Source organism: Zingiber officinale, chromosome 8B (genome assembly GCF_018446385.1).
Source record: "Zingiber officinale cultivar Zhangliang chromosome 8B, Zo_v1.1, whole genome shotgun sequence".
Lineage (NCBI taxonomy): Eukaryota > Viridiplantae > Streptophyta > Magnoliopsida > Zingiberales > Zingiberaceae > Zingiber > Zingiber officinale.
In genome coordinates this window covers 45,335,577-45,407,665 of record NC_056001.1, presented here as the reverse complement: position 1 = coordinate 45,407,665, position 72,089 = coordinate 45,335,577, and the positions used below count along the sequence as shown (strand labels likewise).

The following is a 72,089-nucleotide window of genomic DNA, read 5'->3' as shown; positions in this document are numbered from 1 at the left end:
TACTGTACTAAGCATAAATACTGAATCGATCATGCATATACATCTAGCGGTCATGAACTCAAATCATGAAACTTAATCGAGATAATTAACTGAAACTAAGTTAGTGTTTCCATCACCGATTACATATTTGGAAAACTATATATATAATAATAGATGAAAATACTAAACATCTTTCTGGGCCAATCAGCATTTATCAGGCGCATCCCTCGAGACCCGGATTACAAGTTCGAATCGAGGTTACTAGGTTATCTCGAACCTAGGGATGATCGTGGTAGTCCACCCATGGATATCTGATCCAAGTACAGTGCCAACTGAATAAAAGTAAAATCTTGAATACTGTTTTTTTCTAGGTTATCGAACCTAGAGCTAGGTTATCTGAACCTAGAGGCTACTGTGGGAGCCCACCCAATAGATATCTGATCCATATAGCTGTAATAACTGATAATAAGCTGAATAAAATGTTTCTAATACATTTTATATGCTGTTAGGACGCCTACTGGTGCATCCTTCTGAACTGGGCATTCTACCGAATGCTTGGTGTGCACTAAAATCACACCCTAAAACTGAAAACTGTAGAACTACTGAACTAACGCCAAAACTAACAAGCGAGAGCAATTATACTGCAGGTGAGGGGTTTCTTACCTCAATCGCAAGGTTTTCTTACGATTCTATCCGCTAGGTTTTCCGAAAAAACTGCTCCGTTCGACGAACCGCTTACGTTCTCGCGTTCCTCTCGCGGAGAAGAACCGACTTCGTGCTGGTGTTATCGCCGGAAAGTGAACACACGATCCTAGGGAAGGAACCCTAGGTCTCCTTTGCTTTGTTTGCTGCGCCGAGAGAAAGAAACGGGAGAGGAAGAGAAAGGCTTCGTTGAGGAGAGAAAATACTAAACCAAAAAAAAATAAACCAATCCCACTTAAGTTTTCTATTTATATCGAATAGTTATTTCTCCCAAATCAAATATAAATATATTTGATTTCCTATCCTTTCAGCACGGCCCTGCTGGGTTCACTTGGTTTCCGGAACACATAATAAGTCGTAGGCTCCGATGGGTCCCGGGTTCGATTCCCGCGTAAACCATTTTGCGACTTATTTGTTTTTGCTATTTCCGGTACTCCAAAAATTATGTAAAAATATCCTAAAAATCTAGAAAAATCATAGGGTATTTCTAAAATAAATTCAGGAATTTTTTCTAGCTTTACATTATTATCTTGTTTCAATGATGTATTATATTGTGGTCCGGTTCTACTATTTTAACCTGATCTCAATGTCAAAAGTATGAGATTCGTATCCCAAGAGTGTTTGTGAATGAACTGAAAAGAAAACTCAACCCTCCAACTCGTAGAAAATCGAGACACAGAGAGCCGGATATGAAAGTGCAACCTGTTGGAACCCCAAGGTGTTTTGATGTGATCAAACAAGATAAGTTAGGTCCTGTGTTTGTTTAACCCTTGTGTCTAAGTGTGCATGAGCTTAGGAACACAGGAAGTCGAGCGGAAGACGCAGCTAGCGAGAAGGACGGCACGGGAGAGAGCCGACGGGCTCGGTGCGTCCGAGGGACGAGGTGACCGCGGAAGAGTACACCGGTGGATGAGAAGAACGTGCGCGACGTTCGAGGGACGAGAAACCGGGAAGGAAGGCTGCTCGAGGAGAAGGCCGGAACTTGGGTTCGGGTGAGCCCTATTCCGGATGGCCGAGATCACCCAAGCTAACGGAGCCGGAGCGAACAAGACACGGACCGAGACGAGCTGAACCGAAGATGAAAAAGTCAACATCTGTTGACTTTGGGCTTCGGGGCTCCCGAAACCTTTCGGGCGCCCGGATATGGATTTTGACCAGGATCGCGTCAAACGCGATCTGATCGTTGGGGGATAAAATTTTATCCCCCCAAGGCGCCCGGAACCCCTTCGGGGCGCCCTGACCAGTGCTATAAATATAGCACTGATTTACACAATTAAATCAACTCACTTGTAATCAGTTTTCTCTGTACTTTCAATTTTGTTTCTTTTATTTGTGTTGTCAACGCTGTAAATAGGCTACTCCGCCCGAAAGATATAAACAGATAGTGTGCTTACTTTCCTTGGATTAGCAATCCCCTGATTGCAAACCAAGTAAATCTCTTGTGTCTGCTCTTTTCTTTTAGTCTCTTAGTTTTATTATTACAAGTGTCTTTTAAATTAGTTGAATATCCGAGAAGGGTTTTTGGTTTAATTTTTGTAGGGAAATTCACCCCTCCCCTCTTGCCGGCCGCAACGGTCCTACAATTGGTATCAGAGCCGAGGTGCTTCAAGAGGACTAACCGCCGATCGAAGCAACAAGATGGCTGGACCAAGCATCGTCCCACCAAAATTCGAGGGGAACTTCACAGACTGGAAGCGTCGTATGGAGGTATTCCTAAGAACTGATTTCGAAATTCGGTTTATAATGAAGTATGGTTTTTTAGCTCCGACGAATCAAGATGGAGAAGAAAAAGAAGAAAGCAATTGGACAAAGAAGGAGCAGAATGAATCTGTAGCAAACAGGCATGCGAAATATCACCTGCTGAGCGTGTTACCGCCTCAAGAGGTCAACCGCATCGGAAGCTATTCTTCTGCTAAAGATCTCTGGGAGAAGTTCCTGGAACTCCACGAAGGCACGTCTGAAGTGAAGCTCGCTAGAAGAGACATCCTCCGGAACAAGTTGATGAACATTCGTCTGGAAAAAGGTAAGAAGGTAGCCAATCTACACGCAAAGGTAAAAGAACTGATTACTGATCTCGAGAACCTCGGAGAAACGGTAACAAATCGAGACAACATACGCTACGCACTCAACGCGTTTCCCAGAACTCTGGAGTGGACATCAATCATCGACGCCTACTATATTTCAAAAGACCTGGAGGTAAGTACTTTAGAAGAGTTGTTTTCTACTCTTGAGTTACATGAAACCAGGTGTGCAGCTACAACAAAAGACTCAAGTCAGATAATGGCGCTGAACGCAACCAAGAAGGATGAACCCGAGTCAGACTCCGAAGAAGACCAAGAAGCATATATGATAAGAAACTTTAAAAAGTTGTTTAGATCTAATAAATTTAAAGAAATGCAAAATAAAAAGAATCCAAGAAATAGAAGAAAAGTGCGTTGCTACCAGTGTCAAAAGGAAGGACACTTAAGAGAGGATTACCCAGAACTAAAGAAGGACAAAATGAAGACACCCAAGAAACACAAGAACCTAAAAGCCACTTGGGACGACACTTCATCATCTGAGTCCGAGATTCAAGAATATGCCAGGATAGCACTGATGGCAAGCTACGAAGGACAAAGTACATCAGAACCCAGCATCGATGAAGGGGGAGCGACCTCAGATGGAAGTAGCGAAGCAGGGGGAGATTCAGGCTTCAAGTCTGATATGGTAAGTGATGTATGCCTCTTACCCCTTGATGAACTTTACTTTGGTATTAAGGCAATGGCAAAATCCATGTATAAATAAGAAAATGAAATTCTAGAAACAAAAAGAATTTTGTCAAAATCATGTCTTATAGAGGATTTTGAAAAATTGAAGATTGAAAATGAAAAACTAAAAGAAGAAATAAAAAGATTGAAAAAATCTAATGGTTCAAATATTTCTACTTTTAGAAATTATAGAGGTTTAAATTGGTATTATAGATTTCATCAAAGTCAAATTAGAAATATATCAAAAGTCTATGTACCCAGGAAATACTTGGTTAATCCTGTAGGTAGGAACCTCTACTGGGTTCCAAAAACCTGTTTAGTTTAAAATTAAAATTAGACTTAGCATTTTCAGCAAAGAAATTAAACAACTAATTTCTTTATGAGGCTTTGTCTAAGGAAGTGGTTGTTGCTCCAATAACCAAGAATGCCTAGTGCCTCGCCACGACCTGGAAGCCAAGTATCGAAATGAAAAGTTTAATTGACTAACTGAAAAAGCATTAATTTAATTTACTTAATGCTTTAAAAGAGTTATAAAATTTATGTTAGAAAATATTTAAAATTGATTTAGAAAATTTTTTTCCTTAAGTTTTTTTTAAAAAAAATTGCCTTAAATTTTTTTTTATTTTGACTAAGATTTTTTTTATGATAACTGTCTTCGAAATTTTTGTTTGAAAATTGACTAAGAAATTTTTGTTAACACTTATGATTTTTTTAAAAAAATATTTTACTTAAATTCTTCGAAAGAAAAATTATGAAGAGTGTCTTTACTTAGCCATTTTGCTTAAACATTTTTACACTTAAGATTTTTTAGAATTTACCTTAGACTTGTTAAAAGAAACCCCATTTTTTATGTGATCAAAGGGGGAGAAGTATATTAAGTCTAGGGGAGGTAATATAATTTTTCAATTGAAAAATATTTGGACTTATTTGAATATAAATTATTTTTATTGCATATGTTTACCCTAACTTAACTTGGGTTGCTCACATCAAAAAGGGAGAGATTGTTGGAACTCCAAGGTGTTTTGATGTGAACAAACAAGCTAAGTTAGGTCCTGCGTTTGTTTAACCCTTGTGTCTAAGTGTGCAGGAGCTTAGGAACACAGAAAGTCGAGCGGAAGACGCGACTAGCGAGAAGGACGACACGGGAGAGAGCCGACGGGCTCGGTGCGTCCGAGGGACGAGGTGACCACGGAAGAGTACACCGGTGGACGAGAAGAACGTGCGCGGCGTTTGAGGGACGAGAAACTAGGAAGGAAGGCTGCTCGAGGAGAAGGCCGGAACTTGGGTTCGGGTGAGCCCTATTCCGGATGGTCGAGATCACCCAAGCTAGCGGAGCCGGAGCGAACAAGACCCGGACCGGGACGAGATGAACCGGAGATGAACATCTGTTGACTTTGGGCTCCGGGGCGCCCAGAACCCTTTCGGGCGCCCGGATCTGGATTTTGACCAGGATCGCGTCAAACGTGATCTGATCGTTGGGGGATAAAATTTTATCCCCCCAGGGCGCCCATAACTCCTTCGGGGTGCCCCGACCAGTGCTATAAATATAGCACTGATTTGCACAGCTAAATCAACTCACTTGTAATCAGTTTTCTCTGTGCTTTCAATTCTGTTTCTTTTATTTGGGCTGTCAGCGTTGTAAAGAGGCTACTCCGCCCGAAGGAGATAAACAGATAGTGCGCTTACTTTCCTTGGATTAGCAATCCCCTGATTACAAACCAAGTAAATCTCTTGTGTCTGCTCTTTTCTTTTAGTCTCTTAGTTTTATTATTACAAGTGTCTTTTAAATTAGTTGAATATCCGAGAAGGATTTTTGGTTTAATTTTTGTAGGGCAATTCACCCCTCTCCTCTTGCCAGCCTCAACGGTCCTACACAACCCGGTACGCTCAAGGAACCCTAGGAGATTGTAGAACTTAATGGATCAAACATAATTCGTTGTCATGTAGTAGGAAAAGAGGTTAATTAGGGATCGTGAGGTCTAGTGATAGGCTCCCCTTTGGGTTATGATCACTAATTATGATCCTTCAGAAAGTGACAATGCTTAGGGTTGATATGTCGTTATAGAAGTAAAAGTTCACATTGGATATTTTAAGATTGTCTACCTATACAAGCCAATATTGAGGATGAGAATTGAAACATAGATTTAGTGTTTGCTAGTATAGAGGTGAAACTAAAACCCTAGTATTATTTTGTTGGTGCAGTTGGCATCAATGATCAAACCTGAGTTTTGATGAATGACAAGTAGATTAAAGTTAGATGTGTTTGTGATCTAACCTTGTTACCGAGTGTGTAGAGTTGACTAACTTGACAGATCAAGAGGACTTGATATCAGGCAAGAAGTCCAGATGTGGGATTCTGACAGGAGGTCAGGATGGTCAATTACCGATGGATGGAAGTTTGAATGTACGATTTTGGTAGAAAATCACGATGTTCGATTCCTAATTGGAGAAGCCTAGCTAGATGTGTGATTCTGACAGAAAGACCTGGTTGGTCAGAATAGACGTCAAGGAGGTAACTTAATACTTGGTAAGTAGAGATAAGTCACTTAAGGCGAATAACTCAGTTAGAACACGTCCCAATTGAAGGGGCACTAGGCGTCGGTCCAATTTAGGTCTATTTAGGAGAGTAACTCAAAGTTAGTGTAACACCACTCGAGTCTTCGATATTTTCTTTTACCTCAAATTCTACTAATCCAAGATCTAGTCTTGGCATATTTCTCTTTATTTTATTTTTGCAAGATAATCCAAAAGGTCCAACTCGAAGGGTTCAGTACCGTCCACCCTCCTCTCTTCAACGGAAATGACTTTCCGTATTAGAAGAAGAGAATAAAGATCTACTTGAAGATGGACATCAAGCAATGGTTCACTATTCGACGAGGGTACCGAGCGCCTATAGATAAAGCAACTAAAGTATCCCTCGATCCAGAAAGATGGAACCTAGATGATAAGAAGAAGGGCCAGATTGAATCGAAGGCATTGGACATGATCTAATGCAGACTCACAAAAGAAGAACTCAACTGAGTCGGGCCACATGAGAACGCAAAGGAGTTATGGGATAAGCTCATCGAATTACACGAAGGAACCAATGACTCCAAGGTAACTAAACGAGACCTGCTTTTAAATTCTTTATTTAATATTAAAATGCATGATAAAGAAACCGCAAGTCAACTTCATGCAAGGATCAAGGATATCTTAATGGCCAACACATGATCAGACATCAACTCGAGAACAGTAACATTATTAGGTACGCTTTGAACTCGTTTCCTCGAACCACACTGTCGACATTGATTGTAGATTCTTATAAGGTTTCGAGGAACTTTTCAAAATTGAAATTAGATGAGTTATTTTGTGAATTAGAGCTGCACAAACAAACTAACTCCATAAAGGTTGAGAAAAGAATTGTGTTTCTTGCAAGTACTTCGAAGGGAGTTAAACTCGAGGCAAAAACTAAGTTCGACTCGGAATCAGATGAAGAAGAGCAACTAGTGAACATGATAAGGAAAATGTTCACTAGACGTAAGAGAAACTTCTCCAAACATGACATAAAGAAGATGTCCAAGTCCACATCCAACAACTTAAAGGTGGACATCATGTGCTACAACTACAACAAGAAAGGGCACTTCAAACACGAATACCCTAATGAAGAAAAGACAAGGAAGACAAAGCAGAAAAAGGCACTCAAGGTGACTTGGGATGAATCCTCCTCGGATGGATTGGAAGTAGATGAATCAAAGAAAGTAAGTTACCTCGCACTTATGGCAACCGGAGGCGAATCGGATCAAGAAGACGAGTCTGAATACGAGTTGAGCAACGGATCTGCATCTAGTTTAGATGAATTAACTGGGGTAAAATTTAATTATAATATAATTTTTTTAAAATAATTTCCTATCTAATAAAAAATTAATAAAAATTGAGGAACATGTTAAACTCCTCTTTAAGGAAAATAACATCCATAAGGAACAACTGAGCTTGACCTCCTTAACTGACTGAATTTAAGATAGAAATTCAACTCAAGCTGTAAATCTTGAGGAAGAAAATTCTGTCTTGAAAAGTCAAGTTAAAGAATTAGTTAGAAAAATTTACCTCAAGATCCAAATATTTAAACAAATTACTTGGATCCTAAAGAGCTATATATAATAAATTCGGACTCGAATACAAGTCTAACTCTACATTTAAATCATTTCTAACCCTAACTCAAAATAAAAAATTAACTAAATCTTAGGTTCCAAAAGCTTCTCTAACCAAGTAAGTATGACTCAATCAGTACTATGTACCTAAAAATAAAATATACTACCTAAAACTAAATCAAAATAAACCAAATAACTCAACCTTAATCTAAAAAATTAAACCTTCTAAACTGAATACAAATCTAAAAAATAAAATGAAATTAAAAACTAAGCTTAAATCAAGTAAATACGAAATTAATCTAAACTCAAACTTTAATCAAGTTTATTATAACTATAAAGTAAATCGATACAAGCCTAAAACCTAAACCCAAACTTTAATAATTCAGGGGGAGACTCTAAATTAGTTGTCACCTCCAAAATAATAACTTACCCGTCTAGGTAATTAGAACTACTGGTGCAATTGACCTCTAAGATTTTAATGTCTAACAAATATGTTTAAATGAATTTGATCAAGGGAAGTCCTAGTCTTGGCTAGGCAAGGTGAGAAGTCAACCGAATGACTATTCCTAATTATGATTAGGGAAGGGAAGTCCTAGTTGAGACTAGGAAAGAAAAATCTCGGTAGATTGTGGAAGCTAGGTAGAAGGATTCAATAGGTCTGGAGGGCCCGATATCAAATCCCTGGTGAATCGATCCAATAATGAGTCTTGGTGAGTGAAGCTAGGTGGAGAAAATCCTAGAGAGAGGTAACTCTAGATTTTGGTGAGTGAAGCTAGATGAAGAAAATCCTAGGGGGAGGTAACATTAGGTAACGAGAAGTCTTGGAGGAGTGAACTCCAAGCAAGCTTGATCGGATGGTTTTCGGTCGACCGCGCGCGATCGATTGAACTAGAAGATCTTAGTAAATCTAAGTTTAGTTTTACCATAGTATTTTGTATTACTATTATTGTTGTTGGCTAATGTAGTATTATAGAAAAAGGCCTTAGTGGATCAGGGATCAGACACTGAGTAGAGAAAGTCTAAATAGGTCTAGAGAGCTATGTTTGGCAAGTAGGTTTAGGTAAGCAACTGGAGAAGAGTGCCAGTGAGGTCGTGTTCTGGAAAGGAACAAGCCCTAGGTCAATGATCCAACTAAAGAAATCGAGAAGGTTATCAAGTTGAGATCAAAATACTGTTACTATCATTTACTACTCATGCATCATATTATACTGTGCTAACCTTTATTTTGCAGGAACATATTTTGTTTAACTCTATTTTACAAGAACCGACCTGATCGGTCGACCGAACTAAGGGATCGATCGATTGAACCAAATCAACTCAGACCAGATATCAGATTAGAGCAGAACAAAGTAGAGTTTGATCAAAGCTTGATTAGTTGACTAAACTATCAGATTGGTCAACCGAACCATGATGACATGGCAAAGATCATATTGAGCTGAAGCAGAGAAGGAAGCTAGGCTGATCAGTTGACTGAACCCAGGGATAAGTCGACCGATCGATCACTTCATTAATGATGAATTAAGTGCTGATCTCGACGAATAGGGGAAGTTCACTGTTTGATCGGCCGAACAAGGTGATCGGTCGACTGAACCATTAAAAGCTCATAAATGCACAAGGATCGGATCTCAATAAAGAAGGAAAGCACAAGATTCAGTCAACCGATAAGGGATTCAGTCGACCAATAGGAGGTTCAGTCGATTGAATGGTTTATCAGTCGACCGATCAAGGCTTATATAAGCAGAGCTCGAAGTCCGATGCCAGAACAAAATTTTCTGTTCATCTCTGTGCAACGTCTCTATTTGTGCTACTACTCTGTTCCTCATCATCAATAAGCTACTGTTCCGACAAAGTGTCGACGATCTTCATTGTTATCCTTTTCGGTATACTTTCATTTAGCTTGCATTGTAGTTGATTTAAAATAAGATAGTAGGTTGTTACTATCTTATACTTTGCATCTGTATGAATTGCTTCTTTTCAAAAGATTTCGAAAAGAAGAGTTTTAGTGAATTGTCCAATGGTGTGATCAAGGATCGCGGGGTTTGGAGTACGAATCGGCATAGGCTCCGAACCAAGTAATCACCCGAGTCACTTGTCTTTCTTTTGTTATTCTATTTTCCATTGTTTATTCTGATTGGTTTTATGTTACAAGAAAAGAAAAAGTTTTAGGGAGCGATATTCAACCCCCCCTATCGCTCCCTATCGATCCTTCAAGGACTAGATTAAAAAGGGATAAAAGTTTAACTTAATAAATAGTACTGGAGAAATTTTGGATGATAGTAGGTTAGGAAAGCGCTGTCTATGCATGTCTAGGAAGATATAGCTTCGACCCGGTGCAATTGGCTTAGTGGAACTAACTAAAATTATCCCTTACTAATCCTATCTGGTTAAACTAAAATTTTGTACTAAGTTCAATTGGTAGGACTATTTGAAAATTTTTAAAGGCGTGGTTACTCTAATAATGTTCAGGTAACTCACCGCAACTTAGACGTTTATCTGAAGAATATCTACTTGTTGAACCCAAAGCTAATTAAACTTAAACCAAACACAAGTTAAACCAAATCTTGAAATTCAACTTAAGTCATCTCATAAAACCATAAGATCCCTTTGTCTGAAAACTTAAATTCGTTCAGATGAATTTAATTTAATTAAAATTAAATTAAATCTGATTAATTTAAATTAAATCAAATTAAATTGAATTAAACTAACTCAAAATTCAAACTTTAAAATTTAAAAAATTAACTTAAAACTTAAATCAAATTTAAACTTAACTTAAAATCTTAAAAAATTAACTTAAAACTTAAATCAAAGTTAAACTTAACTTAAAAACTTAAAAAATTAACTCAAAACTTAAATCAAGTTTAAACTTAACTTAAAAATTAAACTTAAAAAATTAAAACTAAAATTTAAATTTAACTTAAAAATTAAATTAAAAACTTAAATTAAAAAAATGTCAGTATTGAAGTCGCCTCCGGTACAATCGGAGACACCCTCGGAAGAGTGACAAAATTTCCATCAACCTACTGAAGGCGACAACGCGCTTGAAGGCGCCCTCCATAATGCATGGAAGGTGCCTTCCATTGGCTTGAAGGCACCTTCGACCTAGATTTTATCAGCGAATATAGATTTTTCTTTGTTCCCAATTTCTTCTCGGGAAGGCACCTTCCAGCCGATTTTTCCCTTTTTCTCCACTTTTTCCCTCTAAAACCCCAACTATGCCTCCTAGGTGCCCTTAACTCAATCTATCTAGTTGTTTTCCCTATTTTGTATGCTTTTTCTTGAATATTTGTACATTTACATTACCTTAGGAAGCGATAGAAAATTATTCCATCCCAGCCTAGTTCAAGCAGCATCTCCTCTATCGATGCTAGATTTCCTACTGAGCGACTTAGGCTAGATTTTCTTGAACGTTCATATATTGCATTAAAATCTATGTTTCTACGTAGGACATTCTTTACCCGTTACCGTGCCCCTATTATAGAAGGTATAGACTATTATAAGTTAGATAGGTTAGTTTACTGTAGTCATTCAATAAACTTAGACTTATGTGCCCAATTTTATAACAATCTAGTTAAATTTGATGGTTTGACATACTCCACCAGAGTAGGTAGTAAGGACGTTAGATTCTCACCCACTCACTCTATTGTATGATAGTTTAGGATTTTGGAGGTCTGCATGCTCTTTTTGTCTTACTCTAGTAGGGATTTGTCATTTGGTGAACTCTACTCCCATATTACATTGGATACTATTCATAGGTATTTTTGGAGGAGGAGAGAGTACCCACCGTGACTGACTTCAGGTCTTTCTCTCTTAGGGTCCAGGACTATGTTCTGTATAGTATGCATCTACTAAGGATGCTCATTCTCGAATTCTTGGGAAGGCGTTGAGTGCATACCGTATCAAGTCTCAGTTTGTTATCATTTCTCCGAGATTGCTTAGTTGAGTTATCCGCTCCTTGATTCTTGCCTAGAGTTGTGCTACCTTTTTGCTGTTGTTCATCCGGAGATTTGTCAGCTGAGTCCGAAGGATGTCGCGCCTTACTAACTTCGCTTCTGAGGTGCCTTCGTGGAGCTCCAGGAATTTTTCCCATAGGTCTTTGGCGGAGTCATAGCTTCCGATCTGACTTACCTCCTGGGGCGGCAGGACGCTAAGCAGATGGAATTTTACTTTTTAATTGGCCACGAAATCAACTTGCTCCTTTTTTGTCCAGTTATATTCTTCCTTGTCTTTAGGGTTTGAAAACCATATTTCATAATTAAAAGAATATCAAATTCTGCTTTGAAGCATACCTCCATTCGGTGTTTCCATGTCGTGAAGTCTCCGTCGAATTTCGGGGGATGAATACTTGCACCGACCATTGTCTTGATCTTTGTTTCTTCAGTCGACGGTCAGTCCTTTTGAGGCGGTTTGATTCTGATACCACTTGTTGGTGCAGCGGGGTCGGCAAGAGGGGAGAGATGAATTGCCTGTAAAATAAGAACTACCCTCCTCGTACTTTCAACTCTAAAATAGCAATAATAATAAAATAAAATAATAGAAAAAAAGAGACATGAAATTTAACTTGGTTACAACCTAGGTGGTTGTTAATCCAAGACAGTTGAACAACTCCACTAGAAACGTCTCCTTCACTGTAGGCGGAAAAACCTTTTTACACACTAAGAAAGCTCAAGAGTTGCTAGGAATTGTATACAAAGTTGATTGAATAATTTCCTAATTCCAGGGGCCTCTATATAGCTCTTGGAAATCCTATCTCGAGTCTTGAGGGCGCCTCCAAAGGGGTTGAGGGTGCCTCCAAGTGGATAAGCGGATAAAACTTTATTCGCATGAAAACGGTTAGATTGACTCAATTAAAGGCACCCTCAATGGCATTGAGGGTGCCCTCAATGCTGTTAAGGCCGCCCTCACTCTGGTGAGGGCGAAGGCGCCTCAACAGTTGTTGAGGGCACCTCTAGCTGCTTTTCCAGCACTTCTTTATCTTCACTTTAACTTTCGAAGTCCCGATAGCTTGGGTGATTGCGGCCAACCAAAATAGAGCTCACCCGAACCCAATTTCCGGCCTTCTTCTCAAGAAGGCTTCCGTCCCGGCTTCTCGTCCCTCAAACGTCGCGCGTGTTCTTCTCGTCCACCGGGGTACTCTTCCGTAGCTCTTTCGTCCTTCAGACGCATCGAGCCCATCGACTCCCTTCCCGTGTCGTCCTTCTCACTAGCTGCGTCTTCCGCTCGACTTCCTGTGCTCCTAAGCTCCTGCACACTTAGACACAGGGATCAAAATCAAACAGGACCTAACCTTACTTGGTTAATCACATCAAAACAACCACGGGGTCCAACACCCACTTGTCAGAGGCAGGACACCCAGCCTAAACTCGAGCAGCCCTAGAGCCGGTCAGACCTGCGAGGCACATCCCCCCACTTCTCAAAGGTAGGGCTCCCATCCTAAACCCAAGTGGCCCTAAAGTCGGTCAAACTTCCGGGGCTCAATTCCCCACTTCTTAGAGGCAAGGCATATAGTGTAAACCGAGCGACCTCAGAGCCGGTCGAATCTACAAGGCTCAACTTCCCACTTCTCAAAGGGAAGACTTCTAGTGTAAACCTGAGCGGACCCATAGCGAGTTAGACCTACGAGGCTCAACTAACCACTTCTCATAGGCATGACTCTCAGTATAAACCTGATCGGTCCTAGAGCCGGTTGGACTCCCTCTATGAGACAACATTGTAAGAGAATAGTAACCATCTATCATAGAACAAGGGCTACTCACTAGAGAATATTTTATTATTCTGACATATACATGCAATGGAACCTTCCTCTACGACTACTCATTGGAGAATATTTCATTACTCTAACATATATACGCAACTAAACCTTACTCGACCTAGTGGAAGGTTGTCGTACACATCCTCATTATCCTACATATTCTAACACTAGATATTCTTTGATGCCTCATTATTGCAAAATTTATGAGAGGCGGTGTAAAAAAGGTGTCCTCTCCATTGGTTAGGTAAGTAAAAGAATTTGCATATTCACACACACACGCACCCATACTACTATTCCATTGTTTATCTTCTTCTCTAATTTCTCCTGGCTGCTGTCGGTTCCTATTTTTGTCGCACATGTTCATCCACATCATCAAAGTCTTTATCTCCTCATAGTCAACATTAGAGTTACCTAGCCAATACACAATCTTCTTCACTTTCAAATATGAGCAAACACTACAAAAAAAAAACTATTAGTGACAGAATTAGTGATGGACGCTTAAATTCTGTCTCTATATAGTGATGACCCAATTAATCACAGTCGCTAATAGCGATGGACCTAAAATATGAAATTTAATCTGTCGCTAATAGCGACAGATATTTAATTATTTTGTCACTAATAGAGACGGATATTTAAATATCGGTCGCTTTGTGCTATATGCATATGTTTTTTTCCTTTAAATCTGATGATTTATTTAATCCATCGTTAATAGCGAAGGGTAATAATTATCCGTCACTATTAGTGATGGATAATAAGTCGCTTAGTGTTATCTGCATATGTTTCTGCCTTCTAAATCTGATAATGTAATTCGTCTCTAATAGCCACGGATATTTAATTATCCATCGCTATTAGCGACGAGTATTTAATTATCCGTCGTCCATCACTATTAGCGACGGATTAAATTTCTATCACAATATTTGGGATAGTAGGGCACAATCGCTGCCGATCTTCCTTACGCATTGGTTTTCTCTTCACATCATTTCTCTTGTTGCTCTGGCGATTACTCCGCCGACTTCTCTTTCTCCGACTTAAGGTACATTCTCCTCCTCTGACTTCTCTTCCTTACCCCCGCCAAGCACTGCCTGGACATGATTGATGACCTCTACCTAGTCGCGGCCAGCGGCCTTTGCTTGGGCGCACTCAGCGGCCTCTGCTTGGTCGCGCTCAATGACCTTTGCTTGGCCTCTCTCAGCGGCCTCTGCCAGGTCGCGGTCGGCAGCCTTTGGCAGACTACAGTCGCGACCAACAACCTCTTGCAGGCCACGACCTCGACCAGCAGCCTCTTACATGCCACGGCCATAGCCAGCAACCTCTGGCAGGCCGCGACTACGACCGGCTGCCTTTGGCAGAGTTACTTCGGGGCTAGCAGATTATTTTTCTCTTGCACAATCATGTAAATACTCTACTAGTATATTTTTTATGTGTATATACATGCTATTTATTTAGATACTATATTTCTTATTTAGATAACTATTAGATTGATATTACCTGCATGATTAACCATATTGATATTACGTGCATGATTAACTATGTTTGAAAATATAATAATGTTTAGTTTGACATGATTAACCATAATTCAAATTTTATTCCCTTTAGGATACAATATATATGAACAAGGCTTGGATGTACAATAGGTTAGAAAATGGATTTATTAGTCAAGAATTTTTTGCTGGGGTTGAAGAGTTTGTGAACTTTGCTAAGTCTCATCCAGAATGTTTGAAAAGTGACGAAGATATAGAATTATTTTAATGTTTGTAAACTATCCATGTAATCAATGTAGATATAGAAATACGGCTTTCCGTGATGAGGATACAATGAAAACTCATATATGTAGATATGAATTTGTTTCAAATTATTACAACTAGTATTGTGATGGAGAGTCGTACGTATTTGAAGAAACTAAACCTTCCATTGCTTCATCGTCCTACCCGATTGCTCCAGAGGAATCATTTGTTGATGTAAATGCAATACAATCAATGGTTTATAATGCAATGAATGCATATGATCAATCAAACATAGAGGAAACACCTACGCTAGAAGTTTAGAAAATGCATGACATGTTGAAGGCTAGTGAGAGAGAATTGTGGTAAGGCATTCCTTCTGGCTATTCTCAACTATCAACTACTGCAAGATTATTGAATATGAAGGTAGAACATCATTTCTCTGAACGATGTTATGATGAAATATATCAATTGATGTCAGAGTTGCTTCTCACTTATAATTGCATGACTGATAGCTTCTACAATACAAAGAAATTGATTAGAAATTTGGGTTTACCAGTAGAGAATATTCATTATTGTATCAATAATTGCATGATCTTTTGGAATGGAGATAGCGAACTGATGGAATACAGAATTTGTAATCAGCCTCGTTATAAGTAGAGTAGTCTCATGTTTGGAAAGAAGAAGAAAAATATTCCCTTGAAAGTCATGTATTACTTCCCGTTAACTGCTAGGCTCCAACGCCTGTAATCATCTACCACAACTCCCAGGGCGTAGCGCAGACGGTGGGCGCATGGTATCTCTAGCGTAATGGTCAGGGGTCGATTCTCAGAAACTGACGACCTGGGGTTTACCCCGCCATGCGCCTATGGCCTGTGTACCTGCATGAACCTCCCTCCATATCCGTGGGGTCGGCACTAGGGGGGCCGCTAAGGTAGCGGATCTACCTTTTTTTTGTAATCATCTACCACAACAGCAAGTCACATGAGGTGGCATCAAAACCATGTACACGAGGGCGATAAATGTGTCATTCTTATGATTCACCAGTGTGGAAACATCTTGATACAATATTTTCCTCCTTTGCAATGTATTTGTATTTTTTGTACACGGACAGCTAAATTACAGAGACCTCCCACTTGTTGGGAGATATTTAATAAAACTTATAAGAAGAAGGATGAGTCATTTGTTGATGAGCATTCCTCAACAATTAACATAAGTATATTAAATTTCGTGAATATAATTGCACACTTTATGTGGAGGTTACTAAAAATATTATTTTGGCATACGAAGCAATGACCACTAGGGTTGTTGAGGTGTCTCAACCTAATGCAGAGGGAGAGGAGTCACAACCTCTTTCCACTGATGCAGTTAATGACATTTATTATGATGTCATCGGTGGAAAGAAGAAGACATTCCTCTATGGGCTTGACTCTCAGGCCAAAGTTATGTATGAGCGAATGAGGACTCCAGGGATCAGGGATTGTCCTACTTCCTCTTCCTCATCTAGTGAGGTATGAGAATTGTGGGAGGAAAATGAGGACTTGCAAACGCGACTATCGTCATTGGAGCAGACAATGGTCGGGAGGGACATAGAGATACGAGACATGCGGCGGTGACAGACTCAGACTAAGACAATAGTTTGTCATATGCAAGTATTTACAGCGACGTTATCTCCGAATTCACATATGATTGCCCCACATCATTTGGAGTCCTAGGACACACAGGATCCTAATGAGTCCCCTACATAGTATATTATTTTGAGGTATATATAATTTATCTTAACCTTTAATTCAATTAAAAAATAATATATTTTTTTGTTAATAATTATATGCATATATGATAGACTTATATATTTCATATTTGACATGTATTTTTAAAAATATTCGTTAGCTAAACTACTTATTAGTTTATAAATAGCTTATCCTTCATAGTTTAATATCGCATTTTCTATTCACAACTAATCTTAATAATATTTCATGCAGGACGTAGAAGCGATAGTTCCTTATTTTGCTTAGAATGTATTGTATTGGATTACGATCTATTGGAGAAACTTTATCTTGTATTAGACTCGGACATGTGTTTGGATTTTACTATTATGTATCTAGTTCAGTTTAGTTCAACTAGATTGTTGTGCTTTTTGTGATGTGTTGTGAGTTTGTTATAATGTAATTTTTGATGTGTAGTAAGGTTTGTTGTTAAGTATTATGAGTTTGATGTGTACTGATTTTTATTAATATGTAAACAAGGAAAACTTTAAAAAAAAAGAGAATCAGGAAACCTGAACAATAAATTAGCGATGGAAAATTGACTTTCCGTCGCTATTAGCGACGGTTTATTTCTAAATTCCGTCGTTATTAACGACATAAAGTCAATTTTTCGTCACTAATATCACGGACGATATGAACGATATTTATAAAATTAAATAACCAAATAGCGACGGATATTTTAACAATCCGTCACTAACCCTCTGTTTGGGAGGAGGTGAGTAAAGGGGAGGGAAAGGGAAATATGGGTAAACAAAATTTTTACACTTGTTTGGGAGAGAGTGAGCAATGAAGGGGAAGGGGAGAGAAGGGTAAAGTTTCCCCTTGCATGCTCGGGAATCAGCGAAATTCCTTACACCCCAAATTGGGGGGTAAGGAAGGGTAAGGAAAAATTATCTCAATTTTATCCTTATTTATATTTTCACATGCAGATTTATTAAAAAAATAAGAGGATATTTTTGTAAATTTATATATTTAACCTTCATTTCCATCCCTTTGAACTTTCCCTCCCTTCCAAACAAGGGCAAGATAAATATATTACTTTCCTTCCCTTCCCCTCCCTTCCCCTTCCATCCTCTTCCATTAATGAACCTTACCTCACCCTATCCAAACAGAGGGTAAATAGCGATGAATTTTTAAATATTCCGTCGCAAATAGTGACAGATTTTAAATATGCTGTCGCTATTTTGCGACGGTTTGTCTAAATATCCGTTTCTATTGGAAACGAATATTTAAATATTTAATCGCTTATAGAGACGGACATTTAAATATTGTTCCGTTTGACTTTTAGCGATATAAATTTAAATATCCGTCAATAAATTTTTCGACGGATGTCTAAATCACCGTCGGTAATGTAGTAACGACCTATATATGGCCGACGAAACACTTTCCGTCGCAAAATTCATTTAGAGATAGAAAAAATCCGTCTCTATTTTTTATATTTTTTGTAGTGAAATGAGATCGCACCGAAGTCTGTTATAGTGCCAACCTCTAGAGTATCACGATTATCTAAACTGAACAAAAATAGTAAAGAATGGTTTATGCAGATGAATTTATTATTTATATATGCAAAATCAAATAAGGGTTGATGTGTGTCATAGGTGGATATATAACATATATATACAAGTATAATAATAATCATCATCGAGTGATTAATTAGAGGAATTCAACATGTCTTCCTAAAGTAATAGGTTGACATTTGTATGTATTCATTCATGAGAGGACGTCAAACTATCAAATTGAAGTCAAGGCATAATCCATTTGACTTTGAGACATCTAGCATGAAACTTGGAATGATATACGAGAGCAAGACAGCTGACCAAGGACTATTAATTGTGCATATATATGATTGTGATTAATTAATTAAGTCACACCAGTAATTAATTGTGATTAAGTATCTTTTGGAGCTCATCAGCACAGCAAGGCACGACCAGCACGCCCTCCTGCTCATACCCGAACTCCTCCTCCGCTCTCTCCAGCAGCCTCATGAACTCCGGCCGCCCCAGCTCAGTCACCTCCACGATGAACCTCTGCAGCTCGCGGCCCTCGACCGCCATGGCGTGCACCGCGACGTGGCCTGTCTTCACGTCATCCGGCACTCGCTCCTCCTTCCTAAAGCCACCCTGCAGCCTTCTCTGCAGCTTCCTCATCCCACTCTTCAAGTAATTAGCCATGGATAGCTATGGAAGCATGGAGTACTCCTCTACTTCTACTAGGCTAGCTATTTATCGGCACTACTCCCTGCTCTGTCACTTTCTCCTCCCGATCTGGACGCCTATGGAACATGGAATCAAGACTCGAGTACTCGTACGATCGACATTCTTCCTTGGAACTAATCGAGTTTGAAGTGAAACAAGAAGTGGGGGAATAGAGCTGAGAAATAATTGAATGCTCTTCGTTGGCTTCTCGCTGTGTTGTTATATATGGTCCGAAAGAGAAAACTCGGTGGCAAAACGGAAGAAATGTCGTACATGCCCTGTTGCAGTTGCTGGCGGAATCGATGGGATGCGAGTAATGGTGATGAATACTTGACAGCGAGTAGAAGACAAGGATGCTTCGATCATGGGATGTCGGGTCACTTCAGTGAGAGATACTTGGCCTGAACATATTTTTGGAGTCATCTGTTCTGATGGTAATGGCTGAAGCATGGGAAGGGAAAGCCTGAGAAAGGGTTGGCGATGTGTGCGTCGAAAGTCAACAGTTAGGCACCCTGACAATTACACGTCGAATTCAAGCGGGATTATGGGAACGAGTAATTAATGGATAGATCGTGGATGCATGATATTTTAAAAATAAAAATATCATGCACCACGTGACTATGGTGCAGTGGCAAACATATACCTTGGACTTCTCTAGAATTCAAAATTTGGAGAGTAAAAAATTTGTATTCCGCATTTGAATTATTAAGACTGCTAGATCATTACGTGGAAAATTTATGTGAGACTTTACCGTTGCATGACCTAAGGGCATTTTTTTTATGAGGTTCTTAATTTTCTCTTTCCTTATTTTTACTGACGTGTCAACGAAAATAAGGAGCTGAGTTCGAAATTTCGAACCCAATTTTGTTTTTGAGATGCCCTAATTCTCATTTCCTTATGTGCTAATCCGTCAATCTCCTCCCTTATTTTGCTCCGATAGAGAGTGAAATTAAGAATGGATGGCTTTGCTCGTCACGTCACGTAGTAAATTATTGATACTAGTCATTGTGCACGGATAAATTATATAAAATGAATATTTATTATCAAATAATTAAATAATATTATTCGATACTAATACGATTATTCTATAAAAAAATTAATATGAAAATAAAGTAAAGGAGAGAACGATGGAAAATTATAGTGAGAAGAAAGCGATGGAAATAGTAAAATTAGATTACGTTTGAAAAGATAAAAAGTTAAAATTGTTTTATGTTTTATGTTGTATGTTGTGTCAGCAATACAATAAATGAAATAAACAATACTATAATAAATATTATATATTTGCAATCATAAATCATAATTTGAGTAGCGATCCTCTGAGGAGAGTGGCGCTCGCCGCCTCTCATTTCTCCTAGGGCTAGGCCGCATCCTTTTTTGTTTTTTCTTCCCCGGGAGCTCCACGAGAGCCGCCGCTGCCGCTGCCGCCGCCTCCGCCTCCTTTTTCTCCTGGTGTTTCACAAGGGCCGCGGCCGTTGCCTCCTTTTTTTCTCCTGAAACTTCGCCACCTCCCTTTTCTCCTAAAGTTTCACAGCAAAGGGATTAGAAGCATTGCCTCTTTTTTAGCTTCTCTTCTATATCGTTTTTGCATATATCAATGCCACGTGTATCCCTCGCATCCCTCATTTTTAGGAGAGGCGGTGTTAATCTAGGGTTTCATTGTTTGTCGTTGATGCGGCCCGTTGATTTTCATTTATCCGATTCTTCTCCACTCTTACGACACTTCTCTTCGCAGCTTGTGAAGACTAATGGAAATAGAGTAAATAGAGTTTACCTTGTGGACACGTTAGCTTTGGTTGGTTCTATACACTGTATTATATTTGCATATGGCGTTTTACAGGTGACTAAGTGTTTGAATTTTTGCAGGTTAGGAAATTAGAAACACAAGGATTGCCTACTAAGCAAGCAGAGGCTATCACATCAACTATCACAGAGACTTTGAATGATAGTTTAGAGAACGTGATACAGTCATTTGTATCAAAATCTGAGATGGATAAGGTTTATGACTTCTCTTTTTATTTATTTTTTTAGGTTTACTATGTCATTATTTACAAAAATTGATAACTTATTTAATGTTTTATATAGATTGAGATGATTCAAGATTCTAATTTATCAAAATTCAAGTCTGAAATAAAGAGCACTCAGGTAATAAGTGTAGATATATCTCATACTTTGTTTAACTAATTGACAAATAATTTTATCTATTTTGAAGATTACCATGCCATAAATAGTTATTCTTTTTTATTTGTTTGATTCTTAATATTTGTATTTAGCTAATTGAATTTTTTTTTGTCCATTAAAGTGTTTTGTGTATAAAAAGTTACAACTTATATGATTCTTATGAACTCTAAAATATGTTATAGCATCATTATTTTGTCGACACTACTTATTGTCAACATTCTTTCTCGGAATCATATACTTAATAAGTTCATGTTAATATTTTTACTTTCCAACTAGTTGATTTATATTATAGAAGTTCATGCTAGTATTTTACTTCTTAACTAATTGGTCTGCTAGTCATTATCATTTATTTGAAATTTTCATGTATAATACTTTACTTGCCCACTGATAATTGAAATTTTCATACATAACTGGTTCATTGTGAAGATTTAAGGCTAGGAATTTTTATTTATAAATTTTTTGTTTTTGAAAAAATTATGGCTTGGCATAGTTTTAAACTCTATTTTTATGTATAGGTTAAGCATTGGTAGATTAGATCAAAACTTCATTTTGTCATTAGTTAGTTTATTATTTGTTGGTACAAATGTTTTTGCCTTTTTTTTCTGTTATTATGGTTACTTGTATAAAGTCAAGTGGCCTTTTATCTCCCCACAAATTAGAGAATGCCTTGGGTTAGAGAAATATATTTAGATGTTGTGTTGAAAATATACAAAGTGTATCTATTTTGAGTCATAGTTATTTCCTAATGTTATCTTCACAATTGTTGTTTATTAGTTTGTCATCATTATGAAATTCTAAAAGGGAGATTCTTTACCAAATAATCCCTTCATGCTATACGCAACAATTATTTTTTTTTTTTTTAGTGAATGCCTCCAATCATGTTGAATGTATGTAGCCAATTATCCCTAGTTTCAATGTGAAATGAGAATTTAGTTTTGGGGAAAGAGATGTAATCAAAAAAATGCATAAAGGTGCTTTGGAGTTTGAACCTCATGCCAAGCTTGAGTTTAGGCTGTGAAAATTTTCAAATCTTAATATGATAGTGACTTATGTTGTTTGTTCATTTTGCCTTATTGTTGTGAAAAATAGAATAAAAGGTTATCAAATTACAAATGATTTATTAATAATGCAAATTAAATTCTACAACAATTATGTCTTAAGTATTTGAGTGGGTAAATGGATTATTTATCCCTCTACCATGTTTTATCATGCTATACTGCTATATGTTTTACTTGAGCTGAGCTTTTAGGTAGTATAAAATTATGATTATGATAATATTTCAGATTTAAGTGACGTTGGATTGTATTTAGGCTTCTATCTTTATGTCCTAGTTTAGTTTGAAGATTAGATTTAATTTTTTAGCCTTAATTTTTATTGTACTTTTGTATTTAGACTCAATGACATTGTCTTTACAATTGAAATTGTCATTAATCATACAATTTTATTATTAGAATTTGATTAATCTTTTATAAATATCAAAGTAGTGAATCAATGTCTCTAAAAATAATATTATTTTATTTCATGACTAATAATATTAGTAGTTCTATTTTTTGGTTAAAATGGTTATTGTCAAATAACTGTCAATTAATTAGATTATTTTATTATATTTTTTTATGGCATTTCATAATGTTATTTAAAAAATGCTAAATTTACCAATGATGTAATTCTATTTTTTCATTCAAACCTTATTATCTTATCATTGTTAATTACACTTATAAGTTATCTTTTGATTACAGGAGCATCATTTTTCATCTTTGCAACGAGAGACTGGAAAACTTCAAGGGGATATTGAGAAATTGCGAAGTGAACTTAGGTGTGATTGATATTTAAATTTTTAATACATCAATAAAGTAATTGCACTAAAATTTCAAGTTCTATCATGATGAAATTTAATTATTGATTTATTTTGGGCAGATATGAAGTGGATAAAGTTACTGCCGGACATCGTTTGGATTTAAATCTTGAAAGAGGGTAATAAATTGGTTTATGTTTTTTGTCATAAGTTTTTTTTTAAGTTTGCTTTGTTTTGTATTTATTGAAGGCACTATTCTACTTTGAACTAGTAGGTTGTTAATGTTGGTTTAAACTTGGTAGATTTGCTTTAGAAATAATAAATTAATCACCAAGCGTGTTGATTTATAATCTAATATAGATTTTTTATAAATTACCTTTCAGCATTCATTATAATCGTGTTTTTTGTATCATGTTTCTAAATCATTTTTGCTTTCTGGGAATGTCTAAAAGGCTATGCATTTATTAGTAGAATAACATTAAGTTTATAATGTACTACAACAGATTGTGCTTAACTTTCCTAAAACTTTTCTTTTCTTTATTTAGGCGCATACGTGATGAACTAGCTACGCAGGCTACTGAAAACAATGAACTCACTAATAAACTTGACCGGGTAAAGTACTTCATAACAGTATATTTTGATAGTTTTCGTTTATTTAATGTTAATAATTTGATTTATTTTTTTTATTGTTCATTAGGAAATTCACTCATTGAGAACACAATTAGAGACTGCAAAGTACGATGTTATAAAATACTGCGTTGGTACTATTGTTTCAATATCAACAGTTGGTCTTGCTTTTGTGCGTATTTGGATGAAAAATCTGTGAACATTTGGTGATCTTTTGATACAAATTATTTTTTCTTTAGCATAGAAAGTATTCCTTTTGGATATAAAATTGTGAGTCATATTTCATGGATTGAGACTTAATCAATCAGGTTGATGTTTATTGGTGATTAACAAAGGCAATTAGAAATTAATTTCCAACATTTTTTAATCTTGTTTGAGGTTTCAGCCAAGCAATCTTTGCAATCTGTATATAAGCTAAGACCTTGCTTAGCAAATGAAAGTGCTTATCTATTTATGCTGAGGCACTTTTAATGGTTCTATTAAAAAAAAAAAATGTGTCATCCATGTGAATCTAAAATATTTTGAGGTATCAATTTATTAAATTGCTTTCAATAATATTCGTTTATTTTAATCTCAAATTTATCAGATGCACAAAGAACTCTGTGTAATTATCATAGTGACTCTTTTAACTTCTTTGGACTACTGATTTAGGGTTTTTTTTTATGCTATCTAACAATTATTGAAATTATCTTTACCTGAGCAACAAATTCAGGGCTGAATTCTGTTATGTGAATTTAATATCAATCAATGGATATGATAAACTTTCTAAGTTTTATGTTGAGCAGTAATTCAATAATAAACTTAGCAGTGACCTTAAGTAGTTCCAAAGGTGTCACTAAGATTATGGTACAATGGTAGGATATTTAGATTGTCATTCAGACATTCATGATTTTATTTTCAGTTATAGTGAATTTATAAGAATTTTTTTTTCAAATGGGGTGCTTAATCAAATGATGTTGGATTTCTTGATCGTCTGTTGTGAGTGTTTTTTGATTTATCTTTTAGTAGTCGATGTAAAAATTTTATGGACCGGATCGGTTATTATATCCAACGAGGTTAGTTGAATTTATTTTTTTTACGGTTTTTTTTTTAAGGAGTTCTGAAGGTAAGATCGGATTTGTTTTTTAGTAATCTACTTTATATAATTAATGATCAAATAGAAATTTTGATAAATTACATAATTCCTTTAATATTTTTTTAAAATAATATTTTTTTTATTCCACGTAAACGAGAGTACTACACGGACTTCTGCAAGGTAAATAATGTCAGGTACAATCGTGACCATTTAATTAATTTAGTATTAATTTTATATGAATTATTAAATTATTTTTAAAATAAATTTAATTAATTCGATATTAACTGAAATAATTAATTTTTAATTTGATTTTAGTCAACTTTATTTCGATTCGGTTATTAAATTAATTTATAATTAATTTAATTAATTTATAGAATGCTCATCGGATAGTGTCAATATTATCATATAAATGCTGAGATGGTTGGCGACAATAGTGATTTAAAACTTTCGTCGATTGCGTGCTTATCTATAATACCTCAATATGTAGGGGAAATAAAAACATACACCATAATAGAGAAGACAAGCACAAAGATAAACCGATTTAATGTGGTTCCGAACTTTTAATTTCTACTCCACGAAAGAAAAGACAAGTAAAATGATAAACTGATTTAATGTGGTTTGAACATCGGATTAATTTTTCATGGCCTGTAGTCCTAGCGAAATCACAACTACTTGTCTCCTACTGTATAGTATACAAAGACAGAGAAATTTTTTACAACACCTATTCTTGTACCAGCAATGTTTGTCTCCAAAACTAAAGATCAAATGTAAATGAAATAATTTATAAACTAAATCTTAGCTTTTAATCATTGTTAGTTGCTTTGTAGTTTGGAAATGTTATAACACTTTTGCCTCCAGAACTTCCAAAAATTGACTCCAAAAATCTTCTATATTGTTTTGAAGTTAATTTTCACCTATTAGTCAACTAATCATCATTATTATTTGATTGTTTCACTAAATTTGATCGTTACACTTGTAGAATCGCTCTTAGCAATTCTATTTGACCATGAATAGTCGACATGTTCAAGAGTCAATATATGCTCAAATAGTCGAGAGTCGTAGTCGACTCAAAAATATTTTGTTCGCTACTATAATGTCATCAATTAACTACTCAAACTCATCAATCGACTGATGAACAATCAATCGAGTCCCCAATCAATTAACTACTCAAACTCATCAGTCTCTTGCTTTAAGGCGGAAGCCTCCGTCTGTGCTTTATGGAGATATGCCTGAAGAGACTTGATGGTGGCCTGATCCTGATCATGATCCCACTGCGCCTTGAACGTTTTATCCCGGTCAGCACTGGCGACCAGGTCGACCTGGGCAACTTCCAGGTCTTTCTGCAAGGCTTTATGAGACTCCTGGAGTGCCTCCAAATCCGCAGAAAGAGCAGCCAACTTGGAGTCCTTCTCCTTCAGCTAAGTTGCCATCTGACAACGACGTTGCCCCTCCGAATTCAACCTGGAGTCGCTGGTCTGCAGGGCCGCTTGCAGCTCTTTTATCTTCTCGGTGAACTCCTGAGCCAGGTCCCGGGCAGACTGAGCAGACTCCCCAGTCGCGTGCAGATAAGAATCCAGTGGGTCAAACGGGTCGCAGGGAGTCAGCGGCAACTCTAATTCTCGGACGCGAGCCTTCAATGACTCGACTTCTCGAAGCAGGTCAGCGGCAAAATGGGTCAAGCATAGGCCACTGGAGCAGGCCTGCCCGATAAAAAGAAGAAAATCAGCAATAATGTCAAAGTTAAGTCGAGAAAAGGAAAAACTCACCGATATAATATGTTGGGAAGCTAGATCCAGACTCTCCCACCGAGAGGCGACACAGAACTGCTCGTTGGCTGATTGCCAAAGAGTGGCTAAGTCGCCGAGCAGCAAAATTTTGTCGCGGACTGGAATGTCACAAGTCTCTGCTGAAATCCCCACAGGATCTGATTTGACTTTGGAGGGTAGGCGCCAAGAAGATGTGAAATCCTGTTCGTTCCTTTGGGGTCGAGCCCTGATGCGAGCAAATGATGACGAGGGGGCGGCAGGTAGAGAAGGGGACACAGAGCCCCCAGGCTGGTCTCCAGTAGAAGGACCAACCTGTTCAAGAGCCAAAACCGATATAGGAGTGGGGGCCGGGACTTCCGCCACCCGAGGGGACTCCTGAGCTGGAACTCTGGCTGTTTGCGGTTGGACTTTAGGAAGCTTGGAAGAAGTCCGCTCAAGTGAGTGAAGAGGACAAGACTGGGTCGAAGGAGCGGCTCTCTTACGTTTGCGCTGGAGTCGCAGACGTTTGTCTGGAGGAGGAGAGGGTGCCCGCTCTTTCTCAATGGGCTCCAGAGCGGCAGGGCCAGCCTCAGAAGGACCTGCTGGCGCAGAAGGGCCTGCTGGTAGAAGTAATGGGGTGGAGGACTCTGAGGACTCCTCCGCGATTTCATGAGAGGAAGTAGCTGAAGGGGCAACTAGGCCCTTCTCAACCTCCTCACCCACAGCCTTCAGAAGGTCGCTTGGCACTCGGGCTGATCCCTTTGAGTAGGCCCGGAACATAGCAGCCTCTGCAAAGCAAGAAGGAAATACCTCAGTTAGTGAAGACTGGTAGAAGGAAAAGCAACATCTTACCAAAAGGAGCTTCTATATCTGCTGGGACCGGGCTGAGTCCAAAAAAGTGTTGAAAGCCTTCTCGTAAAATTATAGACAAGAGAAGTTGGACTCCTTGTAGTTTCCCTGAAGCTAAGAAGCAGGTAGGCTGGTGCTTATGTTCAGACAATTCAAAAGCGGTGGGAAGAGTGGAACGCCACTGGGTCGGCCAAGATACCAACTCGGGCAGCCATATAAAGAAAAAGCGAGACTTCCAACCTTTGTTGGAGGAAGGCATATCCGAGAAGAATTTACATCCAGTCCTGGATTGCACCATGAAAATTCTTCTCGAATATGCCTTCCTGGTGGTCTGGGTGCGGCCCTGGAAGCGAAACAGACCCTCACTATGTTGGCGAGGAGTGAAGAAATAGTGGAATAAGCGGGCAGACCAGGAAAGTTTGCAAACTTCGCATAGAACTACGAAGCCGCACAGAATCCTTATGGAATTGGGGGTCAGCTGGCCCAAAGAAAATTTGAAATAACGGCTTACATCAGAGAACAGAGGATGGATAGGGAAGCGAAGCCCTGCCACGAACTGTTCCTTATAAAAGGTGGCATAACCTGTCGGAGGAGTAGAGGCTTGGTACAAGGTATTGGGAATGATGATATGCATGTCTCTCGAGATTTCATAGGTGAAGTGAAGATCATCCAGATCCATGCCATTAAAAGTAGAGACTCCAGGGGGGGAGATAATGTTAGGAAAGACCATAAGGAGGAGTTAAATGGAAGTCAGGAACAAAAGGAGGAGGCACTACAACAAAAACCCTCATAGACATCGGTTTTCCACCGATGTCTATTACATTTTCGACCGATGTCTATGAAGGCGATGTAAAAGGTCTGCCATTTTAGACATCGGGTTAAAACCAGTATAGTATCACTTAACGACATCGGGTGTAAAATCGATGTAATATTATATGTTAATAACACCAGTTTTAGCAGCGGTATACGACCGATGTAATATTAGTTAATGACACCGGTTTTGCAGCGGTGAAAAATAGATGTAATATCAGTATAGTTTAACGACACAAATTCGATTTTCGAAATAGTGAAAAACCAATATTATCACCAAGCAAATCATAAAATTAAGTTAATATTATTAATTCACTAAGAAAATCACAAATAAAAATGCACCGATGTATCTAAACACACCAAGTCAATATCTATATAACCAACACATAAATATTCTTCTTACAACATAAAAAGATAATAGATATTGTACACATCAAGTCAGTATCCACAAATTACACATAACTATTCTTCTTGAGGGTGACAACTGATTGGTGATTCTTTGTAAAGGAGGCTTCCATCTTAAAGGAGCCACTGGAGGCTTTGGAACTTTGCAACATCCTTCTTGGCTGTCCTCTCACCATTTAATTGATTCTCCAATTTTCTTACCTGAATAAAATAAAACAAAATAATCTATTATAAGAAATCTTAAAGGGTACCATGCCATTTGGTTAAACTCGCACCTTTGGTTCATCAGGAGGATCATATTGGCCAATCCAGTCCTATGGCCAATCAACAAGATGTGGCATTAAGATTAGACAATGCATGAATATAAAAGCAAAGTTTAACTTACCACAGCAGGAATATCAAGTCCACGAGCAACAACATCAGTGCAGAGCAGTATATACCCTTTTCGGCTTTGCAGAACTCAAAGAATGTACTAGTTCGTTTCTGCTGCTTCTGCTTTCCATGGATATCGAGACAATCGACATGAATGTATCTGAGAAGCTCAGAATGGTACTTGACCGAATTGCATGAGGAGAAGAAGACCATTATCTTCTTCGAAAGGTTCCTCTTAAGAAAAGCATACAAAACCAGAAACCTTTTATTGCTAGGCACGACACAATAGCCCTACTGCAACCCTTCGACGGTCACCTGAGAAAGATGAATTCGTGTCAACCTTGCTATTGACGAAACAACCGAGTAAAAACAATGATAAAATAAATCTGGAGATTACCAGACCTTCCATCATCAACACCTACATATACAGGCTTTTCCTTAAATGACAAGTTCGCAAAATCCTCAACCTGCAATTTTTTTTTTATAAGTTAAAGAAAATGAAAACCAAAATGATTATGAATAGTAGTTAGAAAGAAATAGAAACCTGCTTAGTTTGGATAGCTGTAAATAGAGCAGTTTGCCTTGTCTGCGTATTAGGGAGTGAATGTGATAATTATAAAACATGATGCCAACTTTGCAACACTCCTGTAATAACTATAAACTGAAGGGAACTAAATAGCATACCTTTGGCAGCCGCTTAAATATTTGCTCCATGTCTTCCTCAAAGTTAGCCTCCAATATTCGGTCGGCTTCATCGATTATAAGAAACTACATTTGGTGCACCAACACCCAAAATTAGTATCTCAATGTCAAACAAAGGAACATATGAAAATAATTATTGATCTCGTGGTTAGGATTAAACATGCTAGCAAATAATCATTAGCATGGATATGCGATAAGATGAAACACGCAACTAGTTGGAGAACATAAGTAGAGCTCATTAAAGCAAAAAAGAAAAGAAACAATAGATCATTTAGTAAAAGGAACCCAATGAGTACTGAGGGCATTCAATGGAAAGATATACAATTTCAGTATGCAACCACTTCAAACTACATCCAGTCACCTCCACTTTGCCATTCTAGTATCTTTCTCAATATGGTTAGTATGCTGTGTTGTGCTTAGTTACATTCAATTTCCAAAAACAAATTTCAATAGAACAATGATAAATGAGATTTTCAAAAAACTCTGCTGCCTAAAAATGCAATACCAGAGTTCTGTGTGCTAAAAGAAAGAACAATTCCTCAATCCAATAGTCAACGGTTAAGGTATTGTTTAAATCAGTTCCTCACTACTTTTTCTGCTATCATTCCATATAATTGCATAATTTATCAAAACATAAATGACCAGGAACCAAAACACTGAAAACAAGAATAAGCCAATAATTTAGATACATGGGATCAAATGCTTTACAAAAATAAACCATTTACCATAATTTTACTTATTTGCTCAGCTTTTTTGATCTGCAAATTTGAAATAATCTGTTATACGATAACTGATTTGAAAGAAGCTAAATATAGTGATGCATGGTGTATAGTAGATTATTATGATTTTTCTTGGAATATATAAAATAATTTATTCACACTGTCTTCAAAAAGATTCTACTTATATTAACATAATAAATTTTCAAAAGAATAAAATGAAAGATTCTTCCTTCATTCTTAAACCTCATAAATCTAAGCAGCATGGAGGAGGCATGATTATAATTAAACTTCCACATAATCAATAGATGTGAATTCACATTCTGTGATCCGAATACATTAACACTAATTTATTGAAAGGTTCATTAAACATGAGATTGAAAAGGAACATGAATTCTTCCAAAAAAAAAAAACAATGCTCCAGCTCAAAGGAGGTGCAAAATGTGGGCTAGAGAGCACCTAGAACCTTGGCCTGCATATTCCTTGACCTCTTAGATATAACCACAATCTTGGTAAAAATTAAACAGGATCAAAGCAAAAGGAATAATATTTATCCAACTCCAAGGCATCAAAAGAAAATCAGAATATCAATGGAAGAAGTAACAAATAACATTTGATCTTCACATACTTCAGAACAAATACTATAACAAATTGCCAAATAAAAACAAATGTCACATAATTGCACAAATAAAATTGAAAAAGAAAACCACCGTTTATACAGATAAGACATGTCAATTCCTCACCCAAGTAGAATCTTTTACCACACTTTACCTCAATATTAATAACCATTAAATTGATGGGATAATTGACCAAGATCCTGATACAGATAGTAAAGTGTAATAGCAAAGTGTATAAATACAACCTGATTTAGATTAGGAATACTGAGAGAATGACTAAAATATAGAGAAAATATCAGTGAAATTTGTAAGGTAATCAAGTATAGTATTTCAAGTTCTCTCTGCAATCTATCTAAAACTTACAAAAATTATATTAGTAATTTCTTGTTATCAAAGAGGTTGAGATGAGACATGCATACGACTTACAGAAAACTAGGTGTTATGCAACTTGTATTAGAACAATCTGCTAGCAATGTGTCATATTCTTCTACAAAATAAAATTGTTATTATCTTCTCAGAAAATTGGATAATATGAAAGAGTATCAAAGAATTAACAAGAGATTAATAGAAGTGAACTGATAAGAGTTAAGACTACTGATTTACGAAGGAAAACATACTCATACAGAGGATCCAAATGCAGAAAAATAGGAATAAACATTACAATAGAATTCTTACAAACACAGGAAAATAGGAACAATAATTAAAATTGAATTGTTAATCACATCAAAAGGTCCAAACCAATTCAAGTTTATTCAGTACTACATATAATACAAATAATCATTTAAGTAATCTTCATTGTGAAATCTTTGTAAACATGAATTGCTAAAATTCAATAACCACCTAAATAAAACCAATAGGGAGGAGCTTTAAAAAAAAGGCAAATCTACCAAAACAAAGGAAAATATCTTTGTTTATGTAAAGTAGATACTTTTAATTCCACATTTCTTGCATGCTTGGTTGCTTTCATCTACTGGAAATTGACAAAGCAGAATCAATCAAATGAGAAGGTAAGCAGAAAATATTTTATAGCAAATAGTTGCTTACATGATCAAGAAGTGGAGATATTGCACAAGCATTCACTGGATGTTCTATCACATACGTCTGCAGAGACAATGAAGACAAGAGGGTGATTTTCAGTCCAGGGAGGTGAGAGTATTTATGTAATTAGCATAACACACTACAAACAGACAAGACGCTATGGTGTAATTTCTTATTTCACTTTTTCTTATGAAGTTATAGTCGAAACACATGAACTTATGTTCAATATCCTTAAAAGCATAGCAAAAAATCTACTCTTGGACAAAGAACCCTAATTGTCCCTCCAAAAAAAATGAAGCAGAAGCAAAACCAATCAAAGATTTGTACCTCTGACCTGAGAAGCGAAGTCAAAACCAAGAATAAAAGTAAATACTAAAAAATATTAATAGATCTACACCATCACCTTAATTTAACAAACTTTAAACCCCTCAAAAGAAAGTCTAGCCATCAAAACAACCAGCGCGAAGAAATTCCAACAAAACTCAATCTAGCCCAGAGCCGACCGATTTCCTCCAAGAAAACACTAAGAAACAAGCTAAGCATACAAGGATCAACGAGGGATCACCTCCGCATTTGACGAGAGCCTCCATGAGTGCAGACGATGAAGGAGCAGCCCCGAGGAGCCAAATACGGGCACCAACAGCGAAAACAGCAACCGAATCAAGACGATTTCCGGGGAAAAGGCCGCTGACGAATCAATGGAGAAACCAGAAAGCATGAGGAGAAGAAACCCTAAGAGATGGAGCAACCCGCGAGAGGGCAAAGATGGAAGGGAGAGGAGAAGAGAAGGGGAAAGAGGATATGGATGTGGTCGTTTGGGAAAGCGGGGCATTCCGCAGACCTCACAAGGGAGGGAGTCGTGTGTTGATCCTGATCGGGAGAGGAAGGGGCGTCGATCTAGGAAGGGGAAGGACGGCGCAATCTAGGAAGAGGAAGGTTTAGGTTTGGAGGGAAGAGTGAAGTGTTGTAAATTTTGGCTAAGTATTGATGGAAAAATTAAATTATTTTATTTATCATAGACACCGGGTTTTAAAAACCGCTGTTAAAATCAGTGTCTATTAACGAAAAAAAAGGCGCTCATAGACATCGGCTAAAAAACCGATGTCTATGAGCGAAAATCTGCGCTCATAAACATCGATTTTTGGAAAAACTGGTGTAAAATACTCAAAGACATCGGTTTTTGCTTAAAACCATTGTTGTTCCACTGATGTCTATGAGGGTTTTTCTTATAGTGAGGCAGGGAGCAGAGAGCACAAGGAGTCAAGGAGTCGAAGAAAGCAAGGGAGCAAGAGCAAAAAGAAGCCGACGAAAAATTCCTTGAGGAAGTGGAGGCGGCCCATTTATAGCTGATACCCACGAGGACAAAACTGTCAAATGGCCATGGAAACGGCTCCCCATAAAGGCAGTTTAGAATATTCACGCAAAAGCGAGCGGCACGATTGGCACATAAAACGAAGCATTGAAAAAGAGGTGGGAAACATTAAGTAGGCGCGAAGTACGAGGGTCATCATGAGTTACCTTGGGAAAGAACAATACAGTATTACGAAGCGTTGGGGATTTTCCTACTTTGTTTTTGTTTCACTTTGGCTAAGCTAAAGGGGTGAGCCCCGCTCGGGAGCCAACTCGGGGTACTGAGCGAGCAAAGTCCCAAGTCAGCGAGACTAGTCAGAACGTCATTGAACTCAAAACAAATACCAAGTCGGAGAACAAATACATCGTAGGTCGGATGGCGAACAGATAGCGGGTCGGAACTGAACAGATCTCAAGGAGGGATACAAGCAAATCATCAGTCGGGAAACAAGCATATCCTAAGTTCAGAAACAAGAAACAGAATTCTCAGGAAAGGGATAATAGACGAGAGATAAGTGATTACAGATAACGGTCGATCGAGAAACGGTAGATCGGGAAATGGCAGATTGGGAGATTTCCTAAAGTTATATAACCTTCAAACACAAGAAGTTTCCAAAAGACTACACATTAAAAAGTTTAACATCAAGGCTGGGGATCTAGGGGAGTTACATCACTTGGAGGTTCCTGAATAGTTAGAAAATCATCGTCGTCCACGAAAGAAGGGAAGGCTTCATCGGGAACTTCTTCCAGCAGGCGCTCCCTGTTCAGGAAGTCAGCTGGGGGCGGAGCGAAGAAGTCCTTGCTCAAACAGTTGGCGCACTGCACCCACACCCCCATAGCAGAGCATCTAGTCGGCGAAATCCCCTATCTTCTTCTGGAACACGGGAGACTTAATGTAGGAGATTCTATAATCTTTGAGACGCTCGCCTTCGCCTGATCGGTACTCCACCAGTTCCACCTTCACTTTCTCTGTAGATGCTAGGGTCAACGCCTTCTCTTGCTTTAAGGCGGAAGCCTCCGTCTGTGCTTTATGGAGATCTGCCTGAAGAGACTTGGTTGATCCTGATCCCACTGCGCCTTGAACGTTTTATCTCGGTCAGCACTGGCGACCAGGTCGGCCTGGGCAATTTCCAGGTCTTTCTGCAAGGCTTTATGAGACTCCTGGAGTACCTTCAAATCCGTAGAAAGAGCGGCCATCTTGGAGTCCTTCTCCTTCAACTCGATTGCCATTTGACGACAATGTTGCCCCTCCGAATTCAACCTGGAGTCGCTGGTCTGCAAGGTCACTTGCAGCTCTTTTATCTTCTCAGTGGACTCCTGAGCCAGGTCCCGGGCAGACTGAGCAGACTCCCCAGCCGCGTGCAGATAAGAATCCAGTGGGTCAAACGGGTCGCAGGGAGTCAGCGGCAACTCCAATTCTCGGACGTTTGCCTTCAGTGACTCGACTTCTCAAAGCAGGTTAGCGGCAAAATGGGTCAAGCACAGGCCACTGGAGCAGGCCTACCCAATAAAAAGAAGAAAATCAGCAATAATGTCAAAGTTAAGTCGAGAAAAGGAAAAACTCACCGATATAATATGTTTGGAAGCTAGATCCAGACTCTCCCACCAAGAGCCGGCATAGAACTACTTGTTGACTGATCGCCAAAGGGTGGCTAAGTTGCCGAGCAGCTGAATTTTGTCGCGGACTGGAATGTCACCAGTCTCTGCTGAAATCCCCACAGGATCTGATTTGACTTCAGAGGGTAGGCGCCAGGAAGATATGAAATCCTATTCGTTCCTTTGGGGTCGAGCCCTGGTGCTAGCAGATGACGACGAGGGGGCTGCAGGTAGAGAAGGGTATGCAAAGCCCCCAGGCTAGTCTCCAGTAGAAGGACCAACCTATTCAGGAGCCAAAACCCGTATAGGAGTGGGGGTCGGGACTTCCGCCACCTGAGGGGACTCCTGAGCTGGAACTCTGGCTGTTTGCGGTTGGACTTTGGGAAGCTTGGAAGAAGTCCGCTCAAGCGAGTGAAGAGGAGAAGACTGGTTTAAGGAGCGACTCTCTTACGTTTGCGCTAGAGTCGTAGACATTTGTCTGGAGGAGGAGAGGGTGCCCGCTCTTTCTCAATGGGCTCCAGAGCGGCAGGGCCAGCCTCAGAAGTGATGGATCGATTTAAGCGATAGAGGGGGGGTGAATATCGCGCGTTTAAAAACTATTCTTTTAATCTTTTGAAACCAAAGTCGTGCAGAGGAAATAAGAAAAGAGACAAGGTGTTTTTACTTCGTTCGGAGCCTAGCTCGACTCCTACTCGAAGGCCCGCGGTCCTTGACTTCACCGATGGGCAAAACACTATAATCCTTCTTTCCAAACTCCTCGGAAAGAAGTGAATCATACAAGTACAGATATATAAGATAGTAGCACTTCTACTATCTTATAGAATTAAAGTGTAGTGCAAAAAGTAAAGCTATACCGACAAAAGTAGTAGTAAATTGTAGCTCGGTCGGCAATCATATGAAGTTGCTTGCAAAGTTGATGATGACTTGTCGCGTGAGCAGTCTTGCAGAAGTACACAGGAGTTTATCAGAAAAGTTTTTTCTAGCCTCTGACTTCGAGCACTTTTTATAAGTTTCTTGAGCATTCGGTCGACCGATCCCTCTGTTCGGTTGACCGAACCCGGCTCCATTCCTTCCTCGCCGAAAACAGAAGCTGGCTCGATCTTTTGTAGTAAATGCTCATAAATGGTTCGGTCGACTAGACCTATTTTTCGGTCGACCGAACAGTCTATTTCCCCGTTCGTCGAAATCAGCCGAGATCTTCATTAATGGTACAATTAATTCTGATTGGATCGGTCGACCGGTCCTCTGGTTCGGTCGACCGATCAACCCTTTTTCCCTTTTCTGCTGATCGCTTCTGATGAGCTGTCCAGTGATGAGTCTCCATGGTTCGATCGACTGATCCTCTGCTTCGGTCGACCGATCAAGCTTTGACCGGACTAAACTCTATTTTGCCTGATCTGAACTGATCTCTGGTCTGAGTCAAGCTGGTTCGGTCGACCGTTCCTCCTGTTCGGTCGACCGATTTGGCCAAACCTGTAAAACAAAGTTAAACAATATTCCTGCAAAACAAAGGTTAGAACAGTAATAATATATTATGCATGATTAATATTAGACAGTAGAACTGTCTTGATCTCAACTTGAAAACCTTCTCGGTTTCTTCAGTTGGATCAGCAACCTTAGGTTGTTCCCTTCGGGAACTCGACCTCACTATCGCTCCTCTAGTTGCTTACCTCAACTTACCTGCCAAACATAGTCTTCCAGACCTGTTTGGACTTTTGCCTGCTCACTGTTTGATCGCCCGATCCACTAAGACTTTTCCTGTAATACTACATTAGCCAACAGTAATAATAGTAATACAGAATACAATGATAAACCTAAACCTAGATTTACCGAGATCCGCTGGTCCAGTCGACCGCGCGCGGTCGACCGAAAACCATCCGATCAACCTTGCTTGGAGTTCACTCCTCCAAGACTTCTCATTACCTAAGGTCACCACCCCTAGGATTTTCTCCACTTGGCTTCACTCACCAAGACTCAGTATTCGTCTACCCAGAGATCAAGTCCTCTAGACCTATCCACCTGGCTTCCACGATATACTGAGATCTCCCTTACCTAGCCTAAAACTAGGACTCAGTATTCGGCTACCCAGGCATCAAATCCTCCAGACTTATCCACCTGGCTTCCATGATATACCGAGATTTCTCTCCTTGCCTAGCCTCCAACTAGGACTTCCCTTGCCTAGCCTACAACTAGGACTTCCCTAGATCAAGCTCCATACTTAAACATATTTGTATGACATTAAAACCTTGGAGGTCGATTGCACCAACAAGAAGGGCATGCTGGTAGAAGCAATGGGGTGGAGGACTCTGAGGGCTCCTCCGCGATTTCATGAGAGGAAGTAGTTGAAGGGGCAACTAGGCCCTTCTCAACCTCCTCACCCACAACCTTCAGAAGGTCGCTTGGCACTCGGGCTGATCCCTTTGAGTAGGCCCGGAACATAGCAGCCTCTGCAAAGCAAGAAGGAAATACCTCAGTTAGTGAAGACTGGTAGAAGGAAGAGCAACATCTTACCAAAAGTAGCTCCTATATCTGCTGGGACCGGGCTAAGTCCAAAAAAGTGCAGAAAGCCTTCTCGCAAAATTATAGACAAGAGAAGTTGGACTCCTTGTAGTTTCTCTGAAGCTGAGAAGCAGGCAGGCTGGTGCTTATGTTCAGACAATTCAAAAGCGGTGGGAAGAGTGGAACGCCACTGGGTCAGCCAAGTTACCAACCCGGGCAGTCGTATAAAGAAAAAGTGAGACTTCCAACCTTTGTTGTAGAAAGGCATATCCGAGAAGAATTTACATCCAGCCACTAGGTCAGCCAAGGAATAGAAATGATGAAAAAGCTCTACGGTTAGAGGAATCCGGTACACCCTACAAAGGATGACCATGCCACAGATAGCACGAATAACATTCGGAGCTAGCTGTGAAAGCGGGATCTTAAAATAATGGCTCAGAGAAGAGAAGAGAGGATGAAGTGGAAAGCAAAGGCCTCCCAAGAGTTGGTCCTTAAAGAAAGTTACGAAACCATTGGGAGGAGAAGAAGGGTGTACATTTTGTCGGGGAGCTTGCAGTTGGTAATCATCAGGAAGGTGCAGGCTTTCCCGAATCTGAGCCAGGTCGATATCATCTAAGTCTAAGATATAATATGAGTACCAAGGCGCTACGTTACCTTCAGCCATGAGAGAATTGGGGGAAGAATGAAAAAGAAGAGAACAAGCACTCGCAAGTGACAATCAGGGAAGAAGAACTTAAGCGACAAAGCCCAAAGTCGACAGCAAGGTGATAAGAAGACGGCGGACAACCTTTAAGGTTTATAAAGCCAAAGCCCTAGGAGGCATCGAAAGAAAGCGAGGAAGGAACGATGTTGTGAGACGTCAGATCTAGGGTCGTGTGCTAAAAGGCTCTGATTAGCTACAGTGGCGGTATAGGCTTGTGGGACACATGGCAAGCCCCTAGGAAAGGCATTAAAAAGGTCTTAATGATGGATGTGATAAGGAAATCATGAAGGGAGATTTTTGTACGGCAGCATTCCGGCACGGGAAGACAATACATCACGAGGAAAGGCGGTCGTGTGGTTACCGGGGGAAAAGCGAAGCCAAGCGTCATGATTAGAAAGTAACCTCAGGAAAGAGGAGGGAAACCGAAAAGAAGTTGGAATTTGAATTTGGCGCTCCTTACAAATTAAAAATAAAACAGATAGGTGATCTAATTAAAATTTGCTTGAGATATTTGCAAGAAATATCGCAAGTAACGCGCAACTGACAAGAGCTACAACATAACGCCCGGGCAAGAATTTCGGGGACGACCTCCAGGCTAGGTTGTTGTCATTAATCCGATTCTTGAGCTAGCCCTTAAGAAGTTTCTTAGCGGCTACCAGGTTGGTGTCCTAGACTCTCGCCCCAGAACGAGTTATAAGTGAGCATGCTCTCACGCACAACGACCGTCCAGGTCGGTGTCCCAGACTCTCACCTCAGTGCGAGTTATAAGTGAGCATTCTCTCACGCCCAACGACCGTCCAGGTCGGTGTCCCAGACTCTCGTCTTAGTGCGAGTTATAATTGAGCATGCTCTCACGCCCAACGACCGTCTAGGTTGGTGTCCCATACTCTCGCCCCAGTGTGAGTTATAAGCGAGCTATGCTCTCAGCCCAACGACCTTCCTGGTCGATGTCCCAAACTCTCGCCCCAGTGCGAGTTATAAGTGAGCATGCTCTCACACCCAACGACCGTCTATATCAGTGTCCCAGACTCTCGCCTCAGTGCGAGTTATAAGTGATCATGCTCTCACGTCCAACGACCATCCAGGTCGGTGTCCCAGACTCTCGCGTTAGTGCGAGTTATAAGTGAGCATGCTCTCACGCCCAACGACCGTCGAGGTCGGTGTCCCAGACTCTCGCCCCAGTGCGAGTTATAAGTGAGCATGCTCTCACGTCCAACGACCGTCCAGGTCGGTGTCCCAGACTCTCGCCCCAGTGCGAGTTATAAGTGAGCATGCTCTCACACCCAACGACCGTCCAGGTCGGTGTCCCAGACTCTCGCCCCAGTGCGAGTTATAAGTGAGCATGCTCTCACGCCCAACGACCGTCCAAGTCGGTGCCCCAGACTCTCGCCTCAGTGCGAGTATAAGTGAGCATGCTCTCACGCCCAACGACCGTCTAGGTCGGTGTCCCAGACTCTCGTCTCAGTATGAGTTATAAGTGAGCATGCTCTCACGCCCAACGACCGTCCAGGTCGGTGTCCCAGACTCTCGCCCCAGTGCGAGTTATAAGTGAGCATGCTCTCACGCCCAACGACTGTCCAGGTCGGTGTCCCAGACTCTCGCCCCAGTGCGAGTTATAAGTGAGCATGCTCTCACGCCCAACGACCGTCAGGTCGGTGTCCCAGACTCTCACCTCAGTGCGAGTTATAAGTGAGCATGCTCTCACGCCCAACGGCAGTCCAGGTCGGTGTCCCAAACTCTCGCCCAGTGTGAGTTATAAGTGAGCATGATCTCACGCCCAACAACCGTCCAGGTCGGTGTCCCAGACTCTCGCCTCAGTACGAGTTATAAGTGAGCATGCTCTCACGCCCAATGACCGTCCAGGTCAATGTCCCAGACTCTCGCCCCTGTACGAGTTATAAGTGAGCATGCTCTCACGCCCAACGATCGTCCAAGTCGGTGTCACAGACTCTCGCCTCAGTGCGAATTATAAGTGAGCATGCTCTCACGCCCAACAACCGTCCAAGTCGATGTCGCAGGCTCTTGCTTCAAGGCGAGTTATAAGTGAGTCATGCTCTCACGACCAACTATCATCCCGGTCGATTTTCCAGACTCTTGCTCTAGTGCAAGTTATAAGTGAGCCCTGCCCTCACGCCCCTCAACACCCTACTAGTCAGTCTCCCTCAGCCTTTTCTTTTATTCATCTTATAAGCAAGTAATCCTCTGCGGAGTCCTAGAGGCTAGTTTTAATACAAATCTTCAAACAGGTTTGTTCATACGACTCATGCATTGTTAGAAATATCTATTCATAACATTAGGACCCAATTCTTTAAATGATATATCGCAAATTGCATACATGTTATTTTTCTCATAAGCAACATAGAAGATAGCTGATATCTAGGAGGGCCCGTCAGTGCTGGTAAAAGGGTCATTCCTCTGTTCAGGGGTTCTTCCCAGATGAGGGGGTCTTGAAAAAGCCTGGGCTTTTCCTGATTCCGCCTTGAGAAGATTAATGAAGTTCTGTTGTTGGGTAATGAAGTCCCGTTGTTGAGCGATAGTGTCATCCTTGATACAAAATTCCTCCTAGAGAAGAGATATCGAATCAGCATGCTTATTTTCCAGATAAACTCGAAAATGCTTCTGACATTCCAAGTCTGAGTAAGCCTTCCATTTCAGAGCTACTTCAGCCCTGACCCGGGATTTGGCTTATGACAAGAAAGCTTCAGTATCCCAGCAAAGCATTATTTGGAGATCCCTGTCTTGAGTCATCTCAGTCAGCTCTGCTTCTTTTTGAGCAAGTTGATGAGTAAGCTGATTTAATCGAAATTGAAGGTGTGACTGATCAACCTCGTTAGAAGAAGATGAACTCATAGCGTTGGCAAAAGGGGGATATGGTCAAGGAGTGCTAGTCTGGCAGCTTTTAAAGGAGTGGAATAATGAGAATTAATGATACTGTAATTAAGGAGATATAATTCCCCAGGTTAATGGAGCAATTAAGTGGGTAAGGAACCCTAAGAGGCAAGGCATAGAGGACTGTGCCACATTTAGTTCAACAAGGTGGAAGAACAAGGAGCTCAGATTGGGCCTAGTCAATTAGACTTGTTCAGGTCAAATTACAACCGTGAGAACAGATAATGCAAGGGTTATTATATAAAGTTGAAGAACATTTGTTCAGATTACGTTATCATTGCAAGATCCAGATCCATAGGCTTGATCCTTCTTGGCTAGATGAGCTTGAGCCTGAGCTAGATCTTCCTTGATAAGTTCGATGGTGCGCTTCAGTTGGTCAATAGTCTCATCCTTTATCCGGCCTTCGTCTTTCAGGAGGGTCACCTCGTCCTCATGCTTCATCTTAAGGTAAATAATATAATGAACCTGGCTCTGAAAGTCTGATTGTGCCTTAAGCTTTAGAGCTATCTCAGCCCAAGTTCGAGATTTAGCCGTCAGCCAGAGTCCTTCCATTTCACGAGAAAGAGAAGCTTGAAGATCTCTGCTTTCAGTCATCTCCTGTAAGGCTTCATTTTTTTGGGCCAGTAATTCGGTCAGTTGGGCAATCTGTGGATGCAAAGAAGAGGGTTCGCCAGATTCCATTGCAAATTCCATGGAGGCTTGAGTATGGGAAAATAGTTGATTCTATTAACCATGGGTAGCTTGAGGAAAGGAAGGTGGAAGTATACGCGACCCTTTTATAAGGGAAGAGAAGGTGAAGGGATTACCTTGGAACCTGAGATGATGTTTGGGAAACAGTGTGACATTTATAAGAAAGTAGTATGATCAAAAATCGAAGAATCAACGTGCATATAGTAGAGTCCCGCCTATCTTTTAGGAAGGCGAGAAATTCTGAAGGTAGCAGGAAAAGGGTCAGCCAGAAAGGCAAGAACCAAGTCAGATAACAACGGAACTGGGGTCTAGTCAGTCAGACTAGAGCCTCCTTCGACTAGACTTGAGGGGGAGACTTGTGATACAGTGCATGATCGTGGGGGCAGGGAAATGACTTGGTTCGAAGTCAAGCCCCTGGGATGGTCAAAAGTCAAACCCAAGTCGTAGTCAAAAGGCAGGCCTGCGTGGGGGTCAAAAGTCCGGCCTACATGGAGGTCAAAAGTCCGGCCTACATGGAAGTCAAAGGGCCTGGTCACAAGATGGCCTGAGTCGGGCACAGGGGCATTTCGGGGTTAGGCCTACATGGCGAGTAGGAACTCGGAAGCCAGGATACAGGTCAGGACTTATAGCCTTACGACATAGGACACATGTACAAAAGCATACAGGTTGGGATGTGCCAGCCAAGGATACAGGTCAGGACTTATAGTCTTACGACATAGGACACATGGACAAAAGCGTCCAGGTTGGGATGTGCCAGCCAAGGATACAGGTCAGAACTTATAGCCTTACGACATAGGACACATGGACCAAAGTGCACAGGTTGGGATAGGCCAACAAAGGATACAGGTCAGGACTTATAGCCTTACGGCATAGGACACATGGACAAAAGTGTACAGGTTGGTATGTGCCAGCCAAGGATACACGTCGGGACTTACAGCCTTGCGGCACAGAGCACATGGACCAAAGCGCACATGTCGGGATAGGCTAGCCAAGGATACAGGTCAGGACTTATAGCCTTACGGCATAGGACACATGGACAAAAGCGTATAGGTCGGGATGTACCAGCCAAGGATACAGGTCAGTACTTATAGCCTTGTGATGCAGGACATCGAGATCAAAGTGTATAGGGCGGGATATACAAACCAAGGATTACAGATCAGAAATCACAGGTAGGGACATACGAATCGGAACGCACAGATGATTTACGAGTCAGGGTGTACAGGCCGGGAAATACAGACCAAGGCATACAGGTCGCGACAGACGGAATCTGACGGAGGTGTATAGGTCGAGAGTCAGGATAAGTGGAATCGAACTGAGGTGTACAGGTCTGGAGGTAGGATAATCAGAACCAGACTAAAGCGTACAGGTCACTATACAAGGTAAGGCAGGTCAGTAGCTCACAAGGTAGGTCAGTAGTTCACAAGACAAGACACGTAGGACAGGGCTGAATGTGCAGATCTAGATTGGCGATACGGCAAGTACAAGTTAGCTACAGGTATGTTCCCACAGGTTGGGGTCGGCAAGTACGAAGACCCAGTCCAGGGTTAACAGGTCGAGGCAAGCATACACTACACGACAAGTAAGTCAGGAAATCGTAACCACCCATCAGAGAGTAATCACAGCGTGTCAGGGAATATACTAACGGTCTAGGGCTCGTTACCTCCTGATTCCTCCTTCGACCTATAAGAGGATGCCCCGTGTCAATCACCGTCAGACAAGACCTGACACCCGACATTCCCAGACTCCAGAAACGTCCACAGCAGTATAAAAAGGGAGGCTTCGTCCTCACGCAAGTACGCTCACTCGTCATTTCATACTCGTCTCTTACTTTTCGTCCTTTCTCTGTATTTCTGGAGAAAAAGTACCTGACTTAAGCGTCGGAAGACTTGACCCGGGGACTTTTTCCCTGGTTCTTGGTCTCTAATGCAAAGGCGGCTTATCTGAGTGTGCGCAGGACCCTCGCTTCGTCATCACCCCTCGTCATCCGCTCGTGTAAGCTCTCTCGGTGGGTGTCAGATCGACCAGGCTCCGCAGCGACTTTCCGTCAACACCAGCGATAGCGCGACTCACCTTCATCCGACTCAACTTCCGAACGAGATCATATATGTTATTTTTTTAGGGTTTTGAGCCTTATAAAATTCTCATACACATTTGATCAAAAGCCTTTGATGGCCTTATAACCCTTAGATTTGTACCAAATAAGTGAAATTGAACTTCCGAGGCATCCTTGAGTCTGTGCATATAAGTTTTTATGGATATTGAGTCTTATAATATTACTCAAAACTTTTTACCAAAATTATTTGACAACCTTAGATATCTCAAATTTGTATCAAATGGACACTATGGCACTCCTCGGATTCCCCTTTGTCTATCCATGTTTGTTTTTTTAAAAATTTGATCTCCATGGTATCATCAAACACTTTTTGGCCAAAAGCGTTGACACTTGACAGGTGTAGAGGCTCCGAATTCCTACCAAATATGCCTTCTTCTTGCACTATCAGAGTTGACATGAGTCTATCCATGTTTATTTTTCTGAGTTTTATAGGACTATCAAATATTTTTAGATAAAGGTTTTTAATGACTATCAATCAATCAATTGGCAATGTTCCAACAGTTCATAAATATTCATAATTTATCCTTGGTCCTTGTGCAATTCATCTCACCTGTCACATGCTCACTCAGGATACTGTGATTTACCTTCCTCGTGATGACCTTGGGTCGGATGCGACGAAAATACTGGGGACAAACGATTTCACCTTTTACCACATAAATATTCATAATTTGATTATCTACCATAATATATTATAAAATATTTTCCTCTATGAAATGACAAATCTAGCTAGTACATTCACCACTGGATGACAAGACACTTGTACTTTTAATAACTGGTAAAAAAATTTTATAGGACATATCATTTTTAGAATTAATCATTTAAAATATTAAATATTTAGATTATTAAAATAAATAAATAAATAAGATTGATTGTCGATAAATACTTTTGGTCAAAATCTTTAGCTGCTCTAAAGTCTTTGGTTTTGTGACAAATTAGTACCATTCCTCTTAGGGTTGTTTTTTTTAAAGGTTTTGTGCTCGGTATGTTTGTCAAACACATTTGACTGAAAATAATTAACTAATGATCGTGGAGGTCTTGGATTCATGTCAAATAAACAATATTTGACTCAGGTTCTCTCACCTTTTTCCATGTCTATTTTCTTGATTTTAAACCATATAGAGTTGTCAAACAGTTTGGTTCAAAGATGTTTAACAACTACCAACCGCCGATCATGTCATTCATATTTATTTTTTTCATAAATTTTAAATTCTAAAGTATTTAACAAAAATGTGCAACACTTGAATGACATTCAGTAGATTGGAGTCACTTAAGATCAAGTGTTCATGTTGCTAGCTTTACTTCATGTTGATTAACACCACTTGCAATAGGCTAACAACTCTAACAAAGAAAAATATACGGTATTAAAATATTTGATATAAGAAAAATATATATTATACTGTATCAAAATTTTTAATATATCATTAATATACGATATATTAAAAATTTTAGTATTGAATAAAGGGGTATGTTGGGATGAATATATCCCCAAATAAATTATATTAAAAAATATGGTGTCTTTTTTTAATGTTATAGAAATTCAAATAGACTCCATTTCCTAAATTATGATATCATATTGGTGTTTATCAATCTGAATATTGCCTCTGAGATTTGTTAAAAGACTATATTTATATTTGCACGGACATGTTTATCTTAAGGGCAAAAAAAAAAAACAATCATAACTTGATTCATCTTCCTATATATCAATGCTCAACAAACATAACCTCCCAAACTAACTGAAACAAATTAACCGACCGAGCATCGTGATAATGAGCATGTGGCGGCATGTGCATTGAATTATAGTGATGGACTCCACCTTGTCCCTGTGAGCACAAGCATTTTAGGAGCAACCATTTGGCTATGCCCATTTGACCGTCTCCAAGTCCCTCTGGCCTAGTGCCCATTCAATTCTGAATAACACAACTGACCCTACCCATCTACCTCCCACTCGCAGCCAGATCTAATCATATCCTCCACTTGAAGGCATCGTTTGTGACTTGACAACGACCCAATCCGATTGACCAGGGTAAAGTAGTTCAATTTCAACCCCTACTTTAATTGACCACCACCGTCACGTCAACTACGACAACTAAGGCACACTATGCTCTGTCTCACGAGTCAAACCTCAGTTCATGATTACCTCATCATGAAAGTTATTTGTTTTTTTTGTCCATTGATCCTTCACCGTCTGGAACAGTGAAAATAGAGCAATTATGGAGCCGCTTCGGGCAAACGAATAGAGTATAGAATCTCATTGGGGGATGTACAAATGGAAATATTATTGTCGAAAAAAGTCCATTAACTTAAATAGGCTAGTAATCATATTTGAGATATCCTTATCATTATTATCAAAATTAAGTCCATTTATGAATTACACATGAAATGCGGGACTAATATTGTTAGGATATTATCTTATTTTGAATTAATATTTTTTATTAAATCTAAAGATATTGCGTTGGACGAATTCTTATGGCTTTCCTCAAATTCTCTGTTAAAGCTAGCTTATAGAATAATCGTGATAAAAGCTCCACAACTTTGTGTATTTATGAATGAAAATGAATTTTAAAAAGAAATCACACATATTATTGAATTTACTGATTTTTTTTTTACTTGTATATAGTCCAGCATTTATTACTCTAAAATAGAAAGAAAGAGAGAACAGGGGCAAGGGTTGCAAATACGAGAGACCAAGTGGGGGCAAAATCGTCATTTGAAACTGCCTACATTCCTTGATCGGTTTCGGCCGAGGGTGGCGCCGCCGACCGCCCGGTTTTGATGGTGGACAGAGCCGGCAGCGCTCCGGAGATCGCCGGCTGTCCCCATGTCAGCTGCCTGCCTTCTCCTCGAATGGGGAGATAATCTCACCAGTGGGCTCAGACAGACGGAGAACCCCGAGACGGGGCTGAAGCTACGGGGTTGCCGTTTGCTCCCAAGGAATTCCCGCATCGGCGTCGGAGTCGGGCGCCGCCAGTGTTCCCTGCACATTTCGCTGCGTGGACTGGTATGGTAATCATCGCCCCCGTCCACAGCTGGAGATATTACCATCTCCACTGCTCCGCTAGATCCCGGTGCTCTGCCGCGGGGCGATTGCTCCTCCGCGGCGGAGGAGAGCTGCGCCCCTTTATTCTTCTTCTCGCGGTACCAGGTCAGCGACGAGAACCAAGAGCCCGATGCCGAAGCCTTCAACGCCCCCAAACCGGGATCCGCCTCCCCGCGCCTGCGACGCCCAAAAAGGGTCCTCAACACAGAGAACCCCCGCCTCCGCCCGTCGCCGACTTCCCCAAACCCACCGCGTCCACCTGAAGCGTTGAGGAAGGGGCCGACCTGGGGGGTGTTGAAGAAAGGCTGAAGCCGGAGGGGGTGGCCGGAGGAGCCATCGAAATCAACAGATCTGCGGCTGGAGACGTAAGGCGAGACGGATCGGGGGACGACGAGTGGAGGAGGTGGTGGGGGAGCGTCGGATCCCCGGCGACGGTGAGCATGGGTGTCAGAGATCTCGCTCCGGGAGGCGACGAGGGCGAGGAGGCGCTCGCGGAGGCAGGAAGCGCAGACGCCGACGCCCTCCTCGTACGAGTGGATCTTACACTTCATCGCCCCGGCGCCACGCTGCTCAATCGAAGCTGACGTCGCATCCCTGCTCCGGCCATCGACTCAGCCGCTTCCCGAACACGGGAAACCCTCGAACGCAATGCCCAAACGTCGATGGGGGAGTGGACTTGATTTCGTTGTTACCTCGAGCCGCGAGCTAAATAAAGCTCGTAACGTGTTCCGCCAGGGGAGCTTTAGCCGCCAAGTTCGGATGGCAGGAAGTGGAGAGGTGCTATTGCTATTGGGTTAGGTTAGGATAAATGAAATGATGTAGAGGAGTAGATTACTGAAAATCAATGGGTTTGACTCTTTTGTTTTTTTATCATTGACCCTTCCTAGACCCTTGGATTTTTTTTTAAACAAATATTTCTTAATCTAGTTTATTTACTACTAAATTAAAGGTTGACTCAATGCTTTATTATTATATAAGGGTTACAATAATAACTCTTTAGTACTTATTTTAGTAAATTATTCATCAAATCTTTCCACTTATTATTATTATTATTTTTTACAATATGTATCTAATTTTTTTGAACCCACAAATTATCAGGGCAATCAATTAAGTCTTATAAAAATTTTATATTACTTATCATGATAAATCAAGAGGTGCTCGTGATAGTCTATCTAGATGATCTACTTTCTCAGGTCCGCTATCTATTAGAGGTAAATCTCTTACGATTCACTAATGCTCTGTTTACTATAAAGCATGGATGAGGAAGGGAAAGTAAACTATAATGGAAAATTATCCTCAGACAAAGAGAAGAAAAGGGGTGAAGAAAATCCTTTTTTTACATGCTTGTTTATCTTGATAGAAAAAGGTTGATACATGTGACATAATTTTATAAATAAAAAAGAGTGCATGCGTCATTTTTTAGGTATATGGTATAATTTTCAGAATTAAAAGGGGTGCCTACGTCATTTTATTTCCATCCGCTGCTTTCTGTCTGATTTTGAGGTGATCGATTTTGGCTCCAAAACTATCCATTGATGAATTGTGTTTCTCTTCCCTCTGAAAATTTTAATGAAGTAAATGACAGAAACTTTTCCACTGCAAAAATTTTTTCTTAATTTTATTTTTCTCTCTTCCAAATAAACTGATCCGAAGTCTCGACCGTAAGAATCTTGAGATTCATATTTAAAGGTCTACCACATCAAAATCCTGTGGGCAAAAATCCTTTCCTATCATGATAGCTATTTTATTTTTCTCTCTTCCAAGTAAACTGATCCTAAGTCTCGACTGTAAGATTCTTGAGATTCATATTTAAAGGTCTAACCACATCAAAATTCTGTGGGCAAAAATCCTTTCCTATCATGATAGCTGAAGAAGAGGATCTGTGATGTAAATTGGTAACAAGAGGTAATATGACAAGAACAGTGTGATAATAATTAGAGTGATGAACTAACTCAAGTTAAATTTTATAGTGTTAAAATTTATTTGATAACGTAATCGAGTTAAATTGAGTCTAAAATAAATTAAGTCGTTGTTGTTTAAACTTGACTTGATTTTTTTTTTATAAACTTGAGTTTAGTTCAAGCTTGGTTTGAATTAGGCTCGTTTAAATATTCTCGAACGAACTCTCAGTTTAAACTTGTTTAATAATTTAAAATTTTTATAATTTTAAGTTTATTTGAGTAGTTATTAAACTTGATAATATAAATTTGTTTGTTCATTTTAAAGGTTTAGTTGTTTATTTATCATGTTGATGAGAGTTTATTGATGAACATAGTTCATAAACTTTCTTCGTGAATATTATTTGATCATGTCCGAAAGCTGAGTCGATGGACGCTAGGGATGTGGTGCTCCTGTTGACTGGTTGAAGACTCTGAAGACGTAGATTTCCCGCTGATGTGGGCCTGCAAGCACAACGTCGAGCCAGGGAGGGGTTCCCCGGCGATGGCCCTCCGACGCTCAAGTAAGATCTTCGGCGGAAAGAAGTAGAGCAAAGAGGAAGCGAGAACCGTAGCTACAGTAAATAACTAAGCATACCTCCGTCGAAGTCTCGGGGTCCTTATATAGGGCTCCCCAGGGGCACGTGCACGCTCCCCGAGGTATGCACACTCCTCAAAGCATACCTGGAATAGGCGTGTCAGAAAAGCGTGTCTGACGTCATACCTTAATGACACGAGCATATCCCTGGCTTAACAGTGAAAGTTTTCACCGTACGATTCTCTATCTGACCATGTCGCCAACCATGCCTCTTATCAGCAACATTGGTCCCAAAAAAGATATCGTCAGCTGCTTCCTTTGTCCCTTACCGAGCCGAGCGGAGGGACCACTTGGCTAGCGCCTTTTGGGCGGCACTAAGGCCGGGCCGATCTGAATGTCCGCTCGGGCGGTGATTTGATATCCAACTTCGCCTTGTTAGGTTGAGGCTCTTTCTCATGTCGAGTAGAGACTGCATCCCCTGCTAGGCCGAGCGAGCTGAACGCTCGACCCCTATCTTTCCCTGCTTGAGTTTCATGAGCGTTGGAAGCTCGGTGTTTGACCGAGCTGTCAAAGTGTCGGGTCGGTTGCTCTTCCTGCTGATCAGGAAGGTAGTTCGCCCGATCAGACGCCTGCCCAGGACGTTGACCACTTTGACCTCCTGTCGAGCGGGCCCCACCTTACCACCGGATCACGTGTCTTCCCCTCAAGTCTAGTCGAAGGAGGCTGCAAGTCGGACTGACTGGACGAGTAGTTTGGTGACCGCTTGGCCCATCGGCTAGCAGGTGAGTTGGATCTCGATCGGCCTCTGCAGGACTAATCTTTCTCTTCCGGTCGGCGCCTCGAGCCCTTGTACTTCGATATTTTTCGTCATCGCTTTCGGAGGAGCACGAGTCGGGTGGTCAACGCTGACGCCACCCAAATCTCCTCAGAATACGCACAAATCGCCCTCATTAAGGCTGAGCACGCGCCCACACCCCTTAAATGTTGACCTATGGGAGGACGCCACGTGTCGACGGTGTAGCCGTCGCACGTTCGAGGTGACAGCTGTTGATGTGACGTTTGGCAGTTCGAATTCAACGGTTGGATGCGTGCTCCGAGTTTCGTGACCTAGATCAGACGGCTCCGGCTGGCCACACCTATCTTTATAAAGCCTCAGCGCTGCCTTCCTGTCTACGCTTTCTTCGTGCTCTCTGATGGTTTTGCTCCGGCGATCCTACTGTACATCGTGCTCTGGCGATCCTGCTCCTTCATTGCTCCGGCGATTCTTAGCGCTCCTCCTCAACGATTCCCCTTTTCTATAAGCTCCTACTTTTGTTCGCTTGTCCTCAGTTCTCGCCCTTTAGCATTTTTCGTCGTTACGCCATTTTGCTTGGTGAACTTTCTCCCGTCGATCTTGCTCTCTGGCTTTTCTGGTGATCTCTTTAGCAAACCTTCGGTTTCTTTGTTGTCTGATCATGGCTAGTTCCTCCCAGTCGGTCGACCCTGCCCCTGGTCTATGGTATATCATCATGGAGACCAGGTTTGATATGGGCGACGCGGAGAACCTTATCAACGCCTTTGACATTTCGTCCGACCACGAGATTGTCCTGGTCAGACCGTCTGACCAGCCACACAACCCGCCGACCGGCACTATCTGCTTCTTCCGAGATCAGTTCGTGGTCGGTCTCTGGTTTCCCATTCATCCGTTCATAACCGAAGTTTGTAATTATTTTCGAGTCCCACTCGTCCCCAACTCCTTCCGCCTACTGTGTAACGTGGTGGTGTTGTTCCGAGTGCACAACATCCCACTGACCCCTCGGTGTTAGAGTGTATACTAAAAGCCTAGCTTTTTGTATAAACATTTATTTAGAAATAAGAATCACATTGGTCAAATGTCTACATTTATATGCTAAGTGTAGTTGTTCAATTAATTTATATTGTAGATAGCATGGTGTATGGTGTCACATACAGAAGATCATGTTATCATCTTAGTAGCTCACGACTAAGATGGAAATGAACAAACCATTGGAATAGTCGTGGTGTAATTTGGTATTAGTTTATCTTAACTATAAAATTATACTAGTACACTCTAAGTGTATTGAGCAGGACCATTTAAATTACTTTTTAAAGTGTCTTACCATCATTACCATTTCCTCATTGTCAAGAAAAGATTCTGACTTATGTTCGTCTCTCATTACCTTAAGGGTGATGCTGTTGGAGTGTATACTGAAAGCCTAAGCTTTGTAAACATTCATTATGAATAAAGAATCACATTTGGTCAAATTGTCTACATTTAGTTGTAGTTGTTCAATTAATTTATATTGTAGATAACATAGTATGTGGTGTCACATGCAGAAGATAATGTTATCAGTACCTTATAAATTATAAACAGTAGCTCACGACCAAAATGGAAAGGAACAAACCATTAGAAGGTCGCAGTGTAATTAGGTATTAGTTTATCTTGACTATATAATTACACTAGTACACTCAGAGTGTATTGAGTAGGACCATTTGAGGTCGTTTCTTTTATACTGACTTTATAAAGGAACAAAGACCTCAGTTATTATGGAAGTGTGTGCTCTTAATCCTAATATAATAACAAGCACATATATTTGATATTTATTTCTTTAATTTATCAATGGGTGAGATTTAGTTCGATGAATCAATAAACCCGATAAGTTGGGAAATGATATCACTTATAGTGTGTGTTGTTGATTATAGAAGGAAACTGTGTCCTAGAGATACTAGGTTGATAATGTCCTCAAGAGGAGCTCATAAGGATTGTCATGTTAAACCCTGCAGGTGGACTTAGTCCTGTTGGTTGCTACTCGGAAAACCTAGAGGTTCCACTGTACAAGAATTTTGTACAAAGGTCTGAACCTTTTCCTAGCTACCATGCGTTCTTTTAAATTAAATTTTGGATCGCCTGCGGAACTTAACACGTTTGATCCAAAACTTAATCTATTTGTTCTTTTAGGTTTTGACTTGGATCTCCTGCGGAACTTAACACGTTCGACCCAAGTCTCCTTAAGTTATTAATTCCATTAAATATTAATTTCCATAAAAGGTTCCCAGTACTGACGTGGCGAGGCACATGGCCTTCTTGGATATGGGAGCAACCACCACCGACTAGACAAAACCTTTAATAGAAAGCTAATATTTAATTTCCTAAAATAACTTTAGGTTAACCAAAGAGAACAATCAAATCACAAGGAAAAGAAAGAAAACAAAAGAACACAACTTCGAAAAACATATTCGAAATACTAGAACGTAAGCCTCTTGTATTTGGTATTATTTCCAAAAATAACTAGTATGATGCGGAAAGAAAAAATACTAGTTATACCTTCTAGAAAGACCTCTTGATCTTCTACCGTATTCCTCTTCTAACCTCGGACGTTGTGTGGGCAACGATCTTCCGAGATGAGAACCACCAAGCACCTTCTTCTTCCTTCTAGGTTTCGGCCACCAAAATTCTCCAAGAGAAGTAGAGGTCCGGTCACCACCACCAAGCTCCAAGGGATGCAAGAAACAAAACCTCCTTTCTCTCTTTCTTCTTCTAGCTAGAACCGGCCACCATCAAGAGCTCCAAGAGGGATTGCCACCGGCCACAAGAAGAAGAGAAGAGAAAGAATCTAGGGCCGGCCACCAAGGAGGAAAAGAGAGGAAGAATAAAATAGAGTTGATCACCCATGAAGGCACCTCTACCCCCTCTTTTATAATCCTTGGTCTTGGCAAATAAGGAAATTTAATTAAAAACTTCCTTAATTATTTTGTCATGAAAAAGAAAATTTTATTTAATTAAAAATAATTTCCTTTTTACAAATACAATGGCCGGCCACACCATTCCACAAATCAAGGAAATTTTAATTCACACAAGAATTAAAACTTCCTAATTTGCTTTCGGAAATTTATAAAAAATTCTCAAATAATTTTTCCCTTCATGGTGGTTAATAAAAAGGAATTTTTATAAATTAAAATATTTCTTTTAAACATGTGGATAAAAAGAAAGTTATCTCTAAAAATTAAAATCTCTTTTAATCTACAAATAAGGAAAGATATCAAATCTTTTCTTAATTTTTTGTAGAAACTTATAAAAGAGAATATTTAATTTTAAACTCTCTTTTAAATCATGAACATGATTAAAATTGAAAGTTTCCTTAAAATTTAAAATCCTCCTTTAATCAACAAATAAGGAAAGATTTCAAATTTTAAACTCTCTTTTAAACATGTAGATGATTTACAAATAAGGAAAGTTTTTACCAAAAAATTAAAACCATCCTTTTAATCTACAAATAAGGAAAGAGATTAATCTCTTTTCTTAATCTTTTGTAGAAAGTTATAAAAGGAAATTTTAATTTTTAAACTCTCTTTAAAATCATAATATCCACATAAGAAATAATTTTAATAAAAACCTTTTAATATTCTAGTGGCCCACCTAAGCTTGGGACCCAAGCTTTGGCGACCACCTACATGGCTCATCCACTTGGACTTGGCGGCCCTAGCTTGGGTTCCAAGCTGGCTTGGCCCCCATTGGATGGGTAAGAAGGTGGTATCGGTGGGTATAAATCTTATATACTAGAGGCTACGATAGGGACCGAGAGGAGGAATTGGTTTTGGTCTCCCGATGAAATTAAGCATCCGTGTTCCCGAACACACAACTTAATTTCATCAATAATAATTCATTCCACTAAAGAACTATTATTGAACTACACCAATCCCAAATTACATTTTGGGCTCCTTCTTATTATGAGTGTGTTAGTCTCCCTGTGTTTAAGATAACAAATGTCCACTAATTAAGTAAGTTACGACAACTCACTTAATTAATATCTAGCTCCAAGAGTAGTACCACTCAACTTCATCGTCATGTCGGACTATGTCCACTGCGCAGGGTTTAACATGACAATCCTTATGAGCTCCTCTTGAGGACATTCTCAACCTAGATCACTAGGACACGGTTTCCTTCTATAATCATACACACTATAAGTGATATCATTTCCCAACTTATCGGGCTTATTGATTCATCGAACTAAATCTCACCCATTGATAAATTAAAGAAATAAATATCAAATATATGTGCTTGTTATTATATTAGGATTAAGAGCACACACTTCCATAATAACTGAGGTCTTTGTTTCTTTATAAAGTCAGTATAAAAGAAACGACCTCTAATGGTCCTACTCAATACACTCTAAGTGTACTAGTGTAATTATATAGTTAAGATAAACTAATACCTAATTACACTACGACCTTCCAATAGTTGTTCCTTTCCATTATGGTCGTGAGCTACTGTTTATAATTTATAAGGTACTGATAACATGATCTTCTGTGTGTGACACCACACACCATGTTATCTACAATATAAATTAATTGAACAACTACATTTATCATAAATGTAGACATTTGACCAATGTGATTCTTATTTCTAGATAAATGTTTATACCAAAAGCTAGGCTTTTAGTATACACTCTAACAAGTCCGACATGATGATAAGGTTGAATGGTACTACTCTTGGACTAAGATATTAATTAAATGAGTTGTCAGTAACTCACTTAATTAGTGGACATTCGATATCTTAAACACAGGGAGACTAACACACTCATAATAAGAAGGAGCCCAAAAATGTAATTTGGGATTGGTGCGGTAGTTCAATAATAGTTCTCTAGTGGAATGAATTATTATTGATAAAATTAAGTTGTGTGTTCGGGGCGAACACGGGATGCTTAATTTTATCGGGAGACCAAAACCAATTCCTCCTCTCGGTCCCTATCGTAGCCTCTTATTTATAGAGTTCTATACCCACCTATACCCACCTTCTATACCCACCAATTGGGGGCCGGCCAAGCTAGCTTGGGAACCAAGCTAGGGCCGGCCTAGGTATAAAATTGGGTGGTCGGCCCTAGCTTGAACCCAAGCTAGTGGGGGCCGGCCAAATTAAATTAAAAAGGGATTTTAATTTTAAATTTTTATTATGTGGAAAAAATAATTTATTAAGGACAATTAAAATTAAAATATCTCTCTTGTAAAAGATCTACAAAAGATTAAAGAAAGAGATTAGATCTATTTCCTTATTTGTAGATTGGTGAGATATTTTATTTTCTCTTTAAAATTATCCACATGTTGATAAAATTAAAATTATAGAAATTTCCTTTTATCAACCATGAAGAGATTTTTAAAGAGAAATTTTATTTTTAAAATTTCCGTAAACAAATTAGGAAGTTTTAATTGTTGATTAAAACTTGTCTAATTTTTTCCTTCATTGATGTGGCCGGCCATTGGAGTTTGATTTGGGAAATTTTATTTTATTTTTCTCAATTAAATCATGTCAAGGAAATTAAGGAAATTTTATTGTAATTAAATTTCCTAATTTGCCTAGGCCAAGGAATATAAAAGAAGGGGTGAGGGTGCCTTCATGGGACACAACCTCTATTATTTTCTCTCCCTCTTTTGTTCCTTGGTGTGGCCGGCCATCATCATCATCATCTCCCTCTCTTCCTCTTGTGGTGGCCGAACCTCTCTCAAAGGCTTGGAGCTCTTGTGGTGGTCGGATACTACTTGGAGAAGAAGAAGAAGGAGGAGAGGAAGCTAGCATCTCTTGGAGCTTGGTTAGTGTTTTGATTTTCTTCCTTGGTGAAGCTTCTTTCTTTGTGGCCGAACCTAGCTAGGAGGAGAAGAAGGTGGTTGGTGATTTCTCATCTCGGAAGATCGTTGCCCACACAACGTCCGAGGTTAGAAGAGGAATACTATAGAAGATCAAGAGGTTTTTTCTACAAGGTATAACTAGTAATTTTTCTTTCCGCATCATGCTAGTTATTTATGGAAATAATACCAAATACAAGAGGCTTACGTTCTAGAATTTCGAATATGTTTTTCGATGTTGTGTTCTTTTGTTTTTTTCTTTTCCTTGTGATTTGATTGTTCTTTTTGGTTAACCTAAAGTTATTTTAGGAAATTAAATATTAGATTTCTATAAAAGGTTTTGTCTAGTCGGTGGTGGTTGCTCCCATATCCAAGAAGGTCGTGTGCCTCGCCACGTCAGTAATAGGAACCAATTATGGAAATTAATATTTAATGGAATTAATAACTTAAGGTGATTTGAGTCGAACATGTTAAGTTCCGCAGGAGATCCAAGTCAAAACCTAAAAGAACAAATAGATTAAGTTTGGGATCAAACGTGTTAAGTTCCGCAGGCGATCCAAAATTTAATTTAAAAGAACACATGGTAGCTAGGAAAAGGTTCAGATCTTTGTACAAAATTTTTGTACAGTGGAACCTCTAGGTTTTTCGAGTAGCAACCAACAGATGTTGTGCTTCAGCTCCTTCATACCTGCACATCTCGATTCATGCACTTCAAACGTAGAAATAATTCTTTTAAGGTAATAGTTTCTAAGTCCTTAAAGATATAAAAAACATCTACTAGTGAGGCTCATTTCATATTCCTAGGGAATGTATTTAACGCATATCTTAGCGAATCTCGATTACTTACCTTTTCTCCGAGATTCGATAGTCCGGTGATGAGCTCCTTAATCCTCGAGTGAAGATGCGCAATTATTTCATCTTCTTCAAGCCATAGGTTGGTCAGCTGGTTGCGAAGTAAGTCCCGTCTCGCGAGCTTGGCTTCGAACGTCCCTTCATGTAGCTTAAGGAACTTCTCCCAAAGCTCCTTTACTGAATCGTAGTTGCCGATCCGGTTAACTTCTTGTGGCGAAAAGACGCTCAGCAGATGGAACTCTGCTTTGCCATTTGCCATGTAGTCGACCTGCTCCTTTTTTATCCACTGTATTTTTCCTTACCTTCCGGTGCTATAAAAACGAATTCTATTATTAGAAGTAAATCGAAACCAGTTTTAAAAAATACCTGCATTTGCTTTTTCTAGCTAGCGAACTCCCCCCTCGAACTTTGGCGAGTGTATGCTTGGTCCGGTTGTTTCGATCGACGATTAGTCCTCCTGAAATGTCCTGGCTCTGAAACCACTTGTTGAGATCGTTGGAGGCTGGCTAGAAGGGGTTTTGAATAACCCTGTAAGAATAAAATCAAAATACCCTTCTCGTACTTTTAAAAGAGCACTTACGTAAATTAAATAAAGAAAAAAAAACTAAAAAGATGAGGCTCACGGATTTGACTTGATTACAACCGGGGAGGTTGTTAATCCAAGGAATGGATCACACTAAGTATCTCCTTCAGGTGGAGAAACCTCTTACAGCAGTGAAAGCACAGAAATGAGAAACCTAAACTAAAAGAAGAGCTCACAAGTGTTGTAATGCTAATTGCTTGTTGATTGAAAAGCTTCTGAACCAAGGTTGTATTTATAGCCTTGGTCGGGGCGCCTAAAGGGTTCCAGACACCTAGAAGGGGATAAAACTTTATCTTATTCACAAAGGATTGGGTCCGGGCGCCCGGACCACTAAAGTCAACATGGTTGACTTTTTCGGTCCGGGCCCTCTACTCTAGTGCTGCTCGGCTCGGTCCGGGTCTTCTGCTCCGGCTCCGCTCGCTTGGGTGGAAAAACCTCTTACAGCAGTGAAAGCACAGAAATGAGAAGCCTAAACTAAAAGAAGAGCTCACAAGTGTTGTAATGCTAATTGCTTGTTGATTGAAAAGCTTCTAAACCAAAGTTGTATTTATAGCCTTGGTCGGGGCGCCTGGAGGGTTCCAGGCACCTAGAAAGGGATAAAACTTTATCTCCTTCACAACAGATTGGGTCCGGGCGCCCGAACCACTAAAGTCAACATGGTTGACTTTTTCGGTCCGGACCCTCTGCTCTAGTGCTGCTTGGTTCGGTCCGGGTCTTCTGCTCCGGCTCCGCTCGCTTGGGTGATTTCGGTCAATCGAAATGAGGCTCACTCGAACCCAATTTCGGTCTTCTCGAGCAACCTTCCGCTCCGGCTTCTCGTCCCTCGGAAACGCCGCGCGCTTCCTTCTCGTCCGCCCACGTACTCTTCCGCAGCACCTCGTCCCTCAGACGCATCGAGCCTGTTGGTTCTCTCCCGTGTCGTCCTTCTCGCTAGCTACGTCTTTTGCTCGACTTCTTGTGTTCCTAAGCTCATGCACACTTAGACACAAGGTTAAAACACCACAGGACCTAACCTAAATTGGTTGATCACATCAAAACAACCTTGGAGTTCCACCAATATGTTCATTGTTCTAAAAGGATTGAATCCATCCGCAGCTAATCCAAGTCTAATATTACGACAATCACTAGCAAAAGATGAATATCTGTTATCAAAAGACTTCCATTCTTGAGAATCAGTAGAGTGTCTTAGGACACTATCATCGGTTCTTTCTTTTTCATGTCATTTCATTAATGAAGCAATCTCATATGACAGGAAAAGTTTTTACAATCTTAACTTTAATGGAAAATACCTTTTTTTGCTTTGTAGCAATTTGCTTACCCCCAAGCTTGTATCGAGGTGATTCACATACTTCACATTCTTTAAGTTTATTATCTTCACCATGAAATATCATATAGTCATTTGGGCAAGCATCCCCGAGTGTGATATGTGAAGCCAAGATCTTCAGTTATTTTTTTTGGCTTTATAAAAGGATAAAGGTAACTTTGCATGAGGAAAGACTTTTACCAACAATTGAAGTAAAAGAGTGAAGGAATTATCAGCCAACTACCTATAACTTTTAGTTGTAGGAGATGAACAATGAATGTTAATTTTGTGAAATTCTTACAACCTTCATACAATTCACACTCAGCTTCTTCCAATAATTTCATATATCATCTAGTCTTAGGATCAAAACTCGACGTGTCTGAGCATGTCTTTCCTCATACCTTGGTCACCTGCACTAATAGCTAGTAGTCACCTGTGATTTACCTCCTCCGTGTTGGCCTTGGGATGAGTTGGTAGGGGCGTTGGGGCGAGCGAATTGCCTTTTGCCATATATATCGCCTGGTTTTTTCATCCATCCCAACTAAATCATTTTCTAATCCAAAATCATGGCTATTGTTGGCACCAAAAACATTTTGAACCATCCTAAACATATTATCATATGTATCCATATCACTTATACCTCCGGAAGACAAAATTATTTGTTGAGAATTGTAAGTTTTCACATAGTAAACTCAAACTCTATATTTGTTATAAAACCTCTAACAATAATATACATCATAGCATATTCCTTAGAGAGACAAAATAACGATTCTTGCAATCATAACATGGGCAATAAATTTTGCTATCTTCAGTCTTATTTTTGTAAGCTAACTCTAAAAATTCATCAATTTTTCTCCTGTGTTCTTTTGAATTTCTATTCTTTGAAGGAATCCAATTTTTGTTCCATATCACCGGTCTTCATCGAGGAATAGTTTATTGATCAAAATAAGTTCGTCAGATTTATACATTTATGAAAAATAATCTATTTTAACAATTGTATCACTATATGACCGAATTAAAGTTACTTCTTAGATCACAACTAAATATTTACTGCACAAATAACACTTACAAGTACAATTAAGTTTTAACTAATCAAAGAACAGTACCTTTTCTAGAAGTTCTCTCCCATATGACAAAACTCTAATTTCAAAACTATTAGTATTCATTGTTTACAAATGAAATTGTAAAAATTAAAAGTGCATTATGACATCAAAAGATTGATCATCCATCTTTAATTGTAATGTAAAAAATCATCACTAGATCTATTGCTTTTTCAACTTCTCGTGTCTGTGAAGCTTTTCTTCTAGCAAAACAACATAGACTTAATGGTTCTCATTATTTATTAACATTGATGGATGATTACTCATCCCGTTCGGAAGCTGAGTCAGATGAAGGCGGGCCTCGATGTACTGAAGGTTGACGGAAAGTTGCTGCGACGTCCGATCTATCTAGCACTCTCCGGAAGGGTTCACACGGGCGGATGACGAAGGGTGATGACCAGGATGATGACGCTAGGGCTCTGTGCACACTCAGATGAACCACGAGTCATTAGAGACCGGAAACCAGGGAAAAAGTCCCTGGGTCAGGCCCTTCGACGCTCAAGTCGGGTACTTTTTTCCCCAGAAGCACAGAGAAAGGACGAAAAGTAAAGACGAGTAAGAAATGACGATTGAGCGTACCTGCATAAGGGACAAAGCATCCCCTTTTATACTACAACGACTGTTTCTGGGGTCTGGTGGGTGTTAGGGAATGTCGGCTGTCAGACTTTGTCTGGCGGTGAATGACACGTGACATCTTCTCATAGGCCCGCGACAGAACCAAAAGGGGTAATGAGCCCGACTGTTAGCATATTCCCTGACACTCTGATTATTCTCTGATAGGTAGTTACGATTCCCTTGCTTGCTTGTCCTGTAGTGCTTGACATCCTCCGCTCGTGATTGCTACGCTGGGTCTTTACACTTGCTAACCCCGTTCTGATATCTTACTAACCCCGATCTGATATCGCCTCCAGACCTGTGCTTCTAACCTTGTCCTATGCATCTCCTATTGCAGACCTCGACCGGTCTTGTCTCTTATTGGCATTACGTGTCGCACCCTGTATACCTTAGTTCGGTTCTGTTTATCCCTACTCCCAAGCTATACGTCTGACTTCATCTAATCCGACTTGTATGCTTGCCTCCTACTTTGCTTATCTTGGGCCATGATGATATAAACCCTGACCTGTATCCTTAGCTAACACATCCCGACCTGTACGTTTTATCGATCCAAGTATCCTGAGTCATAAGGCTATAAATCCTGACCTGTGTACATCGGTCTGCTTCCGCTAATCTTGAGTTCCGACCTGTACTCTTTGATCCCTTTATCCCATGTCGTGAGGATGTAAGTCCCGACCTGTATCCTCGGTGAGTATACGTCAGGTCTATATACCGACCTGCTTCGGTCCTCCGTAATCCATGATTTGTACCTCCCGACATGTAAGCCAGGTATGTTAATCGACCTGCTTCTGTCTTCCATAATCCATGATTTGTACCTCCTGACCTGTAAGCCAAGTATGTAAACCTACCTGCTTCTGTCCTCTGTACTGTAACACCCCTAGAAAGCCTAGATAAGAAAGTAAGGATAATGAGAGTACGAATGAAAAGAAGGTGTAAATATTCTAAGTTAAATATTAAGATGGATTTAGATGATTAAAACTTTATGAAAGAAAAAATAAAGTTGAGAATATAAATCATCTATGCATGATTTAAAATGTATGGAATTAATATGGACAAAAGGAAGAAATATGAGATAATATATATATGTATGAAATATTTATGCATAATGCATAATATAGTAATATACGAATTATTATGTACAAAAGAAAATAAAATGTTAGAAGAGAGATTGAACCTTGGATCTCTTGTAAGGAACATGTATAGGATACCAAAGGGGATAGGAGAATTATTGATAAGGAGAGAAAGGATTAAGTAGTTAAGAATAAGAAAGGATTCTTTCTACTTAAAAGGAAAAGGAAGTAAAAAGAAATAAAAATATACATAAACAAGTTTTGATCCTTGGTTCTCTTGTGGATGCATGCATGTGTTAACCAAGTGGGATAGGAGAGGATATTGTAAGAGGAGAGATAGGAATTTTAATTAAAGAAGAGAAAAGAGAGAAATTAAGGAAAGAAAAGAGAGAACTCAAAAGGCATTTCTCTAGAATATTCTTGTCATTTAAGGGAGAAATGAATAGGGAGGATGAATCAAGTCAAGTTTCCTCCCTCATTTTAGTATAAATAGGCATGGAGGGTGACTTCAACTTCATCCCCACTCATTCTCCTCCTCTCCTCCCTTTTGTGCCGAGACTCACCTCTCCCTCTCTCTTCTTCTTCTTGTTGTCGAGCAACACAAGAGGAAGAACCTCTTCTTCCTCTTCACTCTCTCCCTCTTTCTCTTTTGTTGTTGCCGAGCAACACAAGAGGAAAGAGAAGCCTCTTCTTCCTCCTCCTCTCCACCAAAAGACCTAGCCACTCCTCTCCTCTATTGGTGCCGAGCAAAGCAAGCAAGGAAGAAAGGTCCAAGCAAGTTCTCAACTCTAGGAAACTTAAGCGAAGAAGGTAAGCTTCCCCTCACCTGTGGTACAAGGCTTTTTATATATTTTTCAGATTTTATGAGGATTTTAAAACCTAGAAACAAGTTTGAGAAAATTCGGTTAAGAAGAGCTTTCGAAATCTAGTGAGGTTTAACTAAGTCTACACTACATGATAGATTTTCTATGTCATGGAAAAGGGATCTTCTTCATGTTTTTACACCTATATGATGCTTGATCAAAGGAGTACTTAACCCTAGAATTTCGGCCAAAAATAGTTTTAAGAGGCTAGGGAAATTATTGTTTTACCCAACTAGTACGAGGTTCTCCCTATGAAATGTTAAGGATCATGTATTTGTTTTCTTGTTTAGAAGATAATTGAAAATAAAAGAAAAAAAAAAGGGAAAGGAACCTAGGAAGTGTTATACATAATGAGAAAGAATGAAATTTATGCTATGTATATGCCATGATATGTGATAGCATAGGAAATGCTATACATAATGAGAAAAGAATGAAATTTATGTTATGTATATGTCATGTTATGTGATAGCATAGGAAATGCTATACATAATGAGAAAAGAATGAAATTTATGTTATGTATATGTCATGATATGTGATAGCATAGGAAATGCTATACATAATGAGAAAAGAATGAAATTTATGTTATGTATATGCCATGATATGTGTTAGCATAGGAAATGCTATACATAATGAGAAAAGAATGAAATTTATGTTATGTAAATGCCATGATATGTGATAGCATAGGAAATGCTATACATAATGAAAAGAAATGAAAAATGAAATGCATGAAAGATTGTTAGGGATATGATATGATAGTTATGCATGATAAATTATTTTTGTATGGTTTGTACCAAGGGTGGGCTCCGTAAACGCCCCGGGGTCGATGGAATAAGACTCGGGCCTCGTCAGAAATGGGCTTCTGAATGCCCTAGGTCGATGGAGTAAGACTCGGACCTAGTATGTATGTATGGTAGGGTTCAAGACTTGCTACCTTGGACCTATTTAAGAAGCGCGCGCAATTATGTATGTGGTACAAACCGGGATCCCTCTAATGATGATATGAATTTCAAGTACTTATAAGTATAAGCTTTCAAATTCATGATGCATTGCCTACATATGTGCTTGAATTATCTGATGATATAATGTCATGATATGAATATGATACCCTTGTATGTCGTATGCTTATGATACTACGCATGATATTAATATACGATGATTTTCGATTTTAGTGAGTAGGAAAGGAACTTACTGAGTCATGAGTGCTCACAGCTTACTTTCCTTGTACCGCAGATAAAGAAGCTGGATGAGCTAGAGGAGCAACAGGAGGAGCAGATAGTGATGTGTGTGGTGGTGGCTCGGCAAAGAACGATCCGGACAAATTAATATGATTAGTTATAGAATCAACATATGCACATTTAATCTGTGATATCATGCTTATAAAATGAATGTTTAAAAAGAAAAAAAAATTTGTTCTTCCGCTGCCATAGTATAACTGAAGTATGTACGAACGTAGCGCCGCCCTAGGGTAAGAAGGGTGGGCGTTACATGTACTCCATGGTTTGTACATCCCGACCTGTACGCCAGGTCTGTATTCCGACCTGCCTCTGTCTACTTTTATCCATGGCTCGTATGCCCCGACCTGTACGCTAGGTCTGTAATCCGACCTGCTTCTGTCTATTGTTATCCATGGCTTGTACATCCCGACCTGTACGTCAAGTCTGTAATCCGACCTATTTCTGTCTATTGTTATCCATGGCTTATACGTTCCGACCTGTACGCCAAGTCTGCATTCCGACCTGCTTTTGTCTGCTGTTACCCATGGCTCGTATGTCCCGACCTGTACGCCGGGTCTGTATTCTGACCTGCTTTTGTCCTCTGTTATCCATGGCTCGTATGTCCCGACTTGTACGTCAGGTCTGTATTCCGACCTGCTTTTGTCTGCTGTTATACATGACTTGTACGTTCCGACCTGTACGCCAGGTCTGTATTCCGACCTGCTTCTGTCTATTGTTATCCATGGCTTGTACACCCCGACCTGCATGTCAGGTCTATATTCCGACCTACTTCTGTCTGCTGTTATCCATGGCCTGTACGTTCTGACCTGTACGCCAGGTCTGCATTCCGACCTGCTTCTGTCCTCTGTTATCCATAGCTCGTATATCCCGACCTGTACGCCAGGTCTGTATTACGCCGGAGGCCCTTCCTTCCGCGCCTTTACCTGACCTATGGGCCCAGTCCTTAGCTATACCTGGCTTGTGGCCGTTGCCCTTGACTGCTATCGAGGTTGGATTTTGTCCAACTTGTAATCCTATCCTTTGACTGTCCCGTCAGCTAAGACTCTGACCATGGCTACGCAAGCTTGACTTCTGACCATGACCATGCAAGCTTGACTTCTGACCTCCACAGAGACTAGACTTCTGACCATTTCATAGACTTAACTTTTGGCTACGTCATCCATCTGACCCCTTCTCATGCACTGTATCAATTACAATATATGTATGTGCATGGACTTAACTACTCAAATATAAGTCTCAAACCACTTCTATTATGCATGCATTCTTCCAAATGGTCAATACTCAATGTCAGGTTTTAGTTAAAACAACATATTATTATAACCACTTCTATTATGCATGCATTCTTCCAAATGGTCAAAACTCAATGTCAGGTTTTAGTTAAAACAATAGGTTATGAAAGTGAGTTTACGAGTGAATCTTATAAAAGCATGCTTTCTTTGTTTGGTATATAATTAGTAGTAATTTTAAAATTATTGGATTCTCAAAATTAATCATATTGATCTTTTATAGAACATCTAATTTCAATAGGATGGGAAATCAAATTTCTTATCTCCCTCTCACATCTAATCAAACTACAAAAATCAAATCAAAGATAATAAGATATATACCATGTAAATTGATTTACTAGTTCATCTCCAAACATTATTTCAAGTTTCACTCCAATATCCTATATCAAAATCCGGGAAAAAAATACATCAGAGGCACAATTCAAGGTCAGAGGCATATATCTTATATAAACAAAGAGTCATGATTACCTCCAGATGAACCGAACAATGACGTCAGAGGCACTCTGGCATGGCTTGATTGGGCAACTCATGGGGCAAGCATGATAGGGCGAGAAAAGTCCCCAGGGCGTAGCACAGATGGGGAGTGCATGGTTCTGTGGCTGAAAGGTCCAGGGGTCGATCCCCGGGGTGTCACTGCCTGGGGTTAACGTCTCCGCCATGCACTTTCCACCTGTGTACCTGCATTTACCTCCCTCCATATCCGTGGGACCGGCTCTAGGAGGCCGCTGATGTGGCGGTTCCACATGATAGGGCGAGAAAAAAAAGGCGACGGCAGTGGTGGCAGAAGTCGCGGTGACAGCGGCGACGATGGTTTAGGGTTTAGGCACGTGAATAGATGAGAAGACGATGTTAATAGAAATTTAGATCTTAGTTTTGATAAATAAAATTTATTTTCTAAAATGTAATCATTTAAAAATGTAATATAATAAAAAATCATTTTGAATTTTTAAAAATCTAAAAAAACTATATAATTATATAAATTTATTTTCTTATTAACTATTAATTATATTATTATTATTTTCCTAAATAATTTTAATTAGTTTTAATTAATATGATATATATATATATATAATAAATTTATTATTTATTCTTATTATTATGTTATTTAGTGTTTTAGACATATAAGGTTAGTATATCATTAAATATTTAATATATTTTATTTTAATAATTCTTAAATTATCAATAGTCTAAACACATATTATAAATTAAAATTTAGGTATAAAAATGTATATATATATATATATATATATATATATATATATATATATATATATATATATATATTTTGGCTCTGTACACGACAACCTCATACGGGGAGGACGTAATCTTGATGATGAAGCCTAGATAATATGTTTTTCCCCCTCCCATGTAAGGTAATGAATCGATATCATTCAAAATACTATTCTTAAAATATTCTCATTTTTCAGAATATTTTAAGAAGACTATTTTGAATGATATCGATTCATTCTAATTTTAATTTATAAGTATTTAATCCTCAATTACTTTATAATTTATTTATTTTTCACACTAAACTACGTACATAGGATTTTAATAACATTTATAAGCATAATAACTTAATAAATATATTTTATTTTTTATATATTTTTATACCATCGACTCACTTTATATTATACACAACAATGTTTAATTATAAAATTTTAAGATTTAAAACATGATTAGAATCTACATTAGATAATCCTGTGATGGCAATTAATAAATATTATCTAAAAATTAATTTTGAGTGCATTATTATATATTTTAAACATTTAGCTATGTTTTAGCTAAAATACAGTTATGAAAAAAAAACATCTTATTTTTCATGGCCTCAAGCTTGCATTTACAAAAATAAAATAAAATTAAAAATTAAAAATTAAAAGGCAACTCTTGTTATTTGAATTGTAAGGAACACCTCTTCTTTCTTTGTTTATAATATTATTTCTTTCTGCCATCATTATAATTTTATTTTCAACATCGTCAATCTTCATTGACCCTCGGGCTAAAGCATGAATAGGCTATAAAGTAGTTCCACCATTGACTACATCCCACCTCACTTCTGTATATTTTACTTTTCAAAATTATCCTTATTTTTTGCATAATTATAATAGCTACATATTTTGCTTTTCAAAATTGTTCTTATTTTTGGCATGATTGTAATAACTATAAGATCATAATTATTATATAATTATAACATCTAAAATTTCATAATTGTAACAATTATATATTTGTAAGCTATGATCTCATAACTATTATAACATAAAATTGATTAGTATTAATAAAAAAATAAATTATTATAGTAGTTATACTTTATAACCTTTATAACTTGATGTTGTTAACATGTGTTGTTCAAAGATGAAATATCTATATTATAAGAGTTACTTAATGTAGTTGCTAAAATACAGTATTATTAATGTTTATTAGATTCTAAATGTTGTTATAACATATATAACATTGAATAGTATTAATCAAAATAAAATGCTCATATTTATAATAGCTATGAGTGTTAATTAGAGTTAAAGTGTATATCTTATAATAATTACGGGTTTATAACTATTACAGTATAAAAAAACCAATTTCAAAAAAAAAATGTGTATAGGTAGAGTAAGGGTGGGTGGGATGTCCTTTTGAAAAATTAAAATTTAAAAATGGACGCCCTTCGAATAAAAGAAGACATTTTTAATTTTTTTTAAAATATTAATTGAATAAAAATAATTAAATATATTATTTTATTTGCAAGGAGTAAATCGTGGTACTAGTCCATATCCATATGATAAGATTTTTGGACCCACACCACCTGGGCTGGACTGGCCCACTGATTCCATACTACCCGGCCCATCATAATTCCATGATCATGTGACGTGACCCTCACGGCCTCAGCTATCTCATCTGCCATTTTCAATTCGCGTTCATCCCAACAAACCCGCATTTAATTTCATTTCAAATATTGGCAGTTTAATTTTTATTTTATTTTTATTAATTTAGGTATATAGTTTTACTAATTCAGATGATCAGATCTGAGTAAAAGTTTTCCACCGGTCCACTCGAACAATTCTTCTCCCAATGGTTAATAACCTAGATTTTGTATGACATAGGAGAAAATTTTTACCGTGTGTTAGTAATTAAATATCGAGTCATGCATGTTTGGAATGTCAGTCTAATATATATCTATATGAATTTAGTATATATATATATATATATATATATATATATATATATATATATATATATATATATAAATTTGTTATCATGTGCGACGCCATAGTGCATGACTGTGCGCACCGCGTAGGATAACAATTGTTTTTTCCTTTTTAATTTTTTTTTTTTAAATTTATGAATTAAAAAATAATTAAAAATAAAAATAAAAAATAAAATATTTTTTTAAGAGTTTATTTCTAGGGTTCAGCCTTTGGTTATAGTGTTAAAGCTATTTTTTTTTTAAAGATTTTACCTCTAGGGTTTAGGCTTTTCAATTAGGTTATAGTGTTTAGTTTTAAAAATAAAATAAAATAAAATTAATTTAAGCATTTATTGAGTATTGTAATATGTTGAGGGGATATATTAAGGTATTAAAAATTTATATAAGGAAATGTTAAATTTTTTAATTGATTTTTTAAATTTAAAATATTTAAAAAAAAAACGGGAGAGCAGCATTGTATATATATATATATATATATATATATATATATATATATATATATATATATATATATATATATATATATATATATATATATATATATATATATATATATATATATATATATATATATTTATCCTCCGTTGAGTCGTTGGATCTCAGGTCATCTTACGCCATTGTCTCCGCTCAATTTTCTACTATCACTAGGGAGTTGACCGTACAGTCGACAGCCCTCCGACGCTCAAATCTGGCAACGAGAAATGAGAGAAACAGCGTAACTGTGACTACAGTGAGGATTGTGCATACCTTCGTCGACGTCTGGAGGCCCTTATATAGCACCTCGGGGAGACGCGGGCACACTTCTTGATGCGTGCATGCTTCCCCAAACATACCTTAACGAGCCCATGTCAGAAAAGCACCTCTGACGTCATTACGCAATCGTCCGAGCATATCCCGGATGTGACGGTGGAAGCTTCCACCGTACGATCCTGCGTACGGCTCGGTCGCCAACCCTGCTCCCTGTCGGCGGCAGATGTCTCGAGGATGATGTTATCCCCTATCTCCCTTGTCCTCTTGCGTTCCCTGTCTGTCCCAGGGCTGAGCGGTTCGGCCGCTCGGTAGGCATATCACTTCTGCCCCCGGTCGTATGCTCGGATGAGATTGCTCCTGCCTGTCTTTGTTGCCTTGTGCCCCGGCCGAACGGACAGCCCGCTCGGCCCTGAAACCTTTTTACCTTGAGCATCGGAAACCCGACCCCTAGTCGGGTTGTCTTTCATTCGGCTCGGGGGATTCCCGGCCGGTCGGGTCTCAGGGTTGAATCTCTTGACCTTTGACCTCCACGTGTCGTTGACCTTCCGCCCACAAGGGTCCCCCATCCTTACCACCGGATCACATGCCTCCCCTTCAAGTCTAGTCGAAGGAGGCGCTAAGTCCGACTGACTGGACTGCCGATCGGCCGGAGTGACACCGCTCTGCCACTTTCTGGAATGTTCCTCCTCACGGCCGCTCGGCCTCTTACTGCCACAGGCTTTGCTATCGTGTCGACGGTCAACGCTGACGCCCTTCGAATCTCCTCGGAATTCATGCAAATTCTCTCCATTAAGACCGAGCACGCGCGCTGCACGTCGTAATGGCGCTCATTAAATACGCCCCTGTGGCATGGCGCCACGTGGCGCCTCCGCTGGCGTCATTGTATGACTCGGCGATGTGTCCGATGGGACATCGGCGGTTTGAAATGAACGGCCCGATGTGGGCCTCAGTTCCTGTGACCTGCATCTAACGACCGAGGCCAATCAGGCCCGACCTTATAAAGCCTTCGCCTTCTTCCTCCGTCGCACCTTTACGTTCGCGTGTCCCGCAGCCTTCTTTGGTGCTTCAGCGTTCCGGCGACTCCGATTTTCCGTTTTCCGACGATTCCCCGCCTCCTTCCTTCGATCCTCAGCTTCTTTGTAAGGTTCCTCCGCCTTTCTTCTCTATTTCCCTTGTGTTTTTTTGGTTAAGTTCTTGTCTTCTGGTCGCTGTCCCCTTCATCATCTCCTTCCTCCTACCGTGTGTCTTTTTCTTGCCTTTTGCTTTCTTGCCCGGTCGGACAATGACCAGTTCTTCCCGACCCGCATACCTCACGTTAGGCCCCTGGTATACTACCATGGAGTCTTGCTTCAATCGGCGTGACGCCAAGACCTTGCTTGATGGTTATGACATTCCGTCCGACTTTGAACTCGTTTTACCCTCACCATCCGTCCGGCCGCACAAACCACCGCACGGAGCTATCTGTTTTTTCCGCGACCAATTCACAGCTGGTCTGCGGTTTCCTCTCCACCCCTTCTTCGTCGACGTTTGCAATTTCTTTGGTCTCCCGCTCGCCCAATTAGTTCCCAACACTTTTCGCCTTTTGTGTGGAGTGGTGGTATTGTTTAAGATACACCGCATTCCTCTCCGCCCGGAATTTTTTTATTATTTTTATTATCCCAAGCAGTCCGAGCTGGGTACCTATCTATTCCAGGCTCGGCCCGGCCTAGTCTTCTTTGATAAACTTCCCTCCTCCAATAAACACTGGAAGGAGTATTACTTTTATCTTCATCTCCCCGAGCGGGCTCCCTTCCAAATCAAATGGCAGGTCGGACCGCCTACTTTTCCCGAGCTAAAAAGATTTAAGACCCGACCGGACTATCTTCAGGCCGCGAACATGCTTGTCGGTCTGAAGCTCGACATCAACAAGCTTCTGCCTGAAGGCGTGCTGTATATATTCGGCCTGAGTCCGAGCCGAACTCCACTCCCGAGCAGCTTCGGTAAGAATTTCACTTGTGTATATACTTTGAGTGCTAACTGATTTTCTTCTTTTTTCTTTGCAGCGAATATCGTCATGGAGTCAGTGATACTCGGGATTTTGAAGAGAAAAGCGGAGGCGCTTGAGTCGGTAGCTGCCAAGGAGATGGAGCAACTGGACATTATCCCGGTCGGCTCTCACGAGGGTGAGAGCGGGACAAACGCGGAGGAGTCGGCCGCTCAGGCTTCCCCCCGTGGAGGTGACGGGAGGCACCACCTCAAGCAGGGAACCAGCCGTCCAGGAGGAAGGCTCCGATCGGGTAGGCGAGCGCCCGCTCAGACAAAAAAGGCGTCGGACAGAGACGCCGCTGCAATCGGCTACTTCCGCTGTTCATGTGTCCGAGAGGACAGGAACAACTTCTCATGGGAAAACCCCATGGTGGAGGCATTATCCTCCGATCGGAATCCATCTCAACTGAACCCGCCTGCCGACCCCATCGAGGCTGTGCCTGTCAGCACTCTTCCACCTGCCTCCCGCCGGGTCCAGCGCTCGGCCATTTTGTCCAAGTTCTCCGCCCCGACCTCTGTTCCCTCTGCGTCTGCTCACACGACTCCCGGCCGAAGCCGCACCGTCAGGGCCACCCTGCACCTTCCCATTGAGGAGCTTTTGGCCGAGTCTGATCGGTCGACAGCGCCTGAGCATACAATCACCATGAAGGGGCCCCTCACCGAGATGTGGGCCGACGCTCGGGCCCGTGTTGCGATGATTTCGCTCGGCAACCTGGCCAACAGCCAAATGCAACAGGCCACTGGGGTAAGTGTGTTTTCTTCCGAAGTTCTTTATGTCGTCTTTCCGATCGGCTATAAATACTCCTATTTATGTCAGAGATGGATGGAAGACATCGCTGTCGCTAACCGTCTGGCCATGGCGGAGGAGGAGCTGAAGAGGCTGAAGAGTTCGGGCGGCCCGTCCTCCAAGGGCCCCTCATATGCCGAGCTGTAGAAGGAGCTCAAGAGGACCAAAGATTTGTTGGAGGCCGAGCGAAAGAAGACGGCCGACCAGGCCTACACGCTGGCCCAATTCGAAAAACAGGTCGAAACTTTTGACCGGGAAATAAGCCTGGCCACCGATCGGAAGAAGCAGGCTATCACCGATCTGGATAAGAAGAACGTCGAGGCGCGGGCCCTGGAGTAACAAGTTAAGGAGTTGATGGAGCAGCTGGACGGTGAGAAGACGGGTCGCTCGGAGAAGGCGACCAAACACAAGGACGAACTGAAGACCCTGCACGAGGCTCTTGAAGCTTCCCGAGCTGCCTTCAGGGAGTATCAAGAGGCCGAGCCAGGCCAGGTCGCAGCCCTGAGACTGCAGCACATCCGCTCGAATGAATTTTTTGAGAAAGTCTG

The 72,089-nt window shown here is 39.8% G+C and overlaps 3 protein-coding genes and 1 long non-coding RNA gene across 4 annotated transcripts; 1 reads left to right on the top strand and 3 right to left on the bottom strand.

Annotated features, from left to right (window-relative positions):
- Positions 1–18,668: 18,668 nt before the first annotated feature.
- Positions 18,669–18,962, bottom strand: LOC122013750 (auxin-induced protein 15A-like). The gene has a single exon (XM_042569977.1). The coding sequence runs from the start codon at positions 18,960–18,962 to the stop codon at positions 18,669–18,671; it is 294 nt and encodes a 97-aa protein (XP_042425911.1).
- Positions 18,963–20,294: 1,332 nt separating this feature from the next.
- LOC122017962 (protein FMP32, mitochondrial-like) lies at positions 20,295–23,942 on the top strand. Its single transcript, XM_042575690.1, has 7 exons — positions 20,295–20,778; positions 20,850–20,981; positions 21,069–21,128; positions 22,901–22,977; positions 23,079–23,135; positions 23,502–23,568; positions 23,654–23,942. The coding sequence occupies exons 1-7, from the start codon at positions 20,581–20,583 to the stop codon at positions 23,780–23,782; spliced, it is 720 nt and encodes a 239-aa protein (XP_042431624.1). The 5' UTR covers positions 20,295–20,580; the 3' UTR covers positions 23,783–23,942.
- A 5,455-nt stretch (positions 23,943–29,397) lies between these two features.
- On the bottom strand, positions 29,398–30,301 carry LOC122017998. The gene is made up of 3 exons (XR_006121520.1): positions 30,267–30,301; positions 29,524–29,607; positions 29,398–29,425 (listed from the first exon to the last, which is right to left on the bottom strand). It is a non-coding gene; the product is annotated as an uncharacterized LOC122017998 (long non-coding RNA).
- A 16,008-nt stretch (positions 30,302–46,309) lies between these two features.
- On the bottom strand, positions 46,310–47,481 carry LOC122015398. Its single transcript, XM_042572266.1, has one exon. It carries the CDS (start codon positions 47,338–47,340, stop codon positions 46,456–46,458), a length of 885 nt encoding a protein of 294 aa, XP_042428200.1. The 5' UTR covers positions 47,341–47,481; the 3' UTR covers positions 46,310–46,455.
- Positions 47,482–72,089: the final 24,608 nt, after the last annotated feature.

Excerpts from the sequence above, each read along its gene's own strand:
- LOC122017962 (XM_042575690.1), top strand. The coding sequence starts at position 20,581 with ATGCCACGTGTATCCCTCGCATCCCTCATTTTTAGGAGAGGCGGTGTT. Across the intron at positions 22,978-23,078 it reads AAATTGCGAAGTGAACTTAG|ATATGAAGTGGATAAAGTTA; the intron begins GTGTGATTGATA and ends TATTTTGGGCAG. Across the intron at positions 23,136-23,501 it reads GATTTAAATCTTGAAAGAGG|GCGCATACGTGATGAACTAG; the intron begins GTAATAAATTGG and ends TTCTTTATTTAG.
- LOC122013750 (XM_042569977.1), bottom strand. The coding sequence starts at position 18,962 with ATGGCTAATTACTTGAAGAGTGGGATGAGGAAGCTGCAGAGAAGGCTG.
- LOC122015398 (XM_042572266.1), bottom strand. The coding sequence starts at position 47,340 with ATGAAGTGTAAGATCCACTCGTACGAGGAGGGCGTCGGCGTCTGCGCT.